This window comes from Crocodylus siamensis, chromosome 7 (genome assembly GCF_052110815.1).
Source record: "Crocodylus siamensis isolate JL-2025a chromosome 7, ASM5211081v1, whole genome shotgun sequence".
NCBI lineage: Eukaryota > Metazoa > Chordata > Crocodylia > Crocodylidae > Crocodylus > Crocodylus siamensis.
Window position 1 is genome coordinate 35,353,561 of NC_143401.1, and position 66,579 is coordinate 35,420,139.

The 66,579-nt window shown below is 45.7% G+C and overlaps 1 protein-coding gene and 1 long non-coding RNA gene across 2 annotated transcripts; one reads left to right on the forward strand and one right to left on the reverse strand.

Moving 5' to 3' along the window:
• The first annotated feature begins 9,670 nt into the window (after positions 1-9,670).
• Positions 9,671-14,120, forward strand: LOC149859679 (uncharacterized). Its single transcript, XR_016443641.1, has 3 exons — positions 9,671-9,749; positions 10,298-10,614; positions 12,904-14,120. It is a non-coding gene; the product is annotated as an uncharacterized LOC149859679 (long non-coding RNA).
• Positions 14,121-30,189: 16,069 nt separating this feature from the next.
• LOC149859680 (uncharacterized) lies at positions 30,190-44,469 on the reverse strand. The gene is made up of 6 exons (XM_090057976.1): positions 44,315-44,469; positions 39,201-39,280; positions 37,963-38,074; positions 36,214-36,320; positions 32,305-32,419; positions 30,190-30,413 (listed from the first exon to the last, which is right to left on the reverse strand). Exons 1-6 carry the CDS (start codon positions 44,391-44,393, stop codon positions 30,223-30,225), a joined length of 684 nt encoding a protein of 227 aa, XP_089914102.1. The 5' UTR covers positions 44,394-44,469; the 3' UTR covers positions 30,190-30,222.
• Between the last annotated feature and the right edge of the window lie 22,110 nt (positions 44,470-66,579).

Genomic DNA, 66,579 nt, shown 5'->3' on the forward strand with positions numbered 1-66,579 from the left:
CCCGGGCAACTATAGGCCCATCAGTCTTACCTCAATCCTAGGGAAACTCTTTGAGAAGATCATCATGGAGCACATCTGTGATAAGCCGGCCTCAGAGATGATGCTCAAGGGCAACCAGCACGGTTTCATTAGGGGCAGGTCATGTCAGACCAACCTGATTGCCTTTTATGATGAGGTCACAAAAGCATTGGATGCAGGTGTTGCCATGGATGTAGTCTTTCTGGACTTCAGCAAGGCCTTTGACACCATCTCCCACCCCATCCTCATTAAAAAATTGGGCAACTGTGACATTGATCCCTACACAGTCAGATGGATTGCAGATTGGCTGAAAGGTCGCACTCAGAGGGTGGTGATGGATGGGTCATATTCAACATGGGGAGAAGTGGGCAGCGGAGTCCCCCAGGGCTCGGTCCTTGGGCCCGCGCTGTTCAATTTCTTTATCAGTGATTTGGATGATGGTGTGAAAAGCAACCTGTTTAAATTCATTGATGATACCAAAATTAGGGGTGAGGTGAGCACGCTAGTAGGGAGGGAAAGACTGCAGCAAGACTTGGATAGATTACAGGGGTGGGCTAACAAAAACAGGATGTGTTTCAATACTGACAAGTGCAGGGTGCTGCACTTGGGCAGTAGTAACCAGCACCACATTTACAAGATGGGAAACTCCTTTCTTGAGAGCACGGAAGCAGAAAGGGATCTTGGAGTCATTATTGACTCCAAGATGAACATGGGCTGACAATGCGAGGTCACGGTTGGAAGGGCTAACTGGACCTTGTCGTGCATCCACAGGTGCATCTCTGGCAGGGCCAAGGATGTGATCCTCCCCCTCTATGCAACACTGGTCAAACCACAGCTGGAGTATTGTGTCCAGTTCTGTGCACCCCACTTCAGTAGGTTTAGATTAGACATCCGTAAGAACTACTTCACAGTTAGGGTGGCTAGGATCTGGAACCATCCTCCAAGAGAAGTGGTGCTGGCTCCTACCCTGGGAGTCTATAAGACAAGGTTTGATGCCTACCTTGGTGGGATCATTTGAGCCCAGTTTTTTCTCCTACCCAGGCAGGGGGTCGGACTTGAAGATCTACAAGGTCCCTTCCGACCCTACTTCTCTGATTCTATGGCCTGGAGGGATTTGGGCAGTGGGGTTCCACAGGGCTCGATCCTCGGGCCCGCACTGTTTAACATCTTCATCAGTGACTTGGACAAGGGGGTAAAAAGCACCCTGTTCAAATTTTCTGACAACACTAAGATGTGGGGGGACGTGGGCACGCTAAAAGGGAGGAATAGGCTGCAATCAGACCTAGACAGGTTACAGGGGTGGGCAGATGAGGATGGGTTTCAACACTGACAAGTGCAAGGTACTGCACCTGGGGAGGAAGAACCAGCATCATACCTACAGGCTGGGGAACTTCCTTCTCATCAGTGCAGAGGCAGAAAGGGATCTTGGAGTCATTATTGATGTCAAGATGAACATGAGCCTCCAATGCGATGCTGCGGCTAGTAAAGCGACCAAAATGCTGGCGTGCATCCATAGATGCTTCTCGAGCAAATCCCGGGACGTCATTCTCCCCTTGTACTCGGCCTTAGTGAGGCCGCAGCTGGAGTACTGCATCCAGTTTTGGGCTCCACAATTCAAAAAGGATGTGGAGAAGCTTGAGAGAGTCCAGAGGAGAGCCACGCGCATGATCAGAGATCAGGAAAACAGATCTTACGATGACAGGCTGAAAGACATGGGACTCTTTAGCCTGGAAAAGCGCAGGCTCAGGGGTGATCTGATGGCCACCTACAAGTTTATCAGGGGTGACCACCAGGATCTGGGGGAACATCTGTTCACCAGAGCGCCCCAAGGGATGACGAGGTCGAACGGTCACAAACTCCTGCAAGACCGTTTCAGGCTGGACATAAGGAAGAATTTCTTTACTGTCCGAGCCCCCAAGGTCTGGAACAGTCTGCCAGTGGAGGTGGTTCAAGTGCCTACATTGAACACCTTCAAGAGTAAATTGGATGCTTATCTTGCTGGGATCCTATGACCCCAGCTGACTTCCTGCCCTTTGGGCAGGGGGCTGGACTCGATGATCTCCCGAGGTCCCTTCCAGCCCTAATGTCTATGTCTATGAAATCTATGAAGTTATCCTCCCCCTCTATGCGGCACTGGTCAGGTCATAGCTGGAGTATCGCATCCAGTTCTATGCACAGAGGGATGTGGACAACATGGAGAGGGTCCAGAGGAGGGCCACTCGCATGATCGGGGCAGCAGGGCAGGCCCTACGAGGAGAGGCTAAGGGACCTGAACCTGTTCAGCCTCCACAAGAGAAGGCCAAGCAGGGATCTAGTGGCTGTTACAAACTAGTCAGAGGGGGAGTCCCTGTTCCCCCGAGCACTACCAGGAGAGACTAGAAATAATGGTCACAAGCTGGCAGAGGGTAGGTTCAGACTAGATATCAGGAGGTGCTACTTCACTGTCAGGGCAGCCAGGATCTGGAACCAACTTCCAAGCAAAGTGGTACTGGCTCCTACCCTGGGGGTCTTTAAGAGGAGGCTAGACAAACACCTTGCTGGGGTCGTTTGACCCCAGTACCCTTTCCTGCCATGGCAGGGGATCAGACTTGATGATCTGCTGAGGTCCCTTCTAACCCTACCAACTATGAAACATAGGGACATAAAAACACAAAATAAACCATCACACACCATGAATAACATCATATGTCCAACACAACATCTTTACTTCTTGCTGTCAATTCCTTTATAAAAAGAAAGGCTCTGTGACAGTTCTGTTTGGGTACCTTTGATGCTGCTGCTGATGTTACTGATGTTGAGCCAGCTAAGTTATTTTGCCTGTCGTCACATAAAGCGGAGGACCTGGCATGAGGCTGTAGGGGAGGAGGAGGCCTCACTGGGGACACAGCTGTGTTGTGCAGAGGCCCCAGCACCAGGAGGGATGCACCTTAAAACACACACAATGTCACCCACCCACATCAGGAGCTGTCAGCAGCTTGGGGTGCAGGGCCCCAGACAACAGACTACCCCAGTGAGACACACACAGTTGTCAGGCTTTGTGGCCTGGCAGGGCCCAGCACCCAGGCCTGCACTAGATTTCAGCCCCCTGTGCCCCAAGACAGATGCAGTCACCCAAGCACCCACCCACATGACGAGTTTTCCCTGTCAGCAGCTTGGGGTGCAGTTCCCCCCAAACCCAGCCCTGCAGTTTTCAGCCCGCTGCATCTTAACATACACAGGGTAATTTGTGCATTAATGCGTTAATTTGTTTTTGCATTAATTTCTCAACGTGTGTTAATCGCTGCTGGTGTTGGGGGAAAAATAGTCCCTCTGCCATCTCTCCTTCCTGTGCTAGCAGGGGAAATGAGGCCCCTCCCCCTCACTGGTGTGTGCCTGCTTGTGCTACTGGGGGAAAAGCAGCCCTTCTTCCCTCGCTGCTGGTGACATACACACACACACACACACACACACGCATACATCCTGGGAGCAGACTCAGCACCTAGATGCAGGTAAGTGTATGGGAGGGCCAGGGGTTGGAGGGCCAGGTCTTGGGGATAGTCTAGGGTTTGTGCATATGTGTACATGTATATACATCCAAAAATATTTATAATAAATTGGGATTCTATTACTGTTTAACTGCACAATTAAAGTAGTGATTAATCGCAACTATTTTTTTAAATCTTGTGATTAATTGTATTTTTTTTTAATCACACTCTAGTTATAACAAGGGATCCTGGTTTTCTCTGATTAAAAATTGCAAATTTTCTGATTAAAAAAAACAGATCAAAAACGGGGAGGGAGCATGTCCCTATGCCCGTTCCCAGAAGCTGGGCTGGGAGATGAGGGCAGGGCTGCCCCTCTGCAGGCTACGCACATGCCAGCTGGCCTGATGGGGGTGGTTTGTACATAGTGGCCAACACTGCAACTTTTCTGTTGTGCCCCGCACTGCCTTCCCGTGGCCAGCTGCACAGCTTTGCAGGCAAGTGGCATGGGGCACAGCAGTGGTGGTGCAGTGGTGACCACCACTTGTCAGCTGCACACGTGCCGCCCAACTGGCTGGCTGGTGGGGGAAGGAGCGTGGGGCTCACACGCAGCAGCCGCCACTTCACCACTGCTTGTGCCCCATGACCGGCTTCACAGCTCCACGGTAGTGCAAGGTGGTAGCTGTGATGGCTGCGTGCCGGCCAGGGGGCAGGGTAGCCTTGCATGTGGCAGCCGCCACTACTGCTGCTTGCCTGTGGAGCCATGGCTGTGCAAAAGCAACCACAGCACGTAAGCCCCCCACCCGCGAGCATGGCTCTGAAGACAAGCAGCAGCGGTGGTGCAAGGTGGTGGTGGCCGCAGTGTGTGAAATCCCCCACCCCTGCCAGCCAGCCAGGTGACACACAACCACCACTATCACCAAGCCGCACCACCACTGCCACTTGTCTAAGGAACTGTGACTGCATCGACTGCAGCCGCCACCACATTACTGCTGCTGCTCCTCAGCCAGGTGCACAGCTCCATAGGCACTGATCTGTGGCAGTGTAGGCTGGTGGCAGTGGCGGATGGATGCCAGCTGGCGGGGGTGGGGGGAAGGTGTCACATGCAGCGGCTGCCACCGTGGGCACGGGTCCATAGGCAAGTGGCAGAAGTGACAGCTGTCACATGCAAGCCCCCCACCATTCCTGGTTGGTACACAGCCACCACAGCCACCACCCCTAAGTGCCATGGAGCTATGCCCACAGAGCCCTGCTGCCAGCCATGGGGTGGCAGCAGTGGTGCAGTGGTGGCCACTGCATGTAAGCCACCCCTGCCCCCCTCCACCAGCCAGCCAGCCAGCTGCACATGAGCAGCCCACATGCAGTGGCCACCATCATACTGCCACTGCTGCAACCTGTGCCACTTGCCCACAGAGCCATGTGGCCAGCCAGGGGAAGGCAGCATGGGGCATGGTAACAGTGGTGTGATGGTGACTACCGTGTGCAAACTCCCCCGGCCGGCAAGCACATCTGCAGCTCACAGAGGGGCACCCATGCCCTTACCCCCCGACCATGCTCCTGGGAGCGGGCTGAGATTGGGGGCAAGGAGGCAATGCGGTTAAGTTAAATATTGCAGTCTTCTCTTTAGATACTTGATTATATTAGCCAAATATCTATCTATTTCCTTGCTACCTCCTGATACAAACCTAGATTCAAGCTTCAAATCTAAAATATGCTTATGTTTGCTTTACAAATAACCAGCAACAGAATTTTGCTCCATAAAGCAAAGTATCAGTGAGTTCACTAACAGGAAATGTTTCATTTTTGTTGTTGCAATGGGATGTGCAATTATTCAAGAGTAACACAATTTACACAGAAGCAATTTCCTATCCAGCAGTGCAAATATGGACATGAACCTGAAACAATATACTGTGTTATGAAAGATCAAGGAACTGAAGCTCTGATTTTTCTTGGAATTAGTAGTGAGAAAAAGGCAAACGTGCTTAATGCACATACCTTACTTATCTGACCAAATGCTTGCTCCTGGGGTGTTCTTTGATTGGTATTATATGATCTAATTGTTAATGAGGATCTCCTGGCAAAAAAAAAAGTATCAAAGGATTCAGTTACATTTTGCACTTAAAACTGACTTGAGGGACTGCACTTAATTTGTATATTATTTACATATATTTTATTGGCATGTATATTATGTGTCATTTGGGGATAATTTTAATAAAATACTTTTAGCTTCTGAAATTGGGGTGGATAAAGAACTACATTCGTATCTGATAATGAATGGACAAATGAAGTACAGTCAAATAACCCTAGGGCCAGTCACCCTAACTGCAACTCTATCCTGCAGTGCTAAGTGTAAATAGCATACAAGCCTTTTCATTCATTACTGTGTACACAATCAGCTGGGATTTGGTATGTTGCTGATCTACTCTCTCACCAAAGGCCAGAGAAGGAGGAAGAAAGGCTTTTTCTGACAGTGTCCCTCTGTTGTGGTAAGCAGATAATTGGGGTCTTATAAGCTAGTAACTACTTCTAAGGAACCATACACTAAATACTGGCACACTGCTTGAGGTGGCCTAAGGAGCTGAGATCTTTTCAGAGGAAGCAATTAGAGCTGAGACTCAAAAGAACAAGGACAATATCTGCTTGAGGTTAAATCAGTAAGAGCAGAGCCTAGACAAAGAACTTGGCTGAGAGCCCCCATCCCCAGCACTAGAGCAGTGTTCACCTGTGGTGGTACAGGTAGCAGAGCCCCCAGAGTTTGCCTCAGTCTCCTAACCAAGACACTGGCCTGCTTGCCCTAGAAATCCTTAAAGCTGGGACAAAAAAAATTGTGAGTGAGTACAACTAGGAGAAGAAATAGCAGCCAGTTGCTCATAAGTCATTCACAGGTGTGGGAGGAGGACTGGGTTCAGGACTATTGCCAAGAGATTCTTAGGTAGATTCACCTGCTGATAATTTGTTATTTACATTTTCTTAAGATGCTGTTTCAACTTTGTAGTTCACTTTTTAAGAAAATCCTGTTTGGTTAACCCACTAGACTCATTGCTTTTGAATGGGGAATAGATTAGTGGCCTGAAGGAATAAAAATGTATGATACAAAAGGAATAGCAAATAGAAAATAAAATATAAAACAAACCAGAAATACAAAGAGAATAAGAAGATAAAAGAGCTCTTCTTCTGAAGCCTTGATGCAGTGTGTGTGTGTGAGCTCCTCTTAGGTACTGCAGCTTACAAAGCCAGGCTAGCCAGCAGCCAGAGATGATCCGCGGCACAAGGAGCATTCTGCAGTGCTGAACAATTGACAGAGCGGCTCTTCAGTCTCTTTGCACACACACATACTCTACCGCTACAAATGGAGGTGGGGAGGTGTGACTGAGATGGGAGGATCAAGGATGAGAGTAGGGTGCAAGCCTGTTCTTCTTTCTCTCCATATGGCTGTTGCAGACTGCATTCGTGAGAGCATCTGCAGTAAAAACAGGTGCTCTGTGTGAAGAAAAGCAGGAAGCTTCTGGAGGTACAGAAGAATCAAAATCAGCAAACTTCTGAATAGTTGGATACATACTGCAGGTAACAGAGGTAAAGGGGGAAATAGCTTGATTGTCTGCATTCCAGCATAGGTGAATATTCTCCTACAACCATGTAGCTAAGATAAGACTAGTCATGTTCCTGCTCCAGGGTGTAAACTGATATAGCTGGAGTTTGGACATAGCATTCCACAGCTTCCTGGGGGTGAAATTAGTTCACCAAGTTAAGCTTGCATAACTGTGAAGTATGGAGCTGTCTGTGCTGCTGCATGTCAAGGAGCACACTTCTAAACCACCTTATCCAGAGGAGGGAACATTAGATCCCAAAATCTCACTGCATACAGGAAACAAAGGGACTGCACTGATGCTCTATGGCCCAGATGGGAAAAGGGATTATATTCCCAAACCTATAAGAACACAAGCAAAACTTGGAATAGGAGCGGAGTTCAAACTTTGGCCTTAGTACAGACTGTTTCCTCCTGTCCTGTGAAAAGTCTGAAGTTCCATCAGTGCAGGTCCCTAGCAGGTGGCCTTACAATAAATCCCAATTCTCACCACCAAAACCCTGCCAGAAGTCATAAGTGAGAAAGACATATCAGAATCCTGCCTTCATTAGGATCACAACAAAAGCTACATTTTAAATATCTTCTCTCTGCTTTGAAGTTCTGTACATTTTAACTTCTGCCTATCTCTCCTCTTGCATCTCCTCCTTTCTTGGTCGTTTGTACCACCCAAAGTACATGATTTACTATTCCTAGCACTCCTCTATTAGGAAAGTATCATACAAAAGTAAGGGACTGCAAAAGGAGGTGGGGACCTCAAAAATTATTTAGCCATATACATTTCAAGTGGCTTCTACTGACTTGGGCTACTAGACCTCTCTTCTTTTTATCTTTGAGGTCATCTTAGAATATGCATCTCCCAGGGTTGTGTGTCCTGGATATTAACAGTATAAATAAAAAATAAGGTAGAAGTGTGATAAACTTCACCCATCTGCCACTGTTGCACCATCTATATTGACTACTTATAGGGTGACCATACGGACAATATGAAATCTGGGACCCTGCCTGCCTGCCTGAAAACCCACCCACCCACTCCCCCCAAGTCACTGCTACAGGCAGAAAGGAAAAGGCAGCCTGGTGCAGCTCTGCTATTACTGTTCAGGCAGCTAAAGGAGTTAATGGCCCAGTGTTCTTTACTTCACAAGTGTTAACAATCATCTCCCCTTTTTATTTGTCATTTCAAGCTAACCTATTTTAGGGCAATTTTGCTTTCTGCCAGGGCTTCTTATTTCACAGCTTGTGCCATTCTGCCTCTATGTCCCGCTCCTCAGAGGCACCCGCTGGATGCGTTTGGCCTCCAAAATCTGGGAATGTCCCAGCCAAATTACAACATATGGTCACCCTACGTACTTAGACTGTGATCATGTAGTCCAGGGGTAGGTAACCCCTGGCATGGGTGCTAGAATGTGGCATGCAAAGGCATTTTGCTTGGGACACGTGCCTCAGGGTGGACAGTGAGGACGGGGCCAAGGCTGCACTGCCACAACAAAGGTCAAGCCCTTTGCAGCTCCCCTGCCATCCACCCCGGCACACCAACATCTTACAAGTTGAGGTTGTGGGTATTTTTGGCACCATGCCCAAAAACGTTGCTGACCCCTGACTATGAAGAAAGGCATCCATGCTCACTAATCAGATCCTTTAGTTTACAAGATCTTTGGGACAGACAGCTTTATCCCATATTGGTCTGTAAACTGGCTTGCACATGGTTAGGACGACTAAAAATAGACCTGATCAAAACAGTTTTTATCAATGTTTCTAGCAATGAAAGTGACTTATACAAAATAGAAATGCCATATGAGAGAAATTCCATCTTCATTTTAAAAGGCTTGCTGTTTCACTTGGAGAGGGGAGTTAGCTGACCACTGAAAAAAATACTCAAAACTAAAATAAAACATTGTTCTAAGCAGTGGGGTTTCATACTGAGCCCAGTTGGGTGCATAAAATTGGTACAACTGCTTTGTAGCTATGTTCACGGGTGTAGTCAGCTATACTTTTCCCTTTGATGGGGGGTTTGGTCCAGTAGATCTGCATGACCCATGAAGTCACTGACATAAACCTTTCCTGTGATGTCACAGAGAAGGTTGCTATAGAAAAGGCTGTGTGAGGCATCTTGTGTGGGACTTTTAGGGACATAGGAACTGCTGCTGCTGTTGGGACATAGAAACAGCATAAGAACAGTTTTTAAAGGAAGAATGGAGAACTGAGAATGGTAGTGTGAGAGTGATGTTATAACCATTATGTTCCTAGAATTATGCACAAGGCAAGGATTTCTTTGGGCGATTTCTTTTACTGGAGCAACTGCATAGTTGGGATAGAGCTAGACAAGCTTTCGAATGCAAGGCATTGTTCAGATTAAGTATATAGGTATTTTAGGGCTCACAAAAATTTGCTTATGAACCACATTCAGGCTGCCTAAGCTTCATGCAAACCAGATTCATACATCACACACTCCACCCTTGCTGTCACAAAGAGAGACAGAGGTCCCCAGGCATTACAGAGTATACAGCTGTGTACTTTCCTCGGCTCTAATTGGTAGATACAGGGAGGCAGCTGGGCTCTGACCAGTAACCACTCAAGGACAACAATGTTAGTCTAAGAAAACTGCCTTCACAGTAGGAAAGCTTCAGGTAAGAGAAACTGAATGTGACTGTGGAGGAAAACTTCTTAGCGCTCAAGAGGCCAAGTATGTAAGTTGATTGTTACTCTGAATTAGATATGAACTTTGCCTGACTTCTGGAAAAGCAGGGCTAAGGAAGATAAGACTGTTTACTATATGTACCTGGAATTTATTAAATAATGTCTGAATAAACAAACTGTAGGAAGGGGACTTAAGAAATTAAGTCTGATAAAAAGTGGATAATTACCAGTCCAACATAAATCAGACCTTGTGCAGGTGAGTGAATCAAAATCCAACCTCTACCAGAATGCTTTCAGAAAAACCTTATGGGAAGTGCAGGGGGATATTTATGCTGAAATCCTTTTCATTGGGAAAAGGTGCTTAGGCAAAGTCACTTTTTTCCCCAGAAAATTGTATCAGCTTCAGTGTTTTCCCTTGGAAAAAAAACTATTTTTCTGCTTTGAAAAAAAATGCTTTAGAGTTTTGTTCTGGTTTTATGGGGTTTTTTGTTTTACATTATTTCACAACATATTAGTGCAATGCATGATAAATACTACTATGATTGAACTATTATAACATAAACATTATCATGAGCTATTATTTTGTTTTGTTCAATAGATGATGTGCTGCCCTGCAAACCGTTGTCTGTGATTTTTATTTAAAAAAAAAACAACCCCAAAACTTACTGTCTGTAAAGGAGTCCCATCCCCATTAACCACAACTATCAACTTTGCAAAAGAAAGGAATACAATAATTTTAAAAAATGAATATGCTGCCTTACCTACAGTTGCTCCCAGATGGACCTTCAAGTGAGGACAGCATTAGATGCTACCTGTGCTGCAATACAGTGGATGCTGTTCATTTGCTTTCAAGTACACCTGGAGCCAGCCTCTGCCATTACCTTGGATTAGATTTTGTAGTTCATGTTTAGCCAGGTAATTCATCTAAAATGAGAGATCTGATCCCACGTCCATTGTGTTGTTCCCTAAGGAAGATCTGCCTCTTGTGAGTCCACTGCTTTACTCCTGTGCATAGAAAAGTATGACTGCTCTCACTGGGTGTAAACCCACAAACCTTTGGAGGCCATTCAAAAGGACAGCAGCTGGTATGCTCTAATTTTTGTGGAAAGGAGTTGAGAAGAATTCGAATGCAGGAAACTGGCTCTGCTCTGGATGAAGACTTTTAAAGTTGGAGCTGTTTGCCGCATTTAAATCATTCTCAATTTGTGCACACGCAACTAGAAGGTTCCAGATGCTGCCCTTTTTTGAAAGGGGTTAATGGGTTCACATCCTACGGCAAGTTTCTCTGTTATTCAGTAAGATGAGAAGTTCCAAGCAGATTCCCTCTGACGCAGGGCTGTGCAAGTGGTGGTTCGTCAAGGGCTGCATGTTTGGCCCATGAGAGGTTTAGCTGGGGGACTGGGGGCTCTGGGCTCCCCCTCCCTTCTCTAGATGCTACTTCCTGCCCCTGCCCCAGAGGATGAGTGCAGGGCTCTGGGCATGCAGTGCAACAGTGAGGGGGTTGTCCATGCAGGTATACCATGCAGCAAAGTGACCCATGCAGCATATGGCCCAGGGGCCCACAACTCACTCAAACACAGTCCTTGACTGCTTGGAAGTTGGGCAGGCCTGCTCTTACCTAATGGGATCAATGGAACCTCTTGCAAAAATAGATGTGCTGGTTGTAGTGGATGAATTCGGCTTTATTTTACCACCACTTCCACTCTAGTTTCAATTGAAAACATGTTCTTATTTCTTGTTTTGGATAGCTTCTTCCTGAAAGCAGCTGCATTTTGCTGGTGGATGTTGCCGTGTGCAGTTTGTCAAGTTTGCAGAGTACTTTGGGATCCTTTTACTATGGAATATGCTATTTACATCTCAGCCTGTTATCTAAGAGGGTGGTTGCCCCCAGATAGGCATGTGCTTCAGTTTGGGGGAAACCCAGTGCTCTTTCACTAATGTGCAGTGAGACATTGGGCAAGTTGTATCCCCTCTCTGTTCTTCCTCTCTGCCCTTCATCTGTCTTGTCTAGTTAGACTGCAAACTGTTCAAAGCAGATGGCCTCTGATGGGTCATACAGTACCCAGGGATATTGTGTTGGTATCTCTAGATTTGTCTAAACTGAATACATTTTGGTCTGCTAATACTGGGCCAGCTCCATTAGTGACAAAAATTCATACAATGAGCATGTATCCCAAAAGGGGTTAATCTGCAGCTACCAGACTCTCATTCAGCTGCTGCTCCTTCCATCTTGTGGCTGTAGCAGCAGGTAGGAGCCCTGGGCTTCCTTTTTGACTTATGCTTCCTGCACATGTTCTGGGGGCAGCATATCATGCAGGAGCCCACAACTGGTACCTGCCCACATGAATGGTAGAATGGCTGCCCCCACACATAGTGGAGTGGTGAGGGGTCTTTTTTTTTTTTTAATGGCCTTTGGCCATCCTGGTGCAGTCCACACAGGGTGAAGCCCCCAGCCACTAAGAAGTCAGATAGCCTTGCTGTTGACTCATTTTTCTTTTAAATAAAAAATCCTCTGTAATGTTGTTCTGTGTAGATACATTACTTAAAATGCTGGTGAAAGCTGGTTGCCTATCAACATTACAACTCCAAACATTAAGAACAAAAAAGCTGAACTGGCATTGACAGCTCCAAGAAATGTTGTTTGCAGAAGCCATTTAGATGAGACTTTTTTGTGGTGGAGACTGGGAATTATGATGTGATTCTACACCTGGATCTGGTTGCTATGTGGGCTTGAGCAATACTTACCTTTCCCTAAGGTTGTCATAACCATTCTTCTGTTCTTGTGTATAGAATCATAAATATTTTTTATTTTGGGATGGGGAGATTATGAGGTTGTGTCCATTGCGTAAGAGGCCAGACTAGAAGTCAACCATTTTGTGTCACTAAGTTGCTCTGAGTTTGGGCAAGATGATATATAGATACTCAAAGGGCACTGAGATATCTACCCCCATCCCACCACAACACATCTGGAAAGCAGGTTTGCTACAAAAAAACGCATCCCAATCAATAAGTGAACAAAGATAGTTTTGTTCATAATTATATGACCTAACAGATGCATCTGATTTCTTGACATTTAGCCTAAATGGTCTTTTCTCTATGTTACCAATATGTTCTTATTCTAAGTAAGGGGGTCTAATGACTATAATAATAAGCACTGTGCAGGCTTTAAGGAGAAGACATCAACAGTATTTTTTTCCTTCACAGGTTCAGAATCTTTAAAATTGAAGAAATCATGGTGGAAACTGTCCTGGCACCATGGACAATATTCTTGGTCATCTTCGCTGCAGTGCTTATAATGAGCTTTTTGATGTTTCTTCCCCCTGCTGCCATTGTGATCTGGAGAATGAAGTATATGCCTCAAATATCTTTGAATGGAGCTGTATAACTAGGCCTCACGGATGATCTAATTCCATGGATCCCATCAAAGACTCTAAATAAACCAAGCTATGAAAGTGTCTCATAGATAGCAATTATTGCTTGAGATCCATCGTGAGACTGAGCTTTTCCAAAGTCTATAATTGCTGAAATCCTGCAGGATGCTGCATCTAATTAATACAAATGTAATATGGCTTCTACTACTCTACCTTCAACTTATTGGCTGGGGGCTGGTATGGCACAAGTGATAAGGTATACAGTTGATAGCCCAGGAGTCACAAGTTTAAGGCCATAGCCTCAGCACTCACAGTGCAGCCAGTCAGATTCTATTGAATCTGCAAATTCTGATAAATACTTTGTCACAAGAACATGAGAAAAGAAAGGAAAGGACCTCATTGGTTGCATTGCAGCTATCATCACTTGTTTGTTTCCTGGACTGAGTTTCTCTTTATGACCATCCCTGACAAAATATGACTAGAGAAAAGCAAGTGTATAATGCGGCGGTCTCTGACTGCCCTTAAGTAATCTGAATGCTGCTTGCCTTTTTCTACTTATGAATAGGCACTTGCAAATAGTTGCAGCAAATTGTCTTACTTTTAAAACATATGACAATTATAAAGGTCTGAGAAGTTCAAGGCAAATGGTACACACTAGGAAGTATTATTTATCACAATCTGACAAAAGCTTAAAAAGGGAGTGATGCAATAGAAAGTATATTGCGGTACTGCTGTTAATCAACCATTAGTCTTGCACCTGCATGATTTGAAAACTTGTTCGTGGTCTAGAACATTTGTTTTTCTTGTCTGCTTTTTTTGCAAATTCTAACGGTCAGAACACAAAGCTAGCCCCAGCCCTTGGCTAGAATATTGGTTTGATTTATATGCTCTGATGCCCAAATATGCCAATGTAAACACCGACTATGACAAGTTAATACAAACAGACTGCAGGTGTTTTCCCTGAAATATAGTATATGAATGTGCTGGAGGAAATAGTGAGATGTATTTAAAACTAAGGGAAATTTAAATAAACATGATTGCTTATTTGTGCGCCTGATCTCTCGCAGAATATTTTGGAAGGGAGGAAATATAAAAGCATAGCTGTGATCTTGTAAGCAAAGCAAGAGCCAGTGTTCTGTATAGGTAAAACATGTATATAAAGGGTCTTATTCTGCTTCTGTTATGCTGAATGAAGTAGGATGATTTGCGCTTACTGCTTTCTCTTACCCTACAGGAAGGGTTCCATGAGCTACATTGTAACTTGCATTCTGATGGCAATGTATGCCACTGAGCGGCAGCTGTACTGTTTCTCCTGCGAAGGTCACTAGCATGCCAATTTAATGGAGTGAAAATGTCAGTATGCTAGTGGTTTTTCAAAAAAATAATACTAAAATCAGCTTCATTCTGCACATGCTAATCCAAGCTGTTCTGGCCTGAGGCTGAATAAATCAATGAATGAAGACTAAATTTCGTTATTTTGAAATTTCTCATTTTCTGGCCAAAAAAAAAAAAAGAGAAGATAACTACACTGTAGTTTTGTTTCCTGGATTGAGTTTCTAAGTATGACCATTCTCTTTATGATCTTCCCCCTCTCTATAGTTTTTGTAGGCAGGGCTGCAAACCAGGCAGATACCTCCATCAACCTTGAATCAGAAGTCCAGAATCCTCTTCCTATACTCCCCTCTAGGGGTTCTGGTCTCTGTGCCTAGGATTGTTAATGTTTTTTTTTTTTTTAATCCAATGACCATTCTATGAACAATGGAGAAATTTGCATCTTTTGAATTCAGAGGGCAATATTTTTGTTCCTTCTATGGTGAATTAGTTTAATTCAGTATAGTACTGCCTTATAGGGCTGTGCAAAGCTTCAGACCACGATTCGGATTTGGAGGCCGAATCAGGATGTCCAGATTGGATCGCTGGCTGGTTTAGGCTTTCCAAATTGATTCGGAGCTTCTGAATCAATTCAGAAAAGATTCAGAGGGCTGTCTGTATGGGGAAACAGAAATTTAGAAGAGGGAGGAGGAGCAGGGAGGAAAAGACTGACATGTCTAGGTGGCCAGTGAGCATGATTTCTCTCTGACTGCCTTTCCAATTACAGTGTCTGGGGGAGGAACATAGAGACAGCATAAAAGCCTCTGTGTGCAGACTTGCTCTGCCTTTTGTCATTTGGTTCTGTCTGAGAAACGGCATCAGAAAGGTACTGTGCACTGCATGGCTTGCTTCATAGTCAGCAGTTGTTACTTGCTTGCTCCTTTTTTGATGTTAGAAAGGATTGGGTAAGATTTAGCTTAGCTTAGCATCTCTTAATACTATCCAGTTCATTTTTTTCAATTTATAGTTGCGCTCTCTTTTTTTTTGCAAACTTTGAAGAAAGAAAGCTCTGTGTTTTCCCTGCCAGCGTGATCCATCACTCTGCAGGGAGGCATACAGATTGCACACACACACACTTATAATATACAGACATACAAGAAGAAAAATCAGATATTTGTAGAAAAGAGTCAGATTATATATAGTAGTTATTAGTTATTAATATTATTATAGTTAGTTTACATAAAGACTAAAGACAACACAGAAGTCAGATTCAGACTGAGACTAACACAGAACTCAGGGTTTTAGAAGAAGGAGATGTATCATTTTAAGTGTAGATTACAACACAGAAGAAGAACAGGAAGTACAGTAGTAGAAGTCAAACATTCACATTAATAGATCACAGAAGAAGACACCATATATAGTTATTAATAATCACAGCAGAGTCCAGTGCATGCATGCAACACAGAGGGAATAAAACACACAACATGAAAGGAGTGACACACACGCACCTTTTGCAGCACAGGAAAGATAAGGTCTTCTGGCAGGTACTGGAAAAGCAGGTTCCAGGTCTTCTGGCAGTGAAGGGAGAGGGGGTAAGGGGAGAGCTACAGCTGCAAGTCCCGACCCCCCAAAACATAGATGCATTCTCTTCCCAAGCAACCGTGATGCTTCTGCTGCCAGTGGAAGCAAGGCGGTGGGAGCAGTGTCTGCACTTGACATCCCTGTATCTGCACTTCCTCCCCTCAGTTCAGAAATAGGCACCAGCAGCAGAATCACTGTCTTCTCCACCCCAATGTCATCTCTTAGCGTGAGCCTCCCACTGCCAAAGCTGGAGCTGGAGCTGGAACCAAGGGTGCTGAGCACCCTGGCTCAAGGAATTCTGGGGACCAAGGGGGAATCAGAGTTTGTGCTCCACACCCCTCAAGTTTCCCTGAGACCCAAGTCTCTTCCAGAAAGCAGCACCTCGGAGGAGGCTGAGGTTGTGGAGGCAAGTGGCTCAGCTGAGGTAGCACTTCCTGCTGTTCAGCCTCAGCCTGCTGAGAAGACGGAAAAGGCAGGATCCTCACCCTCAACCCAGAAGTGGAGGAGTCGTGTAGTGTGGGATCACTCTGAGGTGGCAGATGATCCCAGGTTTGCCATCTGCTAGCACTGCTGAAGACACATCAGCCAGGGAAAGCACATGAAACACTTTTCCAGCACAGCGATGCTGCTGCATCCAAAGAGGCACCACCCCCTTGCCCTTCTTCCTGTTCAGCCTGGCACCAGTGCAAGCATACCAAAAGGGAAGTCTCCCACTCATTCCAAAGCCCACTTCCCCCACAAAGCAGAGGCAGGCCACCCTGAACCAGTGCGGGAAAGCTACAGACAGAGCAGGGGTGAGTTGCAAAGGCGAGCAAGATCACCCAGCGCATTGGGAAGAAGCTTGCTCTGGATAGCCAGCCCTTCTCCCTAGTTGAGTGTCCAGGATTCAGGTGGCTTGTAGTACTTATGGCCCTACCTTTCAAAGTGCCTACATGTACCACCTTTGGCAGGAAGGTGGTGCCCTCCCTGTATGAGGCATGCAGAAAGTACTTCAGGGAGGAGCTGTGCAAGGCAGGGCCACAGGTAGCCTTGCACTTCACCTTGGACATCTGGAGCAGCCAGGGTGGCGATCACGCCTACCTCTCCCTCACAGGGCACTGGTGCTATCAGTCAGGCCATTGGTGGGCTCTCCTGCCAGCCGAGGTGCTGAATGAGTCCCACACAGCAAGGGGGACCATGAACCGCATGGTGCAGGAGTGGCTCATTGGGCAGACTGAGCTCACCCGCGGGTTCATGGTCACTGACAACAGGACCAATATGGTGAAGGCTGTCCATGATGCCAACTTTCTTGGCATCCACTATGTGTTACACAGGCTGCCCATCATAGTAAGTGATGCATTGGAGGGGGACAGGGCTGCTGGTGATGGCACCACCACCACTATTCCTACAAGCCAGCTGATTTCAAAATGCAGGCACGTGTTGGGCTATTTCCACTGCAGCATCAAGGGGTACACTGCCATGTTGTGTAGAGGCCCCAGCACCAGTGAGGGCGCACCTTAACACACACACAGTGTCACCCACCCAGTGTCACAAGTTTTGCCTGTTTTGCACCTATCTCTTTGACAGCTGGCAGGCTTAATGGCCACAGCAAGGCCTGGCAGGCCTGCAGTAGTTTCTCTCCCCTGCCCCTCCTGCCACACCCTAAGACAGATACAGCAGGCAGGCTTCATGGCTATAGCAGGGCCTGGCAGGCCTGCAGTAGTTCCCCCTCTCACACACCCCCATGCCCTGAGACAGACACTGTCCCACAAGCACCCATGTCACAAGTTTTGCCTGTTAGCAGCCAGAGGTGCAGAGCCCCAGAACCCCCTGCACCTTGGCAGCTGGCAGACTTCATGGCCACAGCAGCACCTAGCATCCAGGCCTGCAGTAGTTTCCCCCACCCCTGTGCCCCAAGACAGACACAGTTGCACAAGCACACATGTCAGTCATGAGCTTTGCCTGTCAGCAGCTTGAGGTGCAGTTTCCCCCAAATCTCTCCACCTATCTCTTTGACAGCTGGTAGGCTTTGTGGCCTCATCAGGGGCTACCACCCCTGCAGTTTTCACCCCACTGTGGCTTAACACACATACGTGACATGTTTTGCTTTCAGGAATTTGAGGTGCAGTTTCCCAGAAACCCCTACATTTATCTCCTTGAAGCTTGGCAGACTTCGTGCTCTCAGCAGAGGCTACAGCTCCTCCATGTTTCATCAAAATCAGACAAAAAACAACAAAGTTATATATATTTAATTGATTCTCCATTATACCCTATGGCCGAATGCCCAAATTGGCTCCAAATAGGCTCTGAAGCTTTGGCGCCTGAAGATTCAGAGCTGATTCGGCTAAATTGAAGTGGAAAACTGATTTAGAGCTCTCAATTTGGGATGAGGTGAGCACACTAGTAGGGAGGGAAAGACTGCAGCAAGACCTGGATAGGTTACAGGGGTGGGCTAACAAAAACTAGGAGGACTGGGAGGTATCGATATCTTAAGTGTTTAAGCATTGATTATACACACCCTCTAGTTAGTATCTCCTCAATCAAAGGGTGACTTTCTGGGTGAATTGGAAGTTGATAAAATATACAAGGAAAGTAGAAAATGGACTCAAATGGCAATTCACCAATATGCAATAGAAAGGGATAAAATCTAGCTGTCTTTGTATTAGTGTGCAGTTGGATGAATCAATTAATAAATTTCATAGATTTCATAGACATCAGGGCTGGAAGGGACCTCGGGAGATCATCGAGTCCAGCCCCCTGCCCAAAGGGCAGGAGGTCAGCTGGGGTCATAGGATCCCAGCAAGATAAGCATCCAATTTACTCTTGAAGGTGTTCAATGTAGGTGCTTGAACCACCTCCGATGGCAGACTGTTCCAGACCTTGGGGGCTCGGACAGTAAAGAAATTCTTCCTTATGTCCAGCCTGAAACGGTCTTGCAGGAGTTTGTGACCGTTTGACCTAGTCATCCCTTGGGGCGCTCTGGTGAACAAACGTTCCCCCAGATCCTGGTGGTCACCCCTGATAAACTTATAGGTGGCCATCAGATCACCCCTCAGCCTACGTCCAAAGAGGCATGTTTTCAGGAGAGCTTGCGGTTTGTGTACCCTGGTCTTCTAGCAGTTGGATTCATCAACCAACTGAATGTGAATAAAGGCTTTTTTTTTCCTATTCACTGGCAAGCCTGCAGGAGTGGGACTGGAAGAAGGGTCCCTAGCAGTACCAATACTGTCATCCAGTAAATAAAGATTTGGACTGTCCACTTCAGTTATTGGCCCAAAAAGCAAAGATTTTGTCTAGTTTAATATTCCAATTTAATGACAGGGTTTAAAAACTCTCACTCTTAGATACAAAGAGTAATGGCCCCTGAAATGATCACTGTGTCGCAGGTCGCAATGAAAAGAAGAGTTGTTAAACATTAAGTGTAGCCTCTGTTTGTGGCTACTGAAGATGGGCAAAAAGAAATGAAAAGAAAGAGAACACAAACACTGGGGGTGGTGTCATCAGATATGTGAACATGGTGTACTGCCAACAGAAAAGAAGTAAAACAAAGCCATCGGATTACCTGAAAAACATAGCAGGCAGCCACAAAGCTTTGTTCAGATGTCATAGTTGTTTGCATAAGTGTTCTGTTCTCAAACAGCCTCCCAAAACAAGCCAGCAACTTCTTAAAAATGGCATGGAGTTTTGTGGCCTTGGCTTCAGTTCCGTATGACCCCAAACCAAGGTTTGTCTTCTGTCTGTCATTAACTTTCTAAAGTGAGGTCAGAATGCTATGAACTTTCTGGTGGGAGATGGCTTATGCTCAGTCTACTCCATAATTCAAGATATTCTCTATTTCTACAAAACACAACCATCTGTACTGGAATGTAGAAGATACCTGGCTGAGGTGTTTGAAATTTCAGATTAGTGTGGACACCTAATTTTGAGGCATCTATCCTCCCCCAAAAGGATGCAGAACCCTAAATTTGGTCAGAGTCCTTGATACACTGCCTAGAGAGAGTTAAGTGCCCCAGAAAGGCACTCCAAAAACTTATTTATTGAGTAGGGAGGTACCTTGAGTTAGTCAAGTGGATATGCCAAGTACAGGGATGGATCTGAAATCTTCCCTCTCTCTATAGTTTTGGTGTCAGAAGAAGAGCTGCAGACACCAGACAGATACCTCTATCAACTTTGAATCAAAAATCCCACATCTTCTCCTTATCCCCTCTCTAGGGGTTGGTCTCTGTTCCCAGGATTATTAATGTTTTTTTTTTTTATCTAATGACAGTTCTATGACCAATAAAGAAACATTTTGGGGAGTAGAAATCAGAAATGCTGATCCTCAATTTCATGCTAGTGAGTTCACTGTTGGTATCTTTATTCTGGCCCAATGAATTCTTCAGTCTTTATTGCACTGTTACACACCTTCAGCAGGGGGCATAAAGAGTGCCCCACCTGGAATAGCCAATAGACTGGTGGTTAGGCCACTCTCTAGGGAGATGGCAGATGTGGATTTAACCCCCATTTAACTGAATAGAGAATTCAATCTGGTTCTGGTTCTGGGTGAGTTTGAAGCACTAGGATATAATTTTAAAGATGGGAATTTCCTTTTCTTCCCACTGCTTTGTTTAAAAAACAACCCAGAGCAAAACATATCTGCCACTGCATGTTATAAGAAACCCTATCCTCTCTATGTGCTGTGAACTGCCTACTGGATCAGTCCCCTAAGGTACCTGCTTCTGTTGCAGGTTACCTTTAAATAGGGTAATCATATGTCCCAGATTTTGGGGGCTGGTCCTGGTCAGCCAGTGAAAATTAAAACTAGCATCCTGGGTGCAGAGACAGAGTAGGGGATGGGGAAATTTCCAATGATTATATCCACATATAGTTGAAGTGGTTAAACTCACCAAAATATTTGGCTATTGAATATCATTTTAAATTTACTACTGTGTTATTAAGAAAAGTAACCTTAAGGTAGAAAGCAAAGAACTAGAGAATTTTAGGACATAGGGTAATGACTAAAAATGGCCACAAAATATTAATTGTTTTAAGGGAATAACTGTGTTCACTGTTTAAGTTACATAGATTTTTTTAATGGATTTTTCCATTACCTAATGCACTGTTATTGTTTGCTTTGCTGAGTTGCAACACAACTTCATAGGGAATGAACTTCAATAGAGTATCTCATTTTATCTTTTTTATCAAAGTCAGGCTTGACCAAACTGAGTAAATATTTTCCTTGTGCTTTCAGCAGCATAGGTTGCATCTCTAAATAGTGAGGGACAAATTTCCAAGTTGTCATGTGATCAGGCAATTACTGTAAGCTTATGCTGGCAACAGGAAACCAGGTTTAACTGAGGCTTTATGGTGCCTATGATGCCTCACTTTGTAGATAAGTTAAAAATGATAAGCTTATTGCACACAAAGCATCCTAAAAGGGATAATGGGCAATTTTTGTATAAATAAAATATTCAGAATATTTTTAAACAGCTGTATCCATTCTTCAAGCTTGTCTGTTCCATAAACATAGTGACCATCATGATGCTAATATGTTTTCATTATGGGGTGTGACAGATTTGTCAGACAAGTGCAGACTCCCAGATCCAGGACAGCCTGGCAGATGGATTGCCTCTGCCTCAGGCCTCTGAGGGTTACAGGTTCTTGGGGGCCTGGAAACCCCTGTTTCTGGACCTGCCAGGGCTACTGGTAGCTTGGGGAGTCTCAGAAACCTTTGAGAAAAAGGCAACATTCATTTAATACAATTGAGATTCCCAGTCTGTAGAAAATTTAAACAGTCTTTTGTGATTCTTTTTTGATTGGTCATCTCTAGCCTCCATTTTGACAGTGATCTGCTATCTCCTTTTCCCTCCTCTTTTGGGCCTACATTTTCCATTAAAAGTTAAATAGTTTAAGGTTTTCCACTGATCTGGACTTGGTTTCCTCATTCATGTGCTTGGTGAAGTAAGTTTTTAACCAACAAACTATTGATATTCTGAAAGCAATGATTTACATTTTCAGGAACGGTTGAGGATCCCTAACCAAGTCAGCCACTTAGGTCATGCCTATACTGCTAATTAGGATCAATCTTACAGCCACCCTGAAACCATTCCAGAACAATAATCTACACTGAAACCCCTGAGCCTGAACCCTGGTGGCATCCAGACTGGTATACTTTCAGAGTCTGAGATTGAGCCTTCTCACCCATCTTTACTTTCCATGTTCTGGGAGCACATCCAGATACTACAGGCCAAAAAAACAGAAAATCTACCAGCAGCAATCCATAACTTCCTGTCCTGATGATGCTTAAAGCGGTTCGTTTCTCTGGAGGCCACCAAAATCAGACACACACTCATTAGATGGCACAAAAGGTGTATTTGCAAATAGGGTCAGAGCAGAGTCAAAAACTCAGATTACTCTGAACCCACCAAGGAATTTTGCAGGCTGTATTTATCTTTTTCCTCCTGGGCACGTGTGCAGAAACAGGAACTCTTACAGCTCACTTCCGTTTCATACAAGCATACATGTGGTTACATCACTACATACATCGCATGTATAGTATAGTTAACTACTTAAGTATGCAGGGCGGAGAGGTAAATATGCATCAGCTAATTAAGCATGCTCAGAAACTACTATAGGTCACCAAGAGTTTAAACCCCACCCCCTTTCAAGGACACAGTCAGTTGAATTCCAGTATGTAATCTGTATGAGAAAGGCTAGGGAGAAGCTGGGGGAGAGTCTGCAATTTAGTATAAGAAAAGCTGTGGCAAGGCTGGGCAAGGAAAAAAGTCCTTGGCAGTGTTTCTTTCTTATCAGGTGCAAGATGCAAGCTGTGCATTTCTAACAATACTCCATTTCTAACACTGACTTTTTGCTATTTTGCACCAATGAAACCCAAACACAGCAGGACAATCAAGTGATTTGCAGATTGATTCTTGGAAGGATTTTGCTAGAGGAGCAAGAAACACAAAGCACAATGGCTAGCAGGCCACAAAATGAGTTATGAGGGGGGGAGGTCGGAGACTAGTTAAAGGTGATTCTAAAAGTTGCCCCTAAGTATCAGTGCAGATACACTTTTAGCTGCTTAAGCCCCATGCCCTCCACTGCCTGTCACCATGGCTTGCTTCAGTATTTGTTAGCTTAACTTGTTTCTGAGGATCCTTCTTCAGGTAATCTTCCTGATGAGGAGCCAGAACACCTAGCTTAAAGCCAGTAAATCCAGAAGGAGGTTAAACTTTACAGGTATGCAAAACAGGCTGTATTTGCTTTGAATTCAGATTTGGCCTGAATTGGGGACAGTGATTCAATTTGTTCATTTGGATCACTGTCCCTGATTTGATTCAGCTGAATTTGAATCTGAAGATTCAATGCTGCTTCATAGAAACAGCGATTTGGACAGAGTCATAGCTTTAAATGTTTTTTCTACATACCTCAAGGTAGCAGATGTGGCTCATGAACATTGCGATGGTGGGGCAGATGAAGCGTCCCACAGGAGCATGGGGTGGGGAGCCCCACATGCTCCATGATGAACACAGAAGTGGACTGTAAGTACTTCTGGTCCACTTCTGGGTCCAATGAGGAGTGCACTGGGCCCCCCCCATGCTCAGTGATCAGCTGCAGGGGGACCCCAGGTGCCCCCCAGACCTAGGAGGCACCAGTCACCGAGCCCCGGGGGGCATGGGGAGGGGCCCCAGTGCACTCCCCGACAGACCCGGAAGTGGACCGGAACGGCTTCTGGTCCATTTCTGAGTCTGTTACCAAGCACACTGGGGAACCCCCTGCTCTCCCATGGGACACTCCATCCACCCAAGCATCACAGCATTCACAAGCCCCCTGGTACCTTAAGGTACGTAGAAAGAACATTTAAAGCTGTGTCTATATCTGAATCTTGGAATCTTTCTGAATCTCTGAATCAATCTGGAGGGTTCCAATTCAATTTGGAAAGATTAAAGGGTCTCCTGATTTGATTCAGATTTGGAGATTTGGCCACCAAATCAGGCTAAATCTCTTCCAAATCAAATCAGGGTGTTAGGGTAATGATATTCGGATCTTGGGGAGCACTGGGTGTGCAGCTGAATAAAGGATTTTTCCTATGTCTCAGCAAAAGCTGCTGGTCACAAGGCTGGATGATGTATTAAAAGTAACCTCAGCAAAAGCCACAGGTCACAAGGCTGGATGATATATTAAAAGTAACTAACTTTGCTAATGCTTAAGTAAACAGATTCCTAACAAAAGGATAGGGTGTAAAGTGCATGATGTGTTGGGTAAAAATAGGATACAGACCAACGGCTATCGTTAGGGGACAAAGCAGAAGTATGGCCTTGGAGATGATGCTGAAGTCAGCAAGAAACCAGAAAGAATGAGCAAGAAACCACAATTGACCAGGAGAAGACAGGGGTCAAAGTCTTAGGCATGCACTCTTAGCAAAGAGGCATGTAAATACATGAAATGCATAGGCAACACCATGCTAAGGAAGCAAACAGTAAACAGAGGCAGAGCTTGAAAGGAGAAATGGGTGGAACCGGAGGGACACAGGCGGGGTGAATGTTAATAAGTATGAACCAAGGTTTATAAATGTGGAAAGAACTATTGTTCGGGGCTGCTCCCTGGTTTGTTGTTTTTTTGGGGGAGCTAGTCCAAAGCTGTCTCTATTATGAATAAAGCTGTTTTGAGCAATGTGTGCTGGTTTTTGGTCCCTGCTTTCTCTGGCTAATGAGTCACAGGATCCATGGGCTACTGGATTGTCAGCTCCCTAGTCGTTGGGCGCTACATGGAGTTGGAGTCTAATATCTTAGCATTAGGGACCAAAGCTTCGCACAGCCCTATTAAACGTTTAAATGCCAGAGTGTTATGAGGTTCTTGATCTAGGTCCTCCATATTAGCATTTTATCATAACATCAATGCACAGTCTGGTGAGAACCTGTTCTTACAGCTGGATGGTTAATGCCACAAACCATTCTGAGGTCTCTCTAGGGTCACCTGGTATAGCATCTGGCCTTTTAGCTCTCATTAAAAAGCACATCATTTCACCTGTGAAATGCTGATGTTCTTCCTCCTAGAGACATGTCAAAGACAAACTGAAGACATTCTCTTTACCTTTCATCATAAAGCTTTTTATTCATATGCCAATTCAACTGAATCATTTATTCTCTTAAATACAGTGTAGGAGTCTGATGCAAACATCATGGCTGTCAGTGAAGGTCAATTCCATTTCTTACATTTTGTCTGGGTCAAAACAATACATTTTCTGCATTTTAAAATTCCTTGTGCTCAAGTCTGGATATGGTTCACTGAAAAATCTATAATGAACATAAAGTCCTAAAGTCTTTCTTCCTATTGAAACAGTGCCTGAATGACCCCACTGAAATGAAGATTCACTTTGCTAGTCACATCCTCAACCCTAGAAAAATGGATTTTAATCTTTAGAGTCTACAGTCCATGAGGGCCAGATCTAGAGAGGTGCACTGGCACAAGCAGGCCCCCTTTCAATCCTGCTCAACTCAGTGGCTTTTCTATGGACATGGCATTGAGAGAATCCAGCATGCCAAGTGCGTTGTGGGACTGGGTTGGGACTTGGAGGCCTATTTGAGGGAAAGGAGTAAGCTGGTAAGAGGGAAACCTGTGGAGGTGGGTGGATTCAAAGGGGGATTCATCTCCACCAGTATATCTGGCCTGCTCCTGGGCTGTGGGGTCTTGCTCGAGGCTCTGGAGCCTAGTCAATAAGTGAGAGGTGGGGAGAAGGGAATGGGATGCACTACTGGGGCCATTTGCAAAAACTGCCTGCACCAGTACCAGCAGGGAATGGGTTAGGCAGTGCAGAGCCCCCAGATGAGCTTCCTGGAAGCTGGGGATTTTCCACTTTTGGAGAAGTTCCATACCTTCTGCAACCCAGATGGTACACCAAAAAGGGATCTCCAATTGAAGGGATCAGAGCAGGTGCACAAGCTCTGTGAGAGGTGTAGATACCTTCCTTCCCCTGTAGACCACCAATGGGGACTTAACCATATACCTTTTAATGAGAGAACAGTAGTAAGAACATAACATGTATAAACCAGAGGGTATAGGGGACACTACAACACCCCAAGGGGGGCAGGATTCAATAAAGGTTAGGCACTTACAATCCTAGAAATATTTATCCAGTTGACAAGAGACAGGTTTAACAAAATATAAAACACAAACAGCAGAACAAACAATACTGGTTAGCAAAATATAAAATGCACAAAATACAAAATGTCAAATAACAAGAAAAGGTACCTGGAGTGGGGGAAAAGAGAAAACATAATGACCCCTTTTCCACTGCAACAAGAATTTCTCCCTGTCAGTTCACTCACCCCAGCTGACACGAACTCAGATCTCCCACATGGCAGGCAGAAACTCTACCACAGCCACCAGAGCTGGTACTTTCCACACTGCTAGGGGTTTTGACCTTCCAGGAGCCCCTGCCTCACCTCGTTTCCTCACCTCTTGATGAAGCTGGGGAACCTCTCCTGCTGGCTGCAGCCTCTCACAGGGGGGATTCTGGAGCCCAGAGGGCAGCCTCTCCTGCCAGCCGCACACTGCACTGCTGAGGGTCCAGCTGCTGCCTGCAGGTCCCAGTCCTTCAGGTTCTTCTGGGGCACTGCTCTCACCCCGCTGGCCCAGCTCTTGCCAGCTCTTTGAAACTCCTTCCTCATGATCCCTCACAGGTCTCCCTGAGTCAGCTGCATTGCCCCTTTTATCCCCCTCCAGATGACCCAAGGGGCCAATCAGGGGACATGGAGGGTGAGTGTCTGGGGCCTGATTGGTGAGGAAAGGGAATCCCAAGCCCTCCAATCATCTTTTGCATGTTCAAAACCCCTGGGCCAAATCATTACCAGCTAGCCCATCACTTCCTGGGGGCTGGTGCTTTTCCACTTTTGGAGAAGTTCCATACCTTCTTTCCTGCCCTACTCCACATAGACCCTCCACTCCTGCTCTTCTCTTTTAAATCCTTCCCTAGAAATCTTTCTCCCATCAAAGGGTTAATTCTTCTTTTGATGATACTTTATTTGTCCCCCACACAGACCCCCATTTCCCACCCCACTTTGCTGCTAATATAGGTAAATACTTTCCTGGGTGATTATAAAGATCATACACCATCTACCAAGTTCTGTTGGTAACAGCTTCCTTTGAGGTAGAAAAGGGTTGCTACATGTAGAATTTTTCCATGTGTGCAGCCAAACTTAATCCCTCTCCTCCTGCCTGAAGGGCAGCAGTGAAAGCCCTGGCTCACCTTTAAAGGCAGCAGCTTGAAATTTAATGTGTCATGTCTTGCCATAACCCCCTTCATAGTAGTTTCATAGTAGCTAGAGTCGGAAGGGACCTAGGTAGAACATCTAGTCCGACCCCCTGCCTTGGCAGGAAAGAGCACCGGGGTCAGATGACCCCGGCAAGGTGCTGATCTAACTTCCTTTTAAAAATCCCCAGGCTAGGAGCCTGCACCACTTCCCCTGGAAGCTGGTTCCAGGCCCTAGCCACCCTGACTGTGAAGTAGCGCCTCCTAATATCTAATCTAAACTTACCCTCCGCCAGCTTGTGACTGTTATTCCTGGTCACTCCTGGCAGCGCACGGGGGAACAGGGACTCCCCCAATACCTGCTGATCCCCCCTGACCAGTTTGTAGCAGGCCACAAGGTCCCCCCTTAACCTTCTCTTGTGGAGGCTAAACAGGTTCAGGTCCCGTAGCCTCTCCTCATAAGGCTTGCCCTGCTGACCCCTGATCATACGAGTGGCCCTCCTCTGAACTCTTTCCATATCGTCTACGTCCCTCTTGAAGTGTGGCGCCCAGAACTGGACGCAGTACTCCAGCTGCGGCCTGGCCAGTGCCGCATAGAGGGGGAGGATCACCTCCCTGGACCTGCTCGAGATGCATCTGTGGATTCATGACAGGGTACGGTTGGCCTGCTTGACTGCCTCCCCACACTGCCGGCCCATGTTCATCGTGGAGTCAATGACGACTCCAAGATCCTTTTCCGTCTCCGTGCTGGCAAGAGGGGAGTTCCCCAACCTGTAAGTGTGGTGCCGGTTCTTCCTCCCCATGTGCAACACCTTGCACTTATCAGTGTTAAACCCCATCTTATTCTCATCCGCCCACCGTTGCAACCTGTCAAGGTCAGCTTGTAGTCTATTGCACCCTTCTAGTGCACCCACATCCCCCCACATCTTAGTGTCATCAGCAAACTTGAACAGGGTGCTTTCTACCCCCTCATCCAAGTCACTGATGAAGATGTTGAACAGTGCGGGCCCGAGGACCGAGCCCTGCGGAATCCCACTGCCCACGTCCTTCCAGGTCGAGAAGAACCCATCCACTACCACCCTCTGGGTGCGGCCCTCCAACCAGTTAGCGACCCATTTGACTGTGTGGGCATCGACACCACAGTCTCCCAGCTTTTTGATGAGGACAGGGTGAGAGACAGTGTCGAAAGCCTTCCGGAAGTCCAGAAAGACTACATCCACAGCAACCCCTGCGTCTAATGATTTGGTGACCTGATCGTAAAAGGCCACCAGGTTGGTCTGACAAGACCTGCCACTGATGAACCCATGTTGGTTGCCCCTGAGCATGCATTCCCCTGCAAGGCCCTCCTGGATGTGTGCCAGGATAATTTTTTCAAAGAGCTTACCCGGGATTGAGGTAAGACTACCTGGCCTGTAATTTCCCGGGTCCTCTTTTTTTCCCTTTTTGAAGATAGGGACCACATTGGCCCTCTTCCAGTCCTCCGGCACCTCACCAGAGCACCACGAGTGCTCATAGAGCCGCGCCAGGGGTCCCGCAATGACCTCGGCCAGTTCCTGTAGAACCCTAGGGTGAAGATCGTCCGGACCAGCCCTTCACTACACTCTGTGAAGAAATGTCTGTTGCAGTCCAACACCTGGCAGATCTCACTCAGATGTGGAAGTAACTCAGTGAAGTGTTGGATGCTCTGTCAAGATATTCAGGAAGGCTAACTTTCATTTTATGAATTTGAATAAGAGATGTCCTTTTAATTCTAATGACCACAGGTCTAATGAAACAACAGCTTTGATATTATTTGCCTAGTGTGTTTTGTTTATATGTTTAATATATAATGTAGCATATTAATGCGCATTCCAATAAAGTTATATTTGGCTTTGCTTTCAACTTTAACTGAATAATGTAGCCCTAGACCCCTAGCACAGGGGTTGTCAACCAGGGGTACATGTACCCCTAGGGGTACTTGGAAAAGTCCTTGGGGGTACATGCAGGTGGGTGGGGACAGAATACCACCATCCACTACCCTGTGCCACCACCTCCCAGGAGCAGGGCTGGTGGGGAGGGGCATCCCTCTGTGGGCCACTGGTGGGACACAGGGCAGAGGAGGAGGAGCTCACTCATGGTGGCTGCTGCTGGCATCCACCAGTCCACACCGCCACCACTACCTGCTGCCCCATACCACCACCATATACCACTTTCCCATGGCTAGTTGCACATGTGGCTCTGTGGGCTCCTGACAGCCAGGACACAATTGTCAGATGCGAGGCCTGTCAGCAGCCCATGGAGCCGCATGTGTGACCAGCCGTGGGAAACTGGGGTGCAGCAGTAGCGCAGGAATCGTGGGTGGTGGTGGCAGTGTGGAGTGGTGGGTGGCCCAGTGGCTGCCACATGCAAGTCCCCCCACTCTGTGTCCAGCCTCTACCACCAAAAGGTTAGAAACCCCCTGCCCTAGCACATTAGGAAAGCTTCTAGTTTCTTTTTAACTGGAGAAACTATCCATCAGGATATCTGTGATGATGCACCCCTTTTTCTAACACCTAGATCTTCACATTCTTTGCATCATAAGTTTTTGTCGTATTTGAAAGGCAGTACCTTCCATAACTAAAAGTATTTTCTTGAACCCAGAGCAAGAGTTGTATTGCAAGAATGCCCCTTTCGCATCATGGATGATACACTTAGGCATGGGAGAAGTCAATGCTACCACTGTATGTACTCTGTTTATTCCAAGGCTTTATCTCAAGGGCTGTCAAATGAGTATTTTTGAGCAAACTTATATTATATGAATATTTTCTTTACCAAACATATCTTTATCACATGTGCTTGGATATAGACAGTGAACTATATATAAACTACATATTTAAAGAACTCTAGAGCTGAAACTTATGCAAATTTTAGATGCATTTTTGATTTTTCCCCCTGATGCTCATACAACTGATGCTCATACAGCTAAGTGATAATCCATCAGTTTCTCTGTGAATTGATTAAACCAAATTACCCTGCTTTCAAAATAAAATAGGCCTCCACTCTGTGCTTCAAGTTTATTGGATTTGCTGGTATCTAGTTACCACAAATTATACAATCAAAATCTTTGTCATGTTTGTGCAACACATCCAACCCTTCTTTGGCAAGTTCTCCAAGAAAGGTATCTATGTGGTGTTTTTCAGCAGAGGCATCAGCTATGGTCTCCCAGCAGGTTACATTAGGAGGGAAGTAAGCAGATGCAACTCCACTTATAGCAGTTGATGCAGCTGGAAAGAAAAAAGCAGAATAATTACTACCCTGAAGCTTGTAGTCTAGGCACAGTAAATGAGTTTGGGTGATACTGTTATCCAGCTGTATTCATCCTTATGGAGTAAAGTTCAAGAATATATCTTCTACCTAAAATAAAGCTGTTCTTCTTTTTTGGATCCTAAAAGTTGTTCAGACTGATTTTATTTGTGTAACTGCCTTAGGGCCTCAATCTCTTCTACTCAGAACAAAAGAAATTTCCACAGTCAACAGTGGATGCTGGAAAGATGGGTTTTCAGTTAAGTTACTGAACTAGAGCTCAAAAGGCCTAGGTTCAGTTCAGATGGGCATGTGTTGTGTGGCTTGACTTTTCTCTGAAATTAGAAATGTGCCTCATTTCTAATATGGGGTTAATAACATTTTATTTCCTGGGCCAGTGACTGTTTTATACTATGTGCATGGGCCAGGGGCAGGGAATTATTTTAGGTGGAGGGCCACTTACCGAGTTTTGGCAAGCTGTAAAGGGCCACATGGGCATCCCCGCCCCTTGATAAATGACCCACCCCCAGTACTCATTTTGTGACGGAAAGTCCCACCCCCTAACTTCTGACCTTTGCCACCAGAAGTCCCTCCCTTTGCCCTCAGAAGTACTTCTTTCAGCAAAGGGTTTTGCCATCTCAGAACCAAAAAAGTACCAAATTATATTCTAAGGAGTGAATATCTACAACATTCATTAATTTGATTTCAAAAAATATTTTTGTCCAGATTTACATGTGTTGGTGCAGTGCACATAGAGGTGATTGCACAATAGCTTAAAATAAAGTCTTACTCTTGTATATTGTGAAGGGGTGGGTATAGGTTTGTTGGAGGGCTATGGGTGTATTCATATGTGGGGTGAGGGAGCATGTGGTTGTATGTGTGGATATGTGAGGTGTGGGTGGGTGTGGGGTTTGTAGGGGATTGTGTGGGGGGAGAGGGTGGCTGGGATGTGTGAGGGGGTGTGGGTGTGGGGGTCTGTGTTGAAGGCAATGCAAGGGGAGGTGTGGGTGAACATGTATGGTGAGGTGTGCATGTGGGACTTGCCCTAAACATACACACACACACAAACACACACACACACACACACTGCCCCTACCTACATACACCCCCCCACCACTGGCATGGCCCTATGCTCCTGGTCCAGTGATGCAGCCAGGAACCTTGTGGTGCTGAAGCAGGGTGGGGGCAGGAACCACGGAAACGGCTGGGGGTGGTGGGGCTGGGTGTCTGTCTTCTGCTGCTGGTTCCCTCTGGGTCCTACTGCCCCTAGCTCCTGTCATCTTTGACAGATGGCCAGGAGCAAATAAATATTAATTTACTAATTTTTTTAGGGGCCTCACAGGCCAGATAGATTGGTCTGGCAGGCCGGATCCAGCCCATGTGCCATATTTTGCCCACCCCTGGCATAGGCAAAGATTAACATTATGTGTCCCCAAGTTCAGGGGCCATTAAGCACTGGTGCAGTATAAATGGTAATCACTCTCACTTTATTCCATGCATTAATCGAAACATACTATATGCAGTAGTTACTACACATTTAGTTTAGTACTTCTTTAATGAAATACTAATTAAATGCACAGTATCTATAGTTTGCATTAATGCACAGTAGTTACTGTGCAGTAGCTCCTGTGCAGTTTTTTTTGTTATGGTTACTGTACAGTAGCCTAATAACACTGTGCAGTAGCTTATTGATATGATTTTTGATGAACATGCTATTTGCAGTATTATTAGGGTACCACGCAGTAAGCATCTCATGTAGATGCACCCACTATTTCTAAACAAGCAGTACTTTAAACCAGTACAAGTGACTATATCAGGATAGCAGCTTATTAAATGATTTTTTAAACAAAAAATGTGTTCAGAAGTGCTTACGATTGCAAACAGCTAGCCTGTTTCCGCCAACTAGCTGTGTTGTCCACGAAAACCCAGTAGAACTTCCACATTGCTCATATATCCTGCTTCTTCTTAGAAATCCAAAGTCATAATCCTTATAGAGAAACATAGAAAGTAATTCAGTAATATAGGTTACTGAATCAAGTTTATTGCAAGGAGAAGTAGTTCTTTGAATTTCAGTGAAAGTATGTGCTTATAAAGTTGCTCATGACTACATGATTGCAGAAGTATGGCTTTAGTTTGTATATACATGCAGTTATATGTCAGTTGTTACCATATGAATTGGAGAGAACCAAAAGAAAGAAAAAAGAATTTTTAAGAGATTTGAAATGCTGGTCTTGTCTATGTTTAAAGGAGTGGTCTCCAACCTTTTTAAGTAGGAGATCATCTTAAGCAACCCAAGATCTAACATGCACCACCACCACTACCCCGCTCCCCCTCACCCAGCTCCCCCTGTGGAACTCTGTGGAAAGGGAAGGAGGGGGCAGATTGAGGCAGAGAGAGAAAAAATTATTTGGGGGTGCATCTTCCCAGCAAGTAAGTCAAGTACTTCCCACCCAGCCGGAGCCCTACTCAACTTACCCCTGCTCCTGCCTCTGCAACACTGTCCCTCACCACGGGGACCCTGATCTAGCCCCTGCCCCTTCCCTCCCTCATGGACTGACCTGCTGGGCTAGAGCATGTGCATACATGCACGCAGGCACTCAGCCCCCTACCCCAGCCTCAGATTGACTCCAGGAGGATCTGAGATCTACCAGTGGTTGGTGACCACTGATTTAAAGGGTCTTGCTGGCATAGCTATGCCAGTAGAGCTAAACCAACAAACTTTCCTAACCTATGTGGGAAATCTATTTTATATTGGCAAAAGAGTTCTTTTCTCAGAAGAGCAAATGAATTAACTGTGTACAGACACCAGGAATAATTTATTAGTTTTTTAATGCTAAAATATGCAAGCCATTTGCTGACAGAGTCAGTGAGAAGTGAGGACAAAAATAATCAGCCCCACAGCTAATATGGTTATGTCAAAACTTTGAATGTAGACCACTTCTGTGACAGATGAAGGGAGGAAGGAAATAATGAATGCTATGGTTATAGAATAACTGTAAATTTGGGGAGGAAATATTAAGAAGAATTGATAGTGTGTGAGTATCCACTAGGATATAGAGTGAAAAAAAGTTAAATATCATGGCCACATCCAGACAAGTGAGCATGTGCCTGTTGTGGCATCTCAAAGTAGTTTGAGAAGCTGCAAGAGACATACTGGAAATGAAAAAATGTTCCCTGCACTGCATATTTGCAGCGCAGACTTTAAGGTTAGGGACAGACATTACACATAAACTGGGTTAAGTAATCAGAAACTGGTTTAAACCTGTAACAAAACATAAGTTTAGTGCACATAAACCAGTTTCAAAATGGCTGAAACTGGTTTAAGAGATATCTGGTTGAATGTAGTATCAGCCTTAACTGATTTGGGTCAAAACAATTTATGCAATGTCTGTCCCAGACCCCTTCCTGGTTTAAGTTAAACCAGAGTCCCCCAGTATCCCAGATGCTTTGCAGCCCTAGGCTGGGCTCTGGGCTCCAGAGAACAGGCTGGCCCCGCCCCTCTCCTCCCTAGCCAGAGATCTGGGGGAGACTGCAGGCATAGCAGAGTCTTGCCTGGATTCCCTTGCTTCTCACTGCTCAAGCAAGGATTCCCCCCTCCTTCCCATCTCCCACAGCACAGACCCCAGCCCCTTGGACCCTAGACATGTGGTATGCTAGCTAATGCTGAGAGGTGTGTGTGTGTGTGTGTCTCCAATTTCACTGGGACAGGACAAAGGCAGACAGGACAGTGTCCACCTAAGGCTTTTTGGAGCTAATCAACAGGTCAGCTGGTAATGTCCCTCTGTTCCTTCCTTGGAAAAAGCTGTTTAAGAAGAGCTTGAACTAATAAGAGCGATTTTTGTTTTGTTGATAAGCTGATAAACACTGTCAGATTTGTAGATAATATAAAAAAACAGAGAGAGGGACATTTAAAAGCTCAGTATCATCAACAGATGCATGCATTGCAACACCCCCAGCCCTTTGCCTCAGAGTGATAGCCCAGGGATGGGGTCTGGCAACACTCCCACCCCTTGAGCAGTGAGTGGGAAAAAGCCTGAGATGGTGCAGGCAGAGTGGGGGTTTAAACTTCAACCTAAACAGAGGTCCTGCTGAGGCCTAGCCCTGCTCCCCCTCAGCTCAGCAGTGTGGAAGGGAAGAGATTGCGGCTTTAGCACCTCCCACCCCTTGACTTCAAGCCTGAGCCACTGCAGGCATGTGCCTGCATTTCTTCAGTCCAGAGGGAATGTCTGTGTGGTTGAAAACTGGTTCAACCTAGGCAGGTTAGACTAACCTGAAAAGATTGAATCAATTCAGGCACAGGCTTTTTGAGTGTCTGTCCCTAATCTAAATTTGATACCAGGAAATCCTGGTATCAAAAAAAAGTAACCATGCTGCAGCCTTACCCTGCTCCTGTTTACTCCAGCATGTCCTGGAGGGAGCAGCAGCAACATGTGGCAGCCATAGAGACGCTCTGGCCAGGTGCTAAAGCGTCTCTCTGGCGGACCCAACCTCTAGTTGCCTCTGGGCATGCCCCAGGAGCGCAGCCTGTGTTGCTGCTTTTTTTCAGCGTGCATTTTTTTTTTTTTTGATAAAGGGATTTCCCAATATCAAATTTAGAATTGGCCCTACAAATATACAGCACAGGGAACAGTTTTTCATTCCAACCATGCCTCTTGTGTTGTCTCAAACTGCTTTGAGAGGCCATAAAAGGTGCATGCTCACCTATCTGGACATGGCCCATGATTCCAATGATCTGACTCAAGCAGGGAGTATAGTGTTAAAATTAGAGCAAAAAAGAGCTTGTCTAATTTTTCTCTTATTTATACAGGCAGTCCTTGACTTACAACTGTTCGGGTTACAACAAATGTCACTTGTGACCTTTGTAAATTATGATAGTGTTCAAGGTTCCGATAAAGTTTCAACTGTACAACACTGGACACAGCTGTCTCCAGCTGGTAAATCTGTTGTGGTGGGATATGGGGGCAGGGGGAGCGGATCCAAGCCCCCCATAGCGAGGGAGGGATTGGGGCTGGGGCTGGGGCTGGGGCTGGGGCTGGGGCAGGGGCTGGGACAGGGACAGGGACTGCCCAGCCGGGGCGGGGGGGGCATGAGGAGAAGGTGGGGCAGCTTCTGCCACTGCACACCGCTGGTCCAGGAGGGCATGGGAAGCGGGGAGGTCCCCCAGATCTGTGCAAGGTGGGCAGGGCTGGGACTGCACCAAGCTGCGCTCCAGGTGGGCAGCAGAAGGCGGTAGGAGCAGGGCCTATTCTCTCCTGCTGTTCACCAAGCCAATTAAACAAAGATTAGATTAAGGGTAAATTTCTGATCTGCTTACTCAGGCCTGGATTTTCTAATAGGAGTTAGATGACTAAATAACTTTGAGAAGCCGGCTTCAGATATAACTGTAGTGGGTATAATAAAAGTTCTAGAATAAGAATAGAAAGTTTAAACACACGAAGTCTCTCACAGTGACTCTCAACCAGGGTGCTGTAGCATCCTGGGGTCCCTGCAGATCGTCTTGAACAGTGCCATACAGTGTGAGGAGATAAGCAGATAAGTGCAGGCCTTGGGCTTGTCCCTGCCCAGCTGATCCCTAACCACAACTGCCCACCCCTTTGCAAAGAGGTAGCACTGTTATATATAAATTAGTTTTTGAAATTGGGTGCTACTCAGTTCACAAAATTTATGGAGGGGTGCTTTGCATCTCATGCAGGGTGCCTAGTCCAAAAAGGGTGAGAGCCACTGGTCTAGTATGTTAAGGAATGAAGTTGCCATAATGCTGATAGTAACAATATATATTACCTGGTTGCACATTGGCTTGCAGTAGTGGACATGGCCAATGCTGACACACACCAGACCACCATTTGGAGGGGCCAGAGGAAGGGAGCACTTGTCTAGTGCCTTGCAAGCTTTAGAATGAGAACATAATGCATATCAAATATTGGCAGTGACAGCAGTTTCACAGAATTATGCAATGACTGGAAGAAATTGTAGGGGTACAATTTGAAATTAGAATCAATCCAAGCCAAGGACTTCATATTCTTCCATGCTCTTGTTCAGTCTTGCTGTTTGAATCACAAAGGAGACACATTTTGGCAAGATGATCATTTTTTGTCAAAAAATGATTCTTCGTTGAGAAACTACGTCTAACAGAAAATCTGGGACCTTCCCCAGCTATACTTTTGTGTTTTAAAGTTTATAATGTTGCCTTTGGCTCAAGTTGTCATTTACATCCTGTGCACGTAAATTTGATAGCTTCACATTTAAAATAATTCAAGTGGAATACAGTCTTATAGAAAACATGATAAGATGCCCATACCGAATTCCAGAAACCTACTTATGAAGCTAGTCTTATGTCTTACAACAAAAAGGGCCAGAAATATCTCTTTTTAAATTAAATCCGACTGATGCAAAACACTAACCCCCCGCAAAATATAACCATCGCTTAAAGTCATAGTCCCAGTTTGGTGAACTCTTATCATTAAAAAAACCCATGCATGGGGGGGGGGGGCGAGGTGTGTGCGCATGTGCATGTGTATGTTTATGCATTGGACCACCAAGTAACATCTGAATTGCTTCTGGAACTGAAGCTAGGCTGTTTAAAGTAAACATGGATGCATTTTGCAGTGTAGAAAGCAAAGCTGTGAGTGTTTTGGGAAAAGGCTTGATGGAGGAAAGGAACAGAACTGCCACCAAAACTGTGGCATATGCCATTCCAAGAGATCTGGACCCAGTGCCATCTTAAGAGCTCCAAGTCCCCATCCATTGGTGCTGAAAAAAAGGCATGTGACAGATACCCCTGGACAGGACAGAATTGTTCAGGGACACAAAATAATGAGGGAACCAGAGCAGGAGCACACAATCACATGAAAAATCAAATTACACAAAACATGGAATGGGCCAGCATATGCGTGCAAGCACAATCATCGCAATAACTATCACATAATTAAACATGGTGTGGATCCCAATCAACACTGTGCCAAGGGCTTCTAAAATCTTTAAGGCAGCCCTGCCAAGGAATATAAGTATCTGAAAGGAAACTATGTGCCATGTCAGGCCCATAGCCAGCCAAGCAAGGATGCACATGCACATCTGTGTGTAAACACATTCGACAAAGAGCCTGCTCTGGAGTATCTAGGGAGCAGCGAGGACTGACAGGTCCAGGCTTTTGCACCTTGCTAAGGGTGAGGAAACCTGTGAAATGATCTTCCTTATCTCTTCAATGACCGTGCTGCTATACAAACTGAGGCTTGATCCTTTTAACTTCCTTGACTAATGGCACAGACGTATATGCAATCTCATAGTCCCAGATATCCAGCAGTATGTTGGCACTGAATTCCCACTGATCCCTGTAGATTTCTCCTAGTGCTTCCACAAGCATCTGGTACCAGCCAAGACCAGGAAAAGGGGGCTCAAGAAAGCTCAAGGGAGTTGGACTTGGGGCCTTGAGGCAAGTCCATCACTAATGAGGTCCAAAGGATTTATCTGTGTGCTACAGCATGAATGCATTTAAGATAAAAATTAAGAGTGTTTGCCATTGTATGTCCTCACCTTTTGCCTGAACTTCTCGCAGGAGCTCAAGTACATGTTGCACTCTCCATGCCAGGGCATTGATTTTATTTCTGCTTTGGGGAAGCATTTCCTCAAAGCACTGGGAAAATGTCTACAGAAGGAGAAAAAGGAGGACAATTGGTAGGAAAGATTTTGAACATCAGTAAGGAGAGCAACAGCAAGCATTCTTTTTATTACCAGTATATTACATACTATAATGAACTTATGCTTAAAACATGTCTGTATAAACTAATTTACATGCCCCGCCTCCCCTGTATGCAGACACGAGGTTATTATACCTCGTGCATGATGGGATATTGATCTTTGTTGTAGTATATACAGTAAAACCACATTATAACCAGCCCATCAGGGACCAGGAGAAAAGTTATCTAAAAAAGGGAGTTTGTGATATTGATATTACTCATTTTACTGCTTCATAATCATGAAAAAAACACTTCTGGCTGTTGGGATTTTTAAAAATTGGAAGTTGTTATAAACAGGGTTTGTTATATTGAGATTGTACTCCATATGTAAGTACTTACGCTAAGGAACAGATCCAAAGCAATCACATTACCTCCATATATATTCTCTAGATTAGCGTGGTGCCGGAAGATCTGCATGTGTTGTGAGTAGAAGGAATGGAACCCCTCCCCACAGAACAGCAGCAGTTTTTTGTGGCCTATATGTTACCTCCCTGTGGAGAGAAGTGTCCCTAGGGTACAATCAAATGTATTTACATCTCTCTCTGCTCTTTCTCTATGTCTAATCCATGGTCCAAGTGTAATCTTGCCATCCTGCCCCTCCATCTACTCCACATTTTTCACTGCCTTGAAGGATCTCTGCATGATTTGACCCTAATACTGGAGCTAGCCTATATAAAGATAAGACATGATTCCCTGAGCAGACTCCAACCAGTCACACAACTGCAGAACATGTTGTACAGTTTTACAGCTGGTATGTACTGTAGGACTTTGTGACTAAAGGTAATAGCTCTGCTGAGCTAGCAGGGATATTCTTCATTTTACTCTAGCTAGAAGACAGTAGTTCGACTTATCTAATTGCTCTTTTCTCTATGTAGCCCTGTCAGATGTAGTTAAAAATGGAAGGAGCTCTCTGATGCCATCTACTGATGATCTGGAAGAGAAGTGGCAAAAGACACATGCATGCACACAGGTGAACACAAAAACACACCCCTCAGATCTAACGCTATCTAGTATATAAGAGCAGAGTTTTTTTACCTTTAGCTGCTGAGTCAAACTGGTTAAATTAGCATTTTTACAATCATCATGATCATCAATGACTTTTGTCTGAAGACAATCTAAAAACAGAGAGGCCAGTATATCACATATTAATGCTTCTAAAAACCCACAGCCTAGTTCTTTCTGCATATTGACAAGTCATAATAGAACATTTAAGGACGATGCCTGGGATGGTGGATTGTTATATTTCTTATATGGACAACCCTGAAAGGCTTAGAGGGCCAATAGCAACTACTCACCAGAGTATAGCCTGGAAACATATTTGAAAGAAATATGTCCTTTAATTGCAGACTGGAGGATACAGCTTTAAATGGCCATGTGAGAAACTGAAGCTGCTTAAACTTGCACTGGAGACTGATTATGTTCTTAGGTTTAAGTGTAGAGCTATAAATATCCCTTAGAGCTACCTATACTCATCTTCCTACTAAGCAGCATGAAACACTGTGGATGCATCTACACAGGACATTTACTGTGTAGATTAATTAGTTCTGTAGTAAACATCTCATGTATAGAAGTGTAACCCTATTAGGCCACAGGAAACTAATAAACTCCATAGCAAGGTAGTACTTGTAAATACAAGTACTATTCTGCTGTGAAGTTTTTTACTGTGCAGCAGCACATGTGTAAAAGCTGGCGCAGATGGCTGGAGCCAGCTGCCTGCTGGCAAGCCCCACACTGGAGCACCCTGGTGTCCCAGCCAGTCCCTCCACAGCACATTGAGTTGGGCAGAAGCATCCCCAGGCTGCCAGGCTGACCCCCCCAGATCCCCTGCCAGCCAGGGCTGCTCTGACCTGGCTCAACACACTGTTGTCTAATAGCACATGCAGATGCACCCTGCCAGTCACAAAGCAGAGACTGCTTGTTGACATTTTCTTGATGAAAGGAAAGATGGAGAGCAGAAAAGTAGAGACCCTGGGCTTCAGAAAAGCAGACTTCAACTCACTCAGGGAACTTATGGGCAGGATCCCCTGGGAAGCCAGACTAAGGAGGGGAGGAGTCCAGGAGAGCTGGCTGTACTTCAAAGAAGCCTTACTGAGAGTGCAGGAACAAACCATCCCTATGCACAGGAAGACTAACGAGTATAGCAGAAGACCAGCTTGGCTTAGCAGGAAACACTTCAACAAACTAAATCACAAAAAGGAAGCTTATAAGAAGTGGAAACTTGGACAAATGACTAGGGAAGACTATAAAAGCATTGCTCAGGCAAGCAGGGATGAAGTCAGGAAGGCCAAAGCACAATTGGAGTTACAGCTAGCAAGGGCTGTGAAAGGTAACAGGAAGGGTTTCTACAAGTCTGTCAGCAGCAAGAGGAGAATCAGGGAAGGTGTGGGTCCCTAACTGAATGGAGGGAGGGGGCAACCTTGTGACAGAGGATGCAGAAAAGTCTGAAGTGCTCAATGCTGTCTTTGCCTCATTGTTCACAGGCAAGGTCAGCTCTCAAACTGCTGCACCAGGCAGCACAGTGTGAGGAGGAGGTGAGCAGCCCTCAGTGGTGAAAGAACAGGTTAGGGACTATTTAGAAAAGCTGTGTACAAGTCCATGGGGTCAGATGGGATGCACCCAAGGGTGCTGAGGGAGTTGGCTGATGTGATTACAGAGCCACTGGCCATCATCTTCAAAAACTCATGGCAATCAGGAGAGGTCCTGGATGATTGGAAAAGGGCAAATATAGTACCCATATTTAAGAAAGGGAAGAAGGAGGATCCAGGGAACTACAGACTAGTCAGCCTCACCTCTGTCCCTGGAAAAATCATGGAGAAGATCTTCAAGCAATTCATTTCTAAGCACTTGGAGGAGAAAAAGGTGATTAGGAACAGTCAGCATGGATTCACCAAGGTCCAGCCTGATTGCCTTCTAGGATGAGATGACTGACTCTGTGGATGTGGGGAGACTGATGGATGTGGTGTAACTTGATTTTAGCAAGGCATTTGATACAATCTCCTACAACATCCCTGCGGGCAAGCTAAGGAACTATGGGCTGGATGAGTGGACTGTAAGGTGGATAGAAAACTGGCTGAAGCATCAGGCTCAGTGAGTAGTAATTAATGGCTTGATGTCTAGTTGGCAGCCAATAGCAAATAGAGTGCCCCAGGGTTCAGTCCTGGGGCTGGTTTTGGTCAGTGTCTTCATCAACAACCTGGAAGATGACATACAGTGCACCTTCAGCAAGTTTACACATAACAACAAGCTGGTGGGGAGTAGTAGATACACTGGAGGGTAGGGCTAGGATTCAGAGTGACCTAGACAAACTGGAGAATTGAGCCAAAAGAAATCTTATGAGGTTCATCAAGTACAAGTGCAAAGTCCGGTACTTAAAATGGAATAATCCCATGCACCTGTACAGGCTGGGGGCTGAGAGGCTGGGCAGTAGCTCTGCAGAAAAGGACCTGGGGGTTACAATGGACAATAAGCTGAATATGACCCAACAGTGTGCCCTTGTTGCCAAGAAGGCTAATGGCATCCTGGGCTGTATTGGTAGGTATGTTGCCAGTAGGTCAAGGGAAGTGATTATTCCTCTCTATTCAGCACTGGTGAGGCCACATCTGGAGTACTGTGTTCAGTTTTGGGCCCCTCACTACAGAAAGGATGTGGACAAATTGGAGAGACTCCAGCAGAGGGCAACAAAAATGGTGAGGGGGCTGAAGTGCATGACTTATGAAGAAAGACTGAGGGAAGTAAGCTTATTTAGTTTAGAGAAGAGGAAGCTGACAAGGGACTTAATAGCAGCCTTCAGCTACCTGAAGGACGGTTCAAAAGAGGATGGAGCTAGACTGTTTTTAGTAGTGGCAGATGATAGAACAAGGAGCAATAGCCTCAAGCTGCAGCAAGGGAAGTTTAGGTTAAATATTAGGAAGAATTTTCTCACTAGGAGGGTTGTAAAACACTGGAACAGGTTACCCAGAGAAGTGGTGGAAGCTTCATCCTTGGAGGTTTTCAAAACCTGGCTAAACAAAGCTTTGGCTGGGATGAGATAGTTGGGGCTGGTCCCACTTTGAGCAGGGTGTTGGACTAGATGACCTCTGAAGGTCCCTTCCAACCCTACCTTTTTATGATTCTATGATTCTATGTTCCTTAACCATAACTGAGCCCCAGACTCTACTACCTTCCAGTTCAGGGAATTAGCGGGGGAAGCCTTTTTGAGACAACTTCCTTAGAATTTTGAACCTCTTCCAAGGAAAGCACAAAAAATGTAGTAAAAAATAGCACATCTGGTGTTTTTAGTCAACAGTCTAGTAGTTACAGCACTTGAGCAGGAAACAAAAGACTGAAGGTCTTGTCACTGTCTTTTTCCTCAAATGGGTTTTGAACCTATATCTTCTACTTCTAAGCAAAATGCTTGAACTATGGAGCCACAACCTCTGTAGCACTAAAGCATCTCTTTTCTTTGGTTGACAGTGATCTAGTTGGCGTCTGAAAGAGAAGAAGACAGGGGAGCCAGATGGGAGCTGAGCTGGCAGGACTGTGGCTCAGTAAGAAAGACACGGGCCTGAAAAGGAAAGACTCTAAGTACTACTCCCGTGCACAGAGAAGACAGAAGTAAACCTTCTGCTATCATAACATTTCATTCAATAATACCAAAAACCCAAACACCAGTAGGGGCTACTGCCACAGCTTCAGACTCCTTAAGCCATGCTCATCACCAAACCATGCTCCTTCTGCTTAAGACTCCTTCTCACCCCACAAATTTTCTCCTCCCAGCTTCCCAGTGTACTAGCTTCAACAGGAGTAGTTGGAAGTATGATCAGCAATGTGTTTCTGTGGCCTAATGGTTAGACTGCATGGCTAGAAAGTTAAGAGATATACCCTCAGATCCCTTTTGGGTGAGAGAGTATTTAGAAGTTTGGTCTCCCACTTGCTCAGCAAGCATCTCAACCACAAGGCTCGAAGACAAAAAGGCTCCCATTCTGTTAAGCCACAGATGGGAATAATTTTCTGTGACTAACATTTCTAGGATAGATATGGAGATTACGTAGGTGGAATCCACTCACAACAAAGCATAAGGGGCTCATTCTGAGCCAAAAGAGTAAACTACTTGCAGGAGGAGTAAGAACTAAACAAATCCATGAAAGTGTCTCCAAATGTCAGGTAATGAGTACTGTAGAGTGCCAAGTTTGGGTCTGAGGGGCACTCCCTCTAAGACCTACCTTTGGACTCACTGCTTTCCATGAAAAGAACTAAACAAAATCTGTTTCCTTAAAGTTCTTCTTTCTTAAAGGTCACAAATATAAGATTATATAAAAGTTTAAAACAAGCAAACATTACTTGTCAAATAAATAATGACAGTATCTAGCAGCTAGGAACACATTTTGACTGAATTTGTCCAAACACAGATTTTTATGGGTGTATTTGAACAATCATTGTATAACATAAGAAATTAATAGCACAGTCAAAGTAAGCAATTTATGAAGAATCTCTAGGCTGAAAACCATGTGAACACAAGAGTTGGAAACCCCCAGCACACATAGCAGAGCATGCCACGTGAGGCCATTTTGCTCAGCATACCATAGGTGCCTGGGCTCTGGGCAGCTGCTGCTAGCCACAGAGCCTAGGCTACTTGCAGCAGGTGGCCAGGAGCTACGAGTCCTGCTGCAAGCATCCTACCCAGCCTGGGCTGGCTGTAGCTGGGAGGCTGCCAACAGCTGCACCAGTCTGCACATCCCCAGCCAGGCTCCATAGTGGCAGTGACTACACGTGTGCCTTGGAGTGCAGGGCAGGGAAGGAGCTGGGGCAGTGCAACCCTGGCTCTTCCCCTGCTGTCCACCCAGAGGCACATGTACAACTGCTGCCAGCAACAAGGATCAGGCCTTTCACAGCTCCCCTGCAGTCTGCCCTTGGTATGCCAAGTTGAGGGTTGGGGTGATTCTGGCACTCCAGCCAAAAATGTTGCTGACCCCTGGTCTAACAAGTGTAGCTAAGGATGTTACTTTTCATATAAAAACAAATGACGTGGGTGCTCAAATAGCTGTTTTAGACACACCGCTATCAATTTAGATGCCTAAATATGGCAATAGCTGCCTTCTACTAAGGGTCCAAATTTTTTTAAAAATATGTTTCCTTTAAGGTAATAGTAGTAAAGACTAGTCATAGCTTACCTGCACCAAACCATAGTGCAATCATGAAAAACAGCATACTCCAAGGGCTGTGAGAGTGGCATTTCATTGCTGCTAGCATAGTTAAAGGAGTAGTTTGACTTCTTTGCTTATGAAGTCAAAAACTGAAATTCAGAAACTGGGGACAAGGCTACAGTTAAATTACTGGTTATTTACATTGTGGTTTGTCCAAAGTTAACAAGGTAAAAATAATTACAGAGTATGCACACACATTACCTAAGTATACACATTACCTAAGCTGTTGGGAAACCACTTGAAACCCTGCCAGGAATATCCAGGCAAAATTTCTCAACATGGTTGTGGGTAGGTAAATCTGCAGTGCCTGCTTGTTCTGCCAAAAGAATTGGCAAATCCTTTGACTAATTAACTGTTCTGCTATAAATATCTTCATCATTTTTTATCATCTGCCAAACTACAAATGCTGCCTGCATTGTCATCTCTAAAAAGAAAAGGAACCAGAAAAATAATTGGTTCAGCAACAGGTGTTTTCACTTGCTTTAGAGCTACTGGACCAGCAGAGATAACAGTAAAGGAAGGTAACTAGGTCAATTGATCAGTTGTATTGAATAAATCATCCAATGCAGTTAGCCCTGCAAGACTGGTTCACCACTGCCTGGTACCTTTTGTATCTGGTTACACCAGGGCAAAGTAGATAAAATATTACATGTGGGGAAGTCGAGGTGCGGGAGCGGGGAAGCGGGGAGATGGATAGGGTGCAGAAGGAGTGGGGAAAAGGGGAGGGGAGTAGTTCATCTTTTAAGCATGTTTTGCAGATATCTAAATGGCTACATGAGGTCCAATCGAGCGGAGAATCTTTTGCTTTGTCTGTGAATAATACACAAAATTATCCCCTTCTCTACTAATTTATTGCTAAGTATTTGCCAAGCAGTTCACATGGTTTTCAGCCTAGAGTCTTCATAAATTGCTTACTTTCACTGTGCTATTCATTTCTGATGTTATACAATGATTGTACAAATACAATCCTGTTTCCTGGCCTGGTTTTGTTTTGGGTTTTTTTATCCACTCATTTGATACTGTAAATGGCGTGTTCTTTTCACTGAGGTGTAGTCTTTAGCCTTCCCTTTTTCACTGAATCTTACAATGCATTATACACAGTGACCAGCTTAAACATGATGGATGAAGGGTAACATCTAGTGGTTCGAGCATGCTCCTGAACCCACAAAATGGGTCTTGCCACAAAGTCTCTCAATCCCTGCACTGGTGAACTATCTGTATTTCACACATAGCCTTCCACCAGCCCTTTTTTAATGAAAAAAACTGTAGCTGTGGCACTTAGTGTTAAACTTAACTCTGTTACCACATATTAGGTATGCAGAGGTATTTATGCAGTCCAAGTTTTCCACAGCATCCCCACCATAATTCACATAAGCCTGCCATGGAGCAAGGGCCTTTGGTTGGACCATTTTCTCTACCATAATTGCAAAAAACAGCTATGTGCTGTGCTGCTGACCTATAAAAAAAGACTTAGTTCCTCAAGAGCATACATGAGGAATCAACAAAATTAAAAATAGAGCAAAATTCAGGAGCATTGGAGGCCTTTTACCTTCTCCGATCACCCACACAAAAAATTGGAGCAAGGGTTATGGCAGCCCAAGTATGCTACCTCTCCCTCCCCCATCATTTCTTGGTGGATTCCATTCCTTGGGGACACAAAAGCTCCTCCACATGCTTGAGAGTTACATCGAGAGCAGGATCCCAATCTAGAGCCTCAGGACATATGTACCTACTAGCTATAGGGCCTGGCTGTAAAGTGAAGGGGCTCCAGATATGAAATACAAAAACTGAAGGGAGTTTATGAATTAGGAGCAAGTTGGACAAATTTAACAAAGCTGTCTTCTTGATTTCTGTATTTTTTATGGTCAACAATTGCAGTTGCTGCTGCTTCTGCTGCTGTTCCCGAAGTCCCAGTGGCACTATCTGAGACAGGAGTTCAGCAAGTGGCTGAAAGGAGGTGAGAGGAGAAAAAGGAACAAGGAGGAAATGATGACAGACCTGGCTGCCTCATAGATTTCATAGACATTAGGGCTGGAAGGGACCTCGGGAGATCATCGAGTCCAGCCCCCTGCCCAAAGGGCAGGAAGTCAGCTGGGGTCATAGGATCCCAGCAAGATAAGCATCCAATTTACTCTTGAAGGTGTTCAATGTAGGTGCTTGAACCACCTCCGCTGGCAGGCTGTTCCAGACCTTGGGGGCTTGGACAGTAAAGAAATTCTTCCTTATGTCCAGCCTGAAACGGTCTTGCAGGAGTTTGTGACCATTCGACCTCGTCATCCCATGGGGCGCTCTGGTGAACAGACGTTCCCCCAGATCCTGGTGGTCACCCCTGATAAACTTATAGGTGGCCATCAGATCACCCCTGAGCCTGCGCTTTTCCAGGCTAAAGAGTCCCATGGCTCTCAGCCTGTCATCGTAAGATCTGTTTTCCTGACCTCTGATCATGTGTGTGGCTCTCCTCTGGACTCTCTCAAGCTTCTCCACATCATTTTTGAATTGTGGAGCCCAAAACTGGAAGCAGTACTCCAGCTGCGGCCTCACTAAGGCCGAGTACAAGGGGAGAATGATGTCCCGGGATTTGCTCGAGAAGCATCTATGGATGCACGCCAGCATTTTGGTTGCTTTACTAGCCGCAGCATCGCATTGGAGGCTCATGTTCATCTTGTGGTCAATGATGACCCCCAAGTCTCTTTCTTCTGTAGTGCTAACCAACATAGCACTGCCGAGCCTATAAGGGTGCTGCAGGTTTTTCCTCCCAAGGTGGAGAACCTTGCATTTTTCAGTGTTAAACACCATCAGGTTCTCGTCTGCCCATTTGCTGAGCTTGTCCAGGTCAGCCTGGATCACCCGCCTATCTTCTGGCGTGGATGCTTTGCCCCAAAGTTTGGTGTCATCGGCGAACTTGGCCAGTCCACTCCTGACTCCAATGTCCACATCGTTAATGAAGATGTTGAACAGTATGGGTCCCAGGACAGAGCCTTGAGGGACCCCACTGGTTACAGGGCACCATGATGAGTGACTGCCATCAATCACAACCCTCTGGGTCTGACCACGAAGCCAATTTCCCAGCCAGCGGATCGTGGTGGAGCCAAAGCCACAACTGGGCAGTTTGGCCAAGAGGTGATCATGGGATACCAGATCAAAAGCTTTTTTGAAGTCAAGATATATGACATCACTCTCTTCTCCCTTGTCCAGGTGATAGGTCACCTGGTCATAGAAGGAAATGAGATTGGTCAAACAAGACCTACCCGCAACAAACCCATGCTGGCTGTCCCTTAGAATGTTAGCCTGGGCCAGTCCCTCAAGGATGGCCTCCTTAATAAACTTTTCTAAGATCTTCCCCAGGATAGAAGTCTGGCTAATGGGCCTGTAGTTAGCCGGATCCACTCTCTTCCCTTTCTTGAAGATTGGCACCACATTGGCCTTCTTCCAGTCTTCGGGCACTGCACCAGAGCCCAGGAGTTTTCAAAGATCCGTGCCAGGGGCTGGGCTATGACGCTCGCCAGCTCCTTGAGTACCCTGGGGTGTAGGTTGTCAGGGCCAGCTGACTTGAAGGTATTCAGCTTCTCAAGGTGTTCCTTCACGAGGTCAGCATTGATGGAGGGTAGGGGATCCCCCTCACCCAGATTTCCCTGTCCCATAGCAGGCATGGGCATCCCGTGTGACTGATGAAAGACTGACGCAAAGTACCTATTTAATAGGTTGGCTTTTTCCTGGGCGTCAGTTGTCAGTTGCCCCATCTGGTTTAGCAGGGGTCCAACATTGCCCTTGCTTTTCCTCCGGCTCCCCACATATCTGAAAAAGGACTTCTTGTTGTTGATAAGATAGTTGGAGTTCAGTTGCAGGCTTGGCTTTCCTGGTTTCCTCCCTGCAAGACCAGACCAGCGCAGCATAATCCTCCTTGGGGGTGAATCCCGTCCTCCATCCTTTGTAGGCTTTCCTTTTTAGCCACAGTAGGTCCGCTAGGTCTCTGGAGAGCCAGGGGGGCTGCTATGCCTTCTTGCTGCCTTTCCTCCGTGTTGGAATAGATTTAGCTTGTGCACTGAGGATCGCTTCCTTGAGAAGCAACCACTCTTCTTGAACTCCCATCTCCCTGGGGTCATGGTCCCTGAGGGCCTGACTGACTAGCCTCTTGAGCTTGTCAAAGTCGGCTTTTCTGAAGTCAAGGACTTCTGTGTTGCTGACTGACTTGCCAGCTTTACGGCGGATGGTGAAGGTGATCAGCTCGTGGTCGCTGTCACCCAACTTCCCATCAATCACTAGGTTGCTGATTAGGTCGTCCCCTGTAGCCAGTACCAGGTCAAGCAGCGCTTTGCCTCTCGTTGGCCCATAGACTTCTTGAGTCAGGTAGAGGTCATCCACACACGAGAGAAAGCTTTGCGCCCACTCGGATTTTGCTGAGTGATCTTCCCACGAGATGTCCGGGTAATTGAAGTCACCCATGACAACCAAGGTCCTGGAGTAAGCGGCCTCAGTCAGTTCCTGGGTGAACTCCTGGTCAAGCTCGGGACTTTGAGTGGGAGGTCTGTAGTAGACTCCCACCGTTGTGTCCCCTGTGCCGAATTCCCCACGAATTTTTACCCAGAGGGTCTCTAGCTGTCCATGCCGGTCGCCAACATCAGCTTGCAGGGACATGTAGCTTTCCTTCACATAGAGAGCTACACCCCCGCCCCTTTTGTCAACACGATCCCTCCTGTACAGGGTATAGCCCTCTATACCCGTGGTCCAGTCATGGGTGGAGTCCCACCAGGTCTCCGTTATCCCAATGACATCGTATTTCTTTGCACTGAGCAGGAGGACGAGCTCATCCTGCTTGTTGCCCAGGCTCCTGGCATTAGTGTACAGGCAGGCAAGTGTCCCCTTGGGGGCTCTTGCCTTGCCCACAGATTGTGCCAGGGCTGGGGCAGGGGTGGGCTCCCTTAAGTGCCCCTTTAAGTGCCTTGGTCCGCTGGCTTTGCAAGGGCCATTCAGCGGGCCAGCAGGGGCAGTAGTCCCCCCGTCCCCCAGCGGGCTTAGTTTAAAGCCTGGTGGAGCAGGTCAGCCAGCTCATCTAAGAAGAGAATGGTGGATGAAGGACAGAAGCATGCTAGGATGGAGTTCCATCATGACTGCTGTGCTGACCTAGTCAGGAAGGGACTGCTCAGGCCAGGCATGCAGTGATCTTCTAAGAAGATTGGAATATCAAAGTCACTAGAGCAACCATGGGGGGTAGACCGTGGTAGACTATGGAGAGGAACGGGGCAAGAAAACAGTAATCTATCTCAGCCATCAGTAGTATATAGGCTCACCACCCTTCAATGCAAATGTGACAGGCGGGCGGGACCAGAATCCCCTCCCCTTAACCCCTCCCTTTCCCCTTGTATGATGTGTGACATCACCAGCCCCACCTCCTGACCCCAGGCATGTGATGTGTGACATCACCAGCCCCAGCCCCCTGACCCCAGTCACATGGTATGTGACATCATCAACTCTGCCCCCACCCCAGTCACGTGGTGCGTGACATAAGCAACTCCACCCCAACCCCCAGCCACGTGGTGTGTGACACCAGCACCACATGGTCCATGACATCAGAAGGACAGCCCATGCAGACCCCCAAAGCCCAACCCCTCAGGCTGCAAGAACCACCCTAGATCATGTGGTGCAGTTATGGCCTATCAGGTCTCAGACTGATCTAGCCCCCCGCCAAAGAACAGGCGTGGTCTATGGGGTGGCAGGATAGTGTTGTGACCCCTCTAACAACCAGCCCCACAACCCCCAACCAATTAGCAGAGGTTTCAGAGGCCTCACCAGGTCTATCTGCTTTCCCAAACAACCCCTCTATTTATCTGAGACCATGCTAAGGCAAGCAGGGGCGGATATGGATTCTTTCACAACGCCTGTAGGCCCACTCACTACAATCTCCAAGACAGCCTTATAGAAAGCGTTACCATAGAAATAGTTTTGAGGAGGAGACACAGCCCCTTGCCCAAAGACTCTTTGAGATGCCTGACCCTGTTCGGGAAGATCCAATGAACAGGCAAATGGAGGAGGCCCAGACCCTCGAAGCAGATGTTGAGAATTTGAAAGAGGGTATCTATGTGCCATGTTTTAAATTTGTCCTCGAGCGTTTGAATGCACCACACGGGTGTTAGTGTGGGGGTGGGTGTTGCAGGAAGCGGTTACCCGATGAGGCTATGTTAAAGGAAGTTTATTACTCTCCTGGTGAAGCTGGAAGTTTTAGCAGGGTGAACACACATTTTGAAGCCACCAAAAGGCAGAATAAGGTTCTGAACAGAAGTGGGGTGGCCACTTGGCTTTCAAATCAGGATGCTTATACCCTACACAAACCAGCAAGAAGACATTTTAAAAGAAGCAAGACTGTTGTTTCAGATATTGATGCACAATGACAGATAGATTTGGTGGATATGCAGCAGTTTTCCAAGCACAATGGTGGGGTTAAGTTCATCTTAACTGCGATAGACATATTATCAAAGTATGCCTGGGCCATGGGTCTAAAAGACAAGTCAGGGGGTGAAATAGCTTGGGCCTTTAAAACCATTTTTATGGAGGGTCGTGTACCTTGAAAATTACAGACTGATAGGGGAAAAGAATTTTTAAATAAGTCTTTAAGCAAGCTGTTAAAACAGTATAATATTCACCATTTCATGACAAATAGTGAAGTGAAAGTGGCTCTGGTAGAGAAGTTTAACAGAACATTAAAATCAAAGATGTGGAAGTATTTTACAGCCCGCAACATCTTTCACTACATTGATGTATTACCAGACTTTATGAAGAGCTACAACCACAGTTTTCACAGAACTATCTGTACCAGGCCTGTTGACATGAACTTCTCAAACTCTCAAAGGGTGTGGAAAACTGTGTATGGGGGGCTATTTCAAAATAAAACCAGCAGCACCTGTGTTTAGAAAAGGAGACCACATGAGACTGCCTAGGACCAAAGGGAGATTTGAAAAAGTTTCTGAACAAACATTCACCGATAGGGTTTTCATAGTGGATGAAGTCCTTAGACACGTGCAGACGCCTGTATACCACCTAAAAGATTATGAAGATGATCCTATCGAGAGTTCTTTCTACCCTGAAGAACTACAAAAATTGAACCCCAAACAGGACAGAGTTTACAGGGTTGAAAAAGTTCTAGCAATGAAAGGAAAGGGAAGAAAAAAGCGGTTGTTGCTGAAATGGTTGGGGTGGCCGTCTAAATTTAACAGCTGGGTGGAAGCTAACCAAGTTTGTAACATATAGGGGTACCTCAGACAGAAAACCGAGATGTGTGTTGGAGACTTACATTACTTTGCCCAGCAACGTATGCACCAGCATTTTTCCACGGAATACCAGCTCAAGCTTTACCATACAACTGGTTAAATCTCTGGATCTGCTGGGGAACTGGGAGATAGGGTTAGCAGAAATACAATACCTGCACAGCTGGAACAACATCAACGAAGACACGCCTTTCAAAATCATTTCTGGAACTAAAAAATGGAGGTACAGCCTGCCTCAGGGGTATTATACAACCATCACAGAATTACTGGATCTTATAAACAATACAATTACCACCAATCCTGCTCCACCCAAACTAGTTATGCACTATGACCGAGCATTCAGGAAAGTGAGAATTAAATCCAAAGATAACTCTTATGGTTTTTATATGCATGGTGAGCTAGTCTATATTTTTGGAATGCTACCCAGAGTCTCTGCTAAAAAACCACCCTTCCCTGCTGATATTACCAGTGGGTTCAATTAGCTATATGTCTACACAGACATTGTGGAAAATCAGCTTGTAGAAGAGTTTTTGGTGCCTTTGCTACACTGCGTCCCTATCCGTGGGAGCAACAACGAGTTTGTCACCATCACATATGACAATCCACATTATGTCCCCATCAGCCAGCACCACATCAACACAATCAGCACTGAAATAAAGACGCATCAGAACAAACACATCTCATTTCGCTTTGGTAAGGTGATTGTTAAGCTTCACCTACGCCCCCGAAAGACTTTGAGATTTTAAAGTAAGTAAAAGCATGATGATGATGGTAAAAAAACTATGGGGACCCTAATTTGTACAGAAATTATTATAAAGCCCAGGCTGGGTATGGTCTTCCCGGATATCAGGTGGTGCCCATGATGTACAGGACTGGTGTGGGAGGCATATTTCGCAGCCTCTTTAGAAAAGCCGTTCCACTTTTGAGAAGGGGTTTGGAGATTATTAAGCCCCACGCTAAAATATGGCACAAAACATAGCCAAAGATGTGATTGATCATGTCTCCTGAGCTGTCCTAGATAAGGTGGTCAAGCCGGCAAAGCAGGAGGGGTCCAGTCTCATGTATATTCAAAGAAAGAGCCTTAAAAGAAAGAGGCGCAACAGACTCCGGACGTGCAGGACCTCCTCAACCTTAAAAAGAAGAGGGTAAGTCAACGGGGCAGCCAGACACGAAAAACCAAGAAGCAGCCTGGGAGAAAGAAGGGGCACTCTCCTGAAGGAAATAGAAATATATTTGAACCGCCATAGCCTTTGTTCACTGTGGATCTGAAGAATGTGCCAAATCTGAACTGGATGTGGTTCAAATAGTCCCTACGCAGACCTGCATTGAGAAAAGCCTGTATGTTGAGATCCCCCTGCACTCGGCTATTATCGAGTCCAACCCCTTGACTTTTTCATAGCTGGGAATGGCGAAGATTACATGGAAATGAACAATACACTACTGTACCTCTGCTGCAAAATTGTAAAAGGCTTGATGCTGGGGCATCAGTGGGTTTGGTGAATTACCCATTAGCCTCTGTCTTCAGTCAGCTGGATGTCAGGAGTGTGCTGATCATTATTCGCTGATTAAAAATGGGAACCAGAGAGCAGAAATATGCTTTGCTGTGGCTTTGCCAACCACAGTTAACATGATCGTGTACGGGGTCTTTGACAATGTCATAGAAATAAATCAGAGGAGAAATGTCCTGTTTGACTGTATGTGAAGATGGACACCGAACAGCTCGTCAGAGTTTTATCTTCAGACCCTTATGCCAAAGAAACTTTCTTAGACGTTTTCTCCTGTGACTGGCTTCCTAAGACTCGACTGTCTAAAAGGCCCCTGAGCTTGGTGGTCAACTCGCACCCACATAATCAACCCGGAGAACACTTGGTAAAAGGTTGGCCGTTTACTTGGAGGATCGGAACCACGGAGAATTTTTTGACTCATACGGTCACCCCCCAAACAGCACTCTTTCCTCAAAGCATTATGTTGTTTTTAAACAAGAATGCTACCAACACTGTTTTTCAGACAAAACAGTTACAAGACCCTCAGTCTGTTGCCTGTGGATACCACTGTGTGTTTTTCCTGCACCACCGTAGCAAGGGGCTATCGTTTGAACAAATTTTAAAATTGTATTATTCCGACAATTTAGCACAAAATGATAGGGTGATGATGCATTTTGTGAAAAGTAAATATAAAAATTTCCATGTGGCCGGGCCTGCTCAAAAAATTTTTTGACATGCCCAGACATGTATTTCTTGCTATGACTTTCACGAATGCTTTGTCTAAATAAAACACTCAGCTGATGTTGTGTAAAGAAAGCTGTTGTTACTTAAATTTGTGTGTGTGTGTATGTGTTTTCATTCAAAAAATCCTCTGTAGACAAAAACTTTATAGCAGTATAGAATAGTTTATTTCAAAGTGTAAAACTTTACATGGAGAGCCAATGGCTTTTAGAGATAATTTTTCGCTTCTTAGGTGGTGTTCTTGGTGTTTCTTGGCCTGAGGCAGATACTTTCAGGCGTTCCAGATGATCATGATTCATGATGTTGTTCATAACGGAAGATGGTACATTCAGCCCAGCCATGGCTTTCATAAAGATGTCCTGGCCTTTAGGTGGACATTTAGTAGTCCCAGCATGAGTCTGAAGGGTTCTCCGGACCAAGTCGAACATGCTAGACCCCTTGATGAGCATCCCTTTGTAGAGAAAACCCCCTTGATCATCCCAAGAAGAAATATCCTTGTGCTGGCTCAGCTTAGTGAGCAGTACTTGAGCATTTTTCCTGTATCGGGCATGCACATTATCCAATACTTCCTGAACGACTATGTAGGGTTTTGTGGGGGTTTCTAGGGGGTATCCAGCTTCTAGGGGGGTCTGTTCTGGCAGAAATAGGGTTAATTTCCCTCTGTCCAGATCACCCTGCTTTACACAAGTCAGGTATTTCTGAAGCACGGATGCATACAGTTTAGCCTTATCATATTCTGCTAAGCCCGGTCTTCAGAGAATATCCCTCATTTCAACATCCAATAAGAGGGTTGCCTTAGTTCTGATATTTTCCTGAGGCAGTGGGGGAGCCCTTAATTGTTCCAGCTCATGTATGGGCACCAGGTACATTTTTTCTGCCAAAAGCCCTGTAATCAGAGGAAGAGCAAAACAGCAGAGGTCCAATAAATCCCCCAGACTGTCTCACCAGCTGTTTCTTTTTTTAAAGAGGTAATCTTTTATTACTTAGGTTTTTTATGATCCCGCATCTCTTTTTCAGCATGCATATTTGATGCGGTGCCAAAGGAATGTTTTCTTTTAAGGTGTTCAGAGCAATTTCTGAAATGGCCGAGCCTGTGGGATGGAAGCAGTTTTAAGAAAGCCAAATTTCTTTTTACACGGCTAAGACATGTTCCCCTTCCACCGTCTTGAGAGCTAAGAAGAGGCTGCTGCTACATCATCTCTTTTTATTCCCACCCACTGTTTTTTTAAAAGTGTAAGCAGCTGGTTGGTTGGGAGGAAAAAGCCCTGTTCTTAATCCAGAAGCATCCAGGGTAGAAGCATTTAAATCAACCACCAGATACCCATAAGGTGTTTTAGTGGCATCCTCAAAAGCTTCTAGAAAGAACTGGCCCTTACCTTGGTACATCTGCCATGCCAGGGACACAATCTGTAGCTTATCCCTGGGGTTTTTAAACAAAACCATATATTTTCTGTTAAGGGCAATGGTGTGGCTCCTTTTCCCTTGACAGAAAACATTTTGAACTATATACGTAATGCTCAGATTCTGGTGGTGCACGTACTTGGTAACGGCTTTCTCGATTTCACCGCTGTCACAGGCAGAGACCATCAAATCATCTACTACAACCAGATTTATCTTATTAGGAGGAAACAAACAGTCATCATTGAGACTGTCCAGTAGTCCCTCCACAAATTTGATAAAAAGATATTTACAAAGCAGTTTTTTATACAAAGACTGCCGACAGCTATAGCACCACACGATATTCTCAGGCATAACAGACAACATTTTATCAGCATGATCCTAAAGGTTTTTTATAAAGTAACTTTTACCACAGTTGCTAGGGCCTGCCAAAATCACAGAAAAGGGGTGCTTCCAACAAATATCCATCTTTAAAAACCATAGGGGAGTCTGTCAAAGTTTTCTGTGAGGACCCTTTTGTCATAAATGACTTTCTGCGTTTTTCTCAAGGTTTTGGTTTCTATCATCCACTTGCTTTTGTTCCTGACGATAAAGCACTTTTGTATCACAATTGTTTTAGAGGTGTCCACAGCAGGGCTTGCCCCATAACCTAGGACAAGATCTCTCAAGGTTTGAAAGTTGACTTTCACTGTTGGCCACATTCAGGGTAATCCCTTTGACCTTCAGGCAAACCTTTACCCCGGACTTGTACCCATAGTTTTTTGGACTGGCCAACACAAACTCTGTGATGTGTTCATCTAGTGGGATTTCACTGGTGAGCTCACCTAAATAATAGCCTAGCGGAGGGTTCCAATCTCCTTTGTGGCTCACAAATATCACCGAATCTGTGTCGTGGTACAGACACCGGTCTTGCAACCTGTCTAACAGCTAGTACAACTCTAAGCATGCATAAGCGGTGGTGAAACAGGCTATAAAGATGTTTCTGTTACCAGAGACAGTGTAATGCTCTTTGGCATGTTTCCAAGACATGCAGGCTGCCTTATTATCAATAAAGTCACAAGATGAAATTTCATAGGCAGGAGAAAAGAGGTAGCCAAAGAGTTCTTCGGGGTCTCTAATGATGTTGATGTTGGGCAAGTTGCTTCTCTGACTGAATTTACCCCACAAAGAATTTAGAAACTATTTTTCTATTTGGTGCTTTGCAGGATTGGGTTTGATATGCTCTGGGCGTAAGGTTACGCCTTCTTTTTGCAAGAAATTGGCCACGAATCTCTCTTGTTTTTCTTGGTCAGTACACCAGGCGAGGTAGCCCGAGGCTTCCTGCTTCTGTCAGAGATTAATTTTTATGTACTATGAAAAAAGGGTACTAGACTTCTCCGCAAATGCCAGACTTCCTAGACTTGAGCTACTCTGTACCCCTTGGCGATAGCTTTATTCAATTCTGGTGTGCACCATGTACCCAGGAGGGCCCTCTCTTCATCAGTGTGGTCGCACTTTTGCTGTCTTGTTTCCATGCAGAGGCGTCACAGCATGAACATAAGTTTCCCGTTCACCCTAGTGGGTAGCACAGGATAAAAAAGGTTTTGCAGTGGGTATAGTTTCACCCTGGCTATTCCAAAATAGCTTGACGGGGTTGGAAATTGTCATGAATGATTTCAGGGTGTCCGGCTGGGTATTCCTTCATTTTGTTTATAAAGGGGTAAAGACTGGTAAAATTGTAATAGTGTATTTGTTCGCTGGGTTTAGTTTGGTAATATAAACAGCTGGCATTAGTTCTCCCCCCAAAAAGAGCATCCCTAGGCACCAGAGGACAAGGCAGCAGGGTTCTAGTTAAAAAATCTGCCAGCTCCCCATCCGTTTCTAACAGAGCCCTCCACTAGTGCTCCCAAATGGTCCTCTCTCTCGAGATAATCAGTCTTGTGCAATGCCTGATAATTCAAAAAACCCGAAGGTGGTCCCCGTTAATGGGTTCTGGTCTTTCTCATTGTAGCAAGTGACACAACAATGGAAAAAGCATTCGTTAAATTCAAACGCTGTAGGTTTCCTATCAATGTTGGCACAGCCATCTGAAAAATAGGGGCCTACCTGAAATTCCCTACCCTGTAAGGCATGTTGAATTTGAATATTTTCTTTCTCCGAAATGTACATTAGCCACTAAATAGATGGGATTGAAAATCTCTTTTTCTGTCTGTGATAGCTATCTGGGGGGGAGAAGCGCTATGGTCTGCGGTTCCAAAAACATAAACCTGTACATGGCCATGCAGACGGAGGCCAGCGTGATGTATTGGAAATGATCTATGCAGAATACTACATTTTGGAGTTCACCATCTACTTTTACTCATCTACCTGCTGTGTCATTTTCATACTCTCATCCCTGTCGAGGCAGCAGGCCTCTTTCAAAATGTTTATGTCCTGCTGACAATAATAGGCCAGCTCCTTTTGCATGTCAAAGGTCTTACTGCGGTTATTCTGATACCATTCTAAAAACTGTCCTTTCTCACCAGCCATCATATTTTCAACACCGTAATACTCCATCTTTGGGAGAGGCCCCACATAATTTTGGTTTTCTGCTGTGTTAAAAAAATGTGGGAAATAACCTTTGCATCCTTCAAACCCCATCGCCTGTGCAAGTCTGCTAATTTTCATTGGCAAAAAGTTTAAACAATCTATGAAATGGATGCCTACCCTGGTCACTTCAGTACACATGAGTTTACCACCCTGAGTGATTAGTTTCATGCCCATCTTTTCCTTCAATAACTGGCTGACAACGAAGTAACCATCATAGCCTTTGGCATTGTGAGCTATGAAGGTGTAGTCCTTCAACTTTTTATCCATAAAGACCTCAATAAAATCCAACAGGCACTCTTCGCCCTTAAACTTCCAAGTGCTTTCTGGCTTTTTGGGCTTGGCTGTACAAGTCTTTTGGGGGTTTTTGCCTGCGGCTTTCTGCAGTTTTTTTCCCCTGTCTTTAGCTCCAATGCAAAAATGTAGTTGGACACATGCATCCCCATCTTCTGCACACATTCAAAATCATAAAAAATATACCCCTCGTCTTCTTCAGGCTCTTTAATCTGATGCATAAAGCACCAGTGCTAGTTTACATCTTTGATTTTCCCATAACACTGTTTGCACTGCCGCCCCTTGCACTCGTGCTTTTTGTCCACGTAAGATTTACACTCATCGCACAGAGTTTTAGTCAGACATTCAATCCATTTTTCAGAGGCCAGGGCCATGTGCCTTTCTAAGCACTTTTTGGAACAACAGAACAGCTTACAATTAGGGCCCCCCTGTGTCCTGCCCATGTTTTCAGCACAGACTGGGCTCAGGCAAAGACAACATCAGAACCTGCACATGTGGCTATGGCTGTACAATGTCTGACAAAGATCGCAATAATTTCTCATGCCAAACACCTTTTTCACATCCAAAAAAACATTATAATGTTCACCATGTAGCAAAAGAAAACAGGTGTTGGGGTATCTGGGTGCGTCCTGTGTTTTAAATAAACTCCACCCAGTTTTTTCCTTATGCATCACTATGTGAATTTTAACCTGTTCAAGGTCTTCAAACAAAGGTACTTGATGGAGCATAACCTTTTGCTATATAGACATGCCTAATTGCCTATGCAGTTCTTTGGCACCATCTAGCAGCTCGACATCTCTGGCCCCTCTACATTTTGTAACAGCCAATAGACTGCCTGCAAAACACAGGTTAGGATCATAGGTATTCAAGTCAATTAAACACTTCCTCTTTTTAGTAATGATCTGGGAATAGGGGATAGAGGTTATAACTCTATGGCTCCCACCTCCCCAGCCTTTCACAATGACCACAACCAGCCGAAATGTCGAATCGAGCAATATTTCTCTCTGGCTTGTAACAGATTACTGAACCACTCTAAAAACAGCTCTGGGGTCAAATTGTTTAAATTAATAGCTCGTGACTATAAACAGTTTGCCATGCTATCTGCCTGAATACGTAACTGGGCATAGTCATTGCCTGTGAATCTCTGTGAGGGTGGTAAAGAGCCCGTGGGCTCAGAGTTGCCCGGTCCCAGAGTCGTCGGGCAAGCCCGCCAGGCGCAGACTCAACATGCTGGGTGGAAACTCACCTCTTTCAGGTCCTCAGAAGAGAGAAGGCCCGGAACGGACAGCGGCCACATAAAGGAGGCACCAGAGCCAGACGAGGCAGGGGCGGGACCGGAAGGACAGGACGGAGGAGCTGCCGCCGGAGAGAGCTCCTGGATGCGGAGGCAAGCTGCCCGCGGAGGCTGCAGGACCTTCTGGGGCAAGGGCAAGGGCAAGCCCCAGCGGGGTTGGTGAGTTGAGGGAATCAGCTGGACGTGGCTCCGGACTGCTTAAGGCCACCGGGAGTGGCTGGCGCCGGCAGAGGGCCAGATACCGTATAAACTGTAAGAGGGGAGCACTACCGGTGCTCCAGCAGCGTGGGGCGGCATTGCCCCGAGGATCCCTAATCAGGGTGGAGGAGTGCCCGGAAGGGAATGAAGGGGGGGTCTTAACTCCGCATTACCCAGGGGAACATTGGCACGCCTGCTGGGAGGAGGCAGACTCCCCTCAAAGGGGGAATCCCTGGTAGTGACTGTTAAGGTAATCTGTTTCTACTAAGCGGAAGCTTGAACTGGCATCTTGACGTGGCCAGCCTAGACAGGCAGTCACGTTACTGGAGGACCGGGTGAGGGTGTAGGGTAGGAGGAGCCATCAGCGACGCGGGACCCTGCACACGCAGTGAGTCCCAGTCCTGGACCGACACACGCCGAACAGTTGGAACTGAACCGGAACCATCAAAGTCGTGGCAGGAAAGTCAGCGGCGCGTGAGAGTCCAGAAACGACTGCTGCGGGCGGGAGGTGGTCCCCGAGTGGGGAAGGAGGGTCAGCGACCTACAGGGGTCAATGCTGCCGATTCACCCCCCCCAATCTCTGTTGGAATTCTGCTACAATTTCTTCCACCCCTCGGGTTATGGCTTTGTATGCCACGTGTAATGGCACATGCTCCAAATTCACAAAACGGAACTCCTCAGCATACCTCGTGCCACCAAACCTGGCTACAAACAACTCTTGCCTTCTCACCCGCACCATATGTACATCTGGTAAAACATCCTCTGATGACTCAGGAGTGTTACCTCTCAGCTCCCTGTTCTTGGGAAACCCTGACACAGGACGCAGACTGTCTGACTCACAAAGAATACCCACCACACCTAAACAGAAACTGATTAAACTGCAGTGAGAGACACACCTAAAACTCTCCAGATAAGGGTGACAAGAGTGAAACAACTGCCCTAGGTCTCATTTGTATCTGAGATGGAACCAGATGACCATTCACTTACATGAGAGATGGAGAACAGAAAGCCTGAAGCAGAGACTGCAGTGAATTCTGGGATCAGAGACTCAGGGGAGCACTGCATGATGGGGAATCTGTGCTCCAAATGCTAATCAACCCCCACACCCAGCTCAGCATTTATCAGACCAGTTCTAATCTGGATTTACGAAGGACTTTTCCTCCCCCACCCCGCCACACACACACCTCTAAGCAGAAGTAAGTTTGCTAGGCATCTCAGGCCGTACATTCCCCTGTCCCACTATGGGAGGCCTATGTAAACTTAATTGGCTAAAACTCAGTTGCCAGGTTAGGGAATGCTGAGGCAAAGAGACCATGTCAGAGGGGGTATGGATAATATTTGAACAACGGTACAGGGTTCATCACAGCGTCCAGCCCATTGGAGCCCTGTCCACAAGTGCTGTCATACTTTTCCGGAGATGACTGGTGGAAGGCCTCTCCACAACAGGTTATGAACACTCCAATAAGTGCCTTAAGTCTGTTAAAAGACTATACTAAGATCTGGAAAAGTCATGTTAAGCTGAGGCTTGTTCACAGCAAGTAAAAATGCAAAACCCTGATGCTGCAATCTATTGTTTCTGAAGACACCAGGAGATATCCTGTCAAGTATATGTGCTATCCATAGGAATGTCAAGATGGCTCCTAAGTATGCGTTTCCTGAGTGTCAATCAAGTTCCTGAGATGTTCCAATCAGATAACCCCTTGTCAATAGAGAGGACAATTTGATTTACACCATTGAGAATGCTTGAAAGAAGCTGAACTGAGGGTATAAAAATCTGTAAAAGAAGCAGCAGTGTGTGTACTGTCACCACCTGCTTTCTTCTCGAGAGGCTGAAGAAGGCAGATCATCTCCCTTCAAGGATCGTGCTGAGAACTTTGACCTGTCAGCTTTGCAACCCTAGTGCCTTGGACTGGTGAGATCCCAGATCTCTCTCTCTTTTCTCTTCTCTCTCTCTAAGCATAAATTTCTGAACCTGACCTGTATTAGTTAAGCTTGAACTAAGTTTCCCCAAATACTTAGTGAAACGAGGGTATACTGTGACTGTTTGTGTTTGTTTTTCCTTTGCATGTCTATTACTACTATTGCCATTATATATTTCACCTACTTAGCAATAAATGACTTTTACAGTCAAACTGGTGGTTATTGGGCATATTTTTCCTTCTTTACTTCTCTTTCCCCCACTTGCTCTGCAGCAACGCTCCTTTTACCTAAGCTAAAGATCCCTGTGAAGCCCAAAAATACTATGGGGTCTGCTCATCAAGAGGCTAAAAGATTGGGACGTGTGTGCTGAGTTTGAAACACATACGGGGATCAGCTTGAACAGGCTGATTGACACAGTTTGGCTCAGACATGCCCTAATGAACTGAATGATGGCCCATGAGGGTGTCAGCTGGACACCCAGCCAGATTCAGAGGTATTCTGTTTAACTGTGTGCTTGTGTCTGACTGTAGTTATTGTTGCTCTGATGAACTGATTCTTGGCATACGAGGATGTCAGCCTGTCCATGCTGATCAACCCAGCCAGGTCAGGTGTGTCATGTTAATCTGTGTGTGTTTGTGGGTATGACTGATTTGGGGACTGGAGGAACCCAGCCCTACTGAACTGAGTCCTGCAAGATAGCTCCATTGGGCGTGAGGGCTTGCAGGGGGAGAGATACAGCTCCGTATAGAAACACCAGAAACAGAAGCAGCACATTAATAGAATTACCAAGACCCTAGCCCTAATAAATGAGCACACCCCAAAGTAGCAGGGAAATCTGGTAACAGGAGACCAGGGGTGCTTGTGGGATCCTCTAAACTGTCTTCTATACCAGATTCGTTATCCCAACCCTCTGACCGTCCAGGTCTTGGTGGTGGGGAAGGCCTGGGTGGTCTGGGAACATTTGAGGGACTCTCTAATGGTCTTTCTAAATCATAGCCACCATCTCCCCTCTCTAGCTCTGTGGGTCCTGGTGAAAGGTCAGGTCTGGGAGGCTGGGGTACATTTGAGGGACTCTCTAACGGGCTTCCTAAACCATATAATCTACCCCCTCCCTCTGGCTCAGGGGGTTCTGGTGAAAGGTCAGGACTGAAAGGAGGAGAAGTGTTTGAGGGATCCCTAGGGGAATCTCTTTTTTTTTTCCCCCTCAACCAATGTTTAGCCTTCCCTACGCTCTTCTTTAACCAGACCCTTCCTTACTTTTCACCCCGTGAGCCATTTGCTGGTTTGCCATCCAGTCTTACCTCTGTGTTTACCATGACTCCCCCTCTTATGATACAGACCACGCCTGTTGTTCAAGTTACACAGACTACCGCCTCTCTCAGTAAAATTTACCCTTTTAGTCTGATAGTAACCATGATCTTTCAAGGTGCTCTGCACACTCTTTCTGAGATGTATATGCCTACCAGTACCACCCCAAATTCCCCTCTTTTTGCCAGTAATCATGATCTTTCAAGACAAGTTGTTTATACCCACCCTGAAAACCCACCCTCTTTTTTTCACAATAATCAGTAACTTTCAAGACAAGATGATTACACCCACCCTGAAAATCCACCCTCTTTTTTTCACAATAATCATGATCTTTCAAAAAAGGAGAAAGACTCTCCTCTTTCTCTAAACTGTGTGAGCAATCAGTCCTGGGTTTCTTATTCACGGGGTCCAGATCACCTGTTTTGGGGGTATGAATGCTTGTCTTTCTACATATGGTTTTCTCAGAGGTATGTGGCTTGTTTTCCTCTGAGGAATCATACCCTTCTGTTCTGTCTCTGTGGTCTTCTGATCCTTGGGTATTATGATCTGCAGGCTGAGCATTTCTGGGGTTTTTTGCTTGTACTTTTAGAGGTCTCTGGCCAGACCCCCGCTCCTCTTCGGAAGTGATGCGTGTGATCACTTAGGAAATAGAAAATTTACATCTCAGCATTGAGAATTCACTTTCCTCACACCCTACAAATTTAAAATTTGCTTAACCCCCTACACACCGCTTCTCCTGCCACAAGAAACATAAAGTTTCAGAAAATGATTTCAGAAAAATTACCTTTTACTACTGGATAAAAACATGACTGTATGTGCTTGTTCTGTTTTTCTGTTTTAGAAGAAGAGGTTCTGTTTGAAAACAAACACCTGTTATAACTTAGTGTGATTATAGTAACACAGCCACAAATAACCTACCATTTTAAAATAATGTTTACCTTGCTGTGGTAAAATTGCATGGGGCTTCCCCACCTGATAAGCTCTCTGTAATATAAATGAAATGATACAATAAGTCCTCTGTATTAAAAAATTAAATAATAGATTAAGGAAAATAGTGTATGTGTAAAGTAAAATATAACAATTAAAATAGTCACCACTAAACAACAACTCCACCCCTTTAGTCTTAAGATATGTGGAGATCTGGACACACTAATCAGCTTTTATTTATTTATTTTATTTTGATCTGGTTTATCTTTATGATACACACCCGCCACTCCATACCATACACAATCTGTGAGAATATATATTTTTAAATTCAGTCTTTATTCCATCAAAAACTTTTAGAATATTTACTGATTTGTTTTGTTAAACCTTCTTCTAAGAAGTGTTTTTTATCATTTCCTGTGACCATTAAGTCTTGTCGGCCTTATCTTTACAGCTGGCCTTTTGGTAAAAGATAACTCCTTTAGTCTTAAAACAAGAAGAGCTCTGAACCCAATGGTCTTTTTTTTTTTTTTTTGGTGGTCTGGTTTATCTTTATAACACACCCCCCCACCACCCTCCTTGGGTTGGGGTGGAGTTGCTGATGTCACGCACCACGTGACTGGAGGTTGGGGCAGGGTTGCTGATGTCACACACCACATGACTGGAGGTGAGGGTGGAGTTTCATAGTTTCATAGTTTCTAGGGTCGGAAGGGACCTGAGCAGATCATCTAGTCCGACCCCCTGCTGTGGCAGGAAAGAGTACTGGGGTCAAATGACCCCAGCAAGATGTTCATCTAACCTCCTCTTAAACACCCCCAGGGTAGGAGCCTGCACCACTTCTCTTGGAAGTCGGTTCCAGACCCTAGCTGCCCTGACCATGAAGTAGCGCCTCCTGATATCTAACCTAAACCTACCCTCTGCCAGCTTGTGACTATTATTCCTGGTCACTCCTGGCGGTGCTCAGGGGAACAGTGACTCCCCCAATGCCTGCTGATCCCCCCTGACTAGTTTGTAACAGGCCACAAGATCCCCCCTCAGCCTTCTCTTGTGGAGGCTGAACAGGTTCAGGTCCCTTAGCCTGTCCTCATAGGGCCTGCCCTGCTGTCCCCTGATCATGCGAGTGGCCCTCCTCTGGATCCTTTCCATGCTGTCAACATCCCTTTTGAAGTGCGGCGCCCAGAACTGGACGCAATACTCCAGCTGCGGCCTGGCCAGTGCCGCATAGAGGGGGAGGATCACCTCTTTGGACCTGCTCAAGATGCCGATGTTACATACCATGTGACTGGGGGCGGGGGGGGGCTGGTGATGTCACACACCATACAAGGGGAAAGGGGGTGGAGCTAAGGGGACGGGACTTCTGGTCCTGCCCACCTGTCACATTTGCATTGAAGGGTGGTGAGCCTATATATTACTGCCATCCTCAACTGGGAGATGAAGAGTGCCTTCACAATATTGGAAATCCTCCATTTTGCCCCCTTCAGTCTTCCTACCTTGGGTGCAGACTCTTCTATTCTATGACCAAGCACCACCTGGTACATTCCTTCTGTACACCAGACACTTGCTTCTGCCACCCCCTCACATCCCCAAACTTTTCCTGTATAGTTCTACCCATGCTAGGGTCAGATCCTACACTGATCACATGAGTACAGATTTGTCACCCTCCCACACAACTGGCACTGACTTTCAGCTAGCCATTTGACACACTTTACATCCCTAGGCTGGTGGACAGAGGCTGCTGAGGGTTGCTAACTTTCGACTGCCACCTGCTTTTGAAGCACTGACAAGCACAGCATAGATCTTGCTGAAAGTCTCCCTGATCATTCTGAAACTCTGGAATTGCTGGTTTTATCCCAGATTCTCTGCAGCAGGGGTGCTCAACCCTGGCCCATGGCCCCATGTGATCTGGTCCACTGGTTTTTCCACACATCGTGAAATTTGGTGGTGGCACCCCGCCCCCTGTAGGGAGTCCTAAGCCCTGTATGCTGAAGGCAGTGCCCAACCCCAGCACACAGGGCAGCATGGGGCTCCAGAGACCCCATTCCAGCACCTGGGAGGCTAGGTGGGGGCAGGGTGATGCTGGGCCCCTGGGGCCAAATCCCAGAGACAGGAGGGGGCAGTGCCAACCCCACCAAGGGACCAAACCCAGTGGAAGGTGATTGTGCCAGTCCCACAGGGACCAAACCTGGCATGCAGCAGAAGAAGAGAGACATACCAGGCTCTGGGGGACCAATTCAGGTGTGCTAGGGTGGACAGGGGCAATGCCAGGCTGCCAGGAACCAGTCCCAGCACAAGGGGACAAGAGGATGTGGTGCTGGGCCCAAGGTGCATTGGGCTTGACACAGTCAGCCACTCCATATATTTGGCTATGGGGCCAAAAGATTGAACAACACTGCTCTGCATTGTCTTCCCTATGCCTGTCTCTCTGGCCAGAAGTGGCAGGAGATAACCTGCAAGGCCTATCCCTCATGGAATCTCCTATTTCTTCCTCCTTCCTTTCTCTGGGAACTGTTGTTTTTTTTCTCAGTATGATGGTTATTGAGCCCAAGCTGCCATGATCCAGCATACTAAATGGCACACATGCTTGCACAAGGGGCAAAGCATAGCCAGAAAGGTCAGAAATCTCCACTGTGGGGTTGACAGCAGAGTTAATACCTTGCTGTGTGCTTGCTCAGACTATAAGGAAAGGTATAATTCTTTGTTTCTGCTGCAAAATCTACTTAGTTAAGCAGGCACCAGCAGAGTTAGGTTGCTTGTGGAAGGAAAATACAAGAGTTGAAGAGGGGTGGGGCTGAGGGTGTGTACACTGCATGCAGGAGAGTTAGGCACCTGAAGCGTGAAAAGTTAATG

What these genes read in the sequence shown, in the direction of transcription:
- LOC149859680 (XM_090057976.1), bottom strand. Translation starts at nt 44,393, where the DNA reads ATGCTAGCAGCAATGAAATGCCACTCTCACAGCCCTTGGAGTATGCTG. An exon ending in GTTTGACTCAGCAGCTAAAG is followed by an intron (nt 38,075 to 39,200) that starts GTAAAAAAACTC and finishes CTCCTTCTGTAG; the next exon opens with ACATTTTCCCAGTGCTTTGA. An exon ending in CAGGCTAGCTGTTTGCAATC is followed by an intron (nt 30,414 to 32,304) that starts GTAAGCACTTCT and finishes TTTTCTTTCCAG; the next exon opens with CTGCATCAACTGCTATAAGT.